The sequence below is a fragment of the Agelaius tricolor genome, unplaced genomic scaffold (assembly GCF_023055355.1).
Source record: "Agelaius tricolor isolate 1412-34295 unplaced genomic scaffold, bAgeTri1.0.p SCAF_16, whole genome shotgun sequence".
Taxonomy (NCBI): Eukaryota; Metazoa; Chordata; class Aves; order Passeriformes; family Icteridae; genus Agelaius; species Agelaius tricolor.
This window is the reverse complement of record NW_027269276.1, coordinates 13,267,030-13,322,592: the sequence shown is the minus strand read 5'-3', so window position 1 is coordinate 13,322,592 and position 55,563 is coordinate 13,267,030. Positions and strand designations below refer to the sequence as shown.

General features: G+C 39.8%; 2 protein-coding genes and 1 long non-coding RNA gene across 8 annotated transcripts; 1 reads left to right on the top strand and 2 right to left on the bottom strand.

Annotated features, from left to right (window-relative positions):
• Positions 1-16,860: 16,860 nt before the first annotated feature.
• Positions 16,861-18,315, bottom strand: LOC139596899 (uncharacterized). The gene is made up of 2 exons (XR_011681481.1): positions 18,161-18,315; positions 16,861-17,441 (listed from the first exon to the last, which is right to left on the bottom strand). It is a non-coding gene; the product is annotated as an uncharacterized lncRNA (long non-coding RNA).
• Positions 17,330-38,909, top strand: MNS1 (meiosis specific nuclear structural 1). Of its 2 annotated transcripts, XM_071441595.1 has the most exons (12): positions 17,330-17,451; positions 18,004-18,093; positions 18,310-18,437; positions 18,911-19,013; positions 19,820-20,049; positions 20,776-20,992; positions 21,083-21,190; positions 21,934-22,191; positions 23,102-23,227; positions 24,787-24,859; positions 36,136-36,202; positions 38,793-38,909. In XM_071441595.1, exons 1-11 carry the CDS (start codon positions 17,449-17,451, stop codon positions 36,147-36,149), a joined length of 1,350 nt encoding a protein of 449 aa, XP_071297696.1. In that variant the 5' UTR covers positions 17,330-17,448; the 3' UTR covers positions 36,150-36,202; positions 38,793-38,909. The 2 variants fall into 2 exon arrangements, with proteins under 2 accessions (XP_071297696.1, XP_071297695.1); XM_071441594.1 differs by lacking the exons at positions 36,136-36,202; positions 38,793-38,909 and having other exon boundaries at positions 24,787-30,059.
• Positions 25,965-47,921, bottom strand: TEX9 (testis expressed 9). Of its 5 annotated transcripts, XM_071441592.1 has the most exons (12): positions 47,713-47,921; positions 47,529-47,614; positions 46,648-46,711; positions 45,424-45,494; positions 41,531-41,579; positions 40,473-40,558; positions 38,856-39,034; positions 35,052-35,134; positions 32,569-32,742; positions 28,692-28,826; positions 28,088-28,222; positions 25,965-26,461 (listed from the first exon to the last, which is right to left on the bottom strand). In XM_071441592.1, exons 1-12 carry the CDS (start codon positions 47,755-47,757, stop codon positions 26,384-26,386), a joined length of 1,185 nt encoding a protein of 394 aa, XP_071297693.1. In that variant the 5' UTR covers positions 47,758-47,921; the 3' UTR covers positions 25,965-26,383. The 5 variants fall into 5 exon arrangements, with proteins under 5 accessions (XP_071297693.1, XP_071297692.1, XP_071297690.1 ...); XM_071441591.1 differs by lacking the exon at positions 47,529-47,614 and having other exon boundaries at positions 47,713-47,805; XM_071441589.1 differs by lacking the exons at positions 40,473-40,558; positions 41,531-41,579.
• Between the last annotated feature and the right edge of the window lie 7,642 nt (positions 47,922-55,563).

Here is a 55,563-nt window from a genome sequence, read left to right as displayed (position 1 = left end):
TTCTAAAAATAGCCTCAGAAATCAGGATGAGCAAGGGTTGTAATTATCTTGATTTTTCGGAGTTTTGCCACTTGTAGGAGGTTTTGTGGTTTATGCTCAGACTATAATTAGACTTTATAACAAGCAAACTACAAACCCTTTAGGATAGGGATTGGTTCATGTATTTGTAGGGCAAGTACAGCAAGACCTCATTGGGTGGTATTTTCAGGGTGGTAGTACAATACAGCCACTGAGTAATAGCTGCTGTTCTAAGTTTTAAAAAAGCTTATTTTAGGTCATAAGATTTTTGTTGTTTAAGGAAAGAGAAATAAGATGTAATTTGGTATCCAAATTAAATTTTAAAAGCCTTTAATGCCTTTAATTACAGTCAGGTCCTTTCTCTTTCAAATATGCTTGTAACTGCTTCATTTCTCTAGCAACATTCTGAAGAGTACACGCTGCAAACCATCCCCAGCACTCTGTACTTAAGCAGATTTCTCCATGGCAGTTGATGAGTTAGTGCTGCAAGATGTAGTCTGTTTTCACTTCACCTTCAGACAGCTCTGGGATGAGTAGTACATGCTCCCTGTGCTCCAGCCACTGGATAGGTTTAGCTCATTTAAGAAATTAGACCAGTGCTCTATTCACCTTTGATGTTTTCTTTTCTGCTTTTCTCAGTCTGCAAAAAATTAATTTAATGGTTAGATTTACTAGCAAAGGGTTAATAATTCCTGGGGATCTGCAGGTGTAGCCAAATACTGTTGTGTTGTGTTGTATTGTAGTTAGCTAAAAAACTGGGTTTAACCATGGTTTAGATTTCGTTGCAGAAGGTGGACTCTAGGAAGAAAGTCTCTCTTGGACCCAATTTTCCTTGCTCATTTAGGTGGTTGACAATTGGGAAAGCATGTTACTTTACAAAGTTTTGTTATGTTTTAAATATGCTGAATTTTCTATACCAGTTTACAACACTGATCTTTCTGGACTCAAACGTGAGATTTTATATGTGTGTGCAAATTACCTTTCAGTTGTATGATGGTTCTTAACCTGTTTCTGGATACGTGTTGTAGACATCCCTTTTATTACAAGTGATTGAAAATGGCCCTTCATTTGTAATAGTTGTGGTTATTACCTCCAAAATAACAATTAACAGGCTTGACTTCACCAGTGGAGCAGTTTGTCACCTTTTGCACAGAAAGCTAAAGCTACTCTTTCCTTCTCTCACAAAGACATTACCATCAACTGTTTTAAATATTTTTTATTATTCTTTTTATTTCCATAATTTTTCTTTTAAGGACAAATGAGCATAGGAGGGGCTCATTTTGTTCTACAGTGAGTACTCTAAGGGGTTGCAAAACTGTTAATAAGGATTGTCTTCTTGGAACCTGTAATTATTTATTTTACTAAATGAAAATTACCTGGATAGATAGTACTTTTAGTTCTCTGGTTGCCTATATTGCTCTGAGCATTCAGAAGGTTGAAAATGCTACATTTACTAGATTTCTTTTTGTAAAGGACAGGCATTCATTCTGGATGATGAAGATGAGTTTTACCAGAATACAAAATGATCTTAAACCACTGAGTTTAAACCTTGCTCCATTAATTTCAGCCCTCTGTGGATGCACAGGCCAAACATCAGTAACCTGCAAGATTTGTTAAAGGCTTTACTCTTCTAATTCCCACTGGGGTATTTTAATGTTGACAGCTGTTAAAATTCTCAAACTGGAGCTTCACATCAGTATTCTCTTCCTCACAGACACCTGTAATGGGATTTATCTGTTTTCTTTGTTATTCCCTTTGCTCATTTAAATGTAATGTGCATTTCTCATCAGACCACTGGATTAGTTCTATATATATTACTAAAATACACAGATACATGAACACACACATGTTTGTCCCAGAAGAACAGAGCATGATATTTTCGATGTGATTAAGAAGATGGACAAAGATAAATACAGCACTATAATCCTTGTACATTTCTTTAAAACTAAAGACATTTTTTTCTTATGTGGCCAGGAAGGTGCAGCTTCTTGAAGCTCCTCCTGAGATTTTCATCTTCCCTATCCCCTCATCACTGAGCTGTGTTCTAGGAGTGGAGAAATTAATTCTATTTATGCTTCTGGTGCTTTTCTACCAGTTACAGGCTCCTCCCCTGACCCTCCAGTTCCTCTCTTTTGATTTATATTAGTTGGAATTTCGGCTTTGGTAATTGTATTTTCCTGGAGGGTTTAGGCAGATGTTGGGCTAGTATTGGATTGCTTTGAGGATCACTGATTCCAGGGCCTCGGTCCTGGACCTCCAGTCCCAGGCTCGACGCTGTTTCTTTAGCTGTAGTAGTTTTGAAGGCCGTATTTTAATCACAGAAAAAGATGAACAAATCTTTTCACATTTTTTATATTTTAACTTTCAATTAATCATTTATAACAATGTTGATAAAGACAGGGATGGACTTCTGTAGTTTAGTAACTGATCTATGGTCTTGTGAGGAAAAAAAACAAACAGTAGTGCAAGGAAAAGATGTAAAATACTTTATCTGAACAAAATCACTTCTAGTCTGCTCTGGCTTTTTGTTTTAGCTACTTAGGGAGCTGGTAATTAACACTGCTATTTTAACTGTCCGACTTTGGCCTTTCAATCCTAACCCCCTTATTGTCATTTTGCACTTCACAGCTGCATGCAGAAGCCCAACCCAGTATACACGGTATACTTTTTGTTAACTAGGTAAGAAAAAAGTACACCATATAATTATTTTTTTAACAAAAAATCCTGTAAGAAGTTGACAATGGGAGATTGGAGAAAGGAAGGATTTTAATGGATCCAAGTCTGAAATATGGACAATAAGCAACTTTCTAAAATTAGCCCACAATAAACATCAGATTAAACAGAGAATATATAGTATCTCTTGTAGAAACAAAGGATTTCCTAATTTCCATTCCAGTGTTTTCATTTACAAGGCTGCTCCTGAGTAAGTGACCAAGGTGTAATACTCAAAATATAGGGAGAAGCATCAGTTGTATATAACAGATGATTTACTTTAACACAGTACAGACAACATCGGAGTTACCCCCCCCAAAAAAATCCCTGCAATATACTTTGCCTGAGTAACAAAGGTAGGTTTTGAATCTTGTTAATATTTTTGATGGTGTAAAAGTCATATTTGCATATTTGAATAACCAGATTTTGACATCTCATCTAAAGCCTTTTCCTGACATAACTTAAAAGCAGAGAGTGCACAGTTTCTAATAATAAAAATATTTTCTCCTTTTTAACATAGGCACATACTAGTAAAAAGATGCTACCTGTGCATCAAGCATAAAGAATAATGTTGTCTTGTTCTAATGTGTCAAAATATTCTTTAATGAGGAAAGGTATATAAAATGTACAAAGCAGGATAAACCAGCTACTAATACCTTCATTACTGTCTGTCAACAAATGACAGTCCTATCAGCAAATGAATGAGCTAGCAGGGATAAATGGACAGGTTATAGAAATAGCTTTCACAGTGATCTCTAAACACAGAAAATGCAGTTGAAAGCTTTCAAATTTTAATGCAGTCATTTTGGCAATAGGAACATATGAATGTGTCAGGTGTCAAATGTTTTACTCTTTATATTCCATAATTAAGCTTTGTGGTATTTTTTAAATTTTAAATACCCCTTGTGAAATATCAGTGAGTTTTACCCTTTAAAACTTTGTGGCCACTAGCATTATTATGGACTGTAGAATTCAACCTACTAATTATACTTCTAACAAGTTGATGGGGTTTTGGCCTTCCAGAATTAATGGACCTCTTTGTCTTGCTTGAGGTATATTAGGGCTTAAAACCATGAACAAAATCCTGATCTGACCTTTGTTTCCAGGAGGTAATGCTGGGACACAATATTTTTGAGGCTCATTCCAATAATAAAATTACAGTATAATGATGGCTCTGCAAACATATGGCAAATAGAAAACACTTCTAAAACAACATTAAACCTCTGGAATGACTAAATCCAGTAAATTGTTAAACACCAAAGTGTTTGTTTGTTGTACTTTGTTTAGTTATTTAACACCTGCCTCCTTCCTGCTTTAAGGTATAATCAGCATTAGAAATACTATTGCTAATCAGGTTGTCAAATCTTAAAGCACATCTACAGTTCTTGCTTCTTTAAAACTCTACTGCTGCTGCTTCTTTAAAGCTGCACCTGATGTTTACCTGAGAAGCAGTGAAAGGAGATTGTATTTCTCATAAATTAATTTATGAATATTTATGCACCAGATGTTTTTTCAAATGCTGGCCAAAACTGACGGTGTTTAAACCAGAGCGATTGAGAAAGATTGAATAAACTCATGGAAATATCCATGATGGGCATATTTGTGTAGTACATTTGTGACTTCTAACAGCCAAATTATTTATGCATTTGGAAGTACATTCTTGAGCTTCATATTCTTGCTTGTGCATTTGATGGTGTAGTTAGCCTGTGCTTTTAAGAGCATTCTTACTGCTGTGTACAACACAAGATGAGCAAAGGCTGAAGGTATAATGATGCCATTAATATGAATATCTGCCCATAGCGTCCCTCAGAAGTCAGACCATGACTATGCATATTTGAAAGACAAAATCTTTGAGATGTGGGCAAAGAGGGAGTAGGAAAAGTGATGATGTACTGTAAAAGGTGCATTCCCCTTAGTTGTGTCTATTTGATGCAGTTTAAATTAGCTGCAGTACATTTATTTTCCAAGCACTTTGTCAGTTCCCAAATAGCATTTGCTAACAGACTGAATTTTGGTGCCATCATCTGTTGGCCATGTACAATTGCAGCATGGGCAGATGGGGATCCTGAAATGCTTCTTGTACTGCTTGTTTCACATCCAGCTTCATTTCTTGTGCTCACACCTTATGTATTGTGCTTTAAAAAAACAAGCACATACAGAAGTCTATACAGTGGAGCAGCCATTGTCTGTTGGGCTGGATGTCATAGATGAATATTGGCACTGACAAAACAGGCTTTTTACAGGGAAATAAACTAGACAGTGTGAACTCTAGAACTACATCTATAAAGCTGATTTTACATAGCCACTTTTTGTCCAAAACTATAGGTGGTCCTGATATTTGGCAGCAACAGTATGTATTGAAGTTATTTTTGTGTTTGGAAACTTCTGCTTTGTTTCAGTAAAGAGTTTGACTTGCATGAGCAAAACTGTTTGAAAGTAGTTAATAGTGACTTAATTCTGCTCTAGAAAGCAAAGCTCAAATTCCAGGTTTTTGGGGGTAAAGTATCTTGGCAGTAATGTGTGTTCTTTTCAAGACTAGCTTGTGCAGAAAGATGATTGGTTTCTTTGCTTTACCCAAGTGGTGTCTTTCCATCCAGCAGATCATCCAGAGACAAGATTTAGCATGATTCTTACTTGCTGGTAGTAGATATATACACTCTAATGGGGCTTTTCTAGATAATTTGAGGCTTATCACTAGGTGAAAAGCTTCTCTCCATTTGTAGCTTCAGCCTTCATTTATGAATTTCTATCCAAGTCCAACAAAAGAAATAAGTTTTAAGATGCTGGAGAGATGTCTGGCATAACAGTTACAGTTGTCACAATGAAAAATGAGCCTTGGCTACACCTCAGGGCTACGTGCCTGATGTTTGTGGATGCACGTCATTGTCCAAAGATGTCTGTGTCTGAGTTGATCTTTTTCCATTAGGAGGCAGTGCAGAGAGCTGCTGGCATGATCTCACCCTGAGGTAGATGTTTCTAACTGGCAGGCACACCTGCCTTCTATCCATTGTCAGTAACAAGACTTTGGGAGATGCTATAGTCTGAGTTTTGCTAAGATGGATCCCATACAATACAGCCATACTGTCACTGCATTTCTGTCACAGAGAAACAAACTCCATCATGAATATTTACAAAAGATTGTCAACTGAAAATGAATTACTTGGAAAATCCCTGAGCAACTTACTGGAAACTGGCCCAGCTCTGAGCAGAGGGTCAGACCAGACAACTGCCAGAGTCCAGCCCTTTAAATTTCTGGATTTAAAGCAGGTACCCTTTCTCAAGGGTGAGAACCAAGGGGAAAGCTTCCTCTTGTAATGTGTGTGGGATTGCTGTGTTTGATCCTTAGCAACCAAACAGATACATAACATTTATAACTCAGTGACAGATCTGTGCTGCACGGTAAGCTGCCCAGGTGGACTCAAAACTTGTCACTGATTTTTGCACTCTCTTAATCTTCCTGTTTATTCTGTGCTTCATTAAAGTCAATCTCTGCTGGACAGACTGTCACTCAGGCTAGGCTGGTCCTGCTGTCTGCACTCTCTGGGGATCACCCTTCATCCTGATAAATGGTCTATTAGGAGAGCACATGTCAGAGAGAAACCCTTCATGAAGCTAAATAGATTAGAGGCTCTTCCTCTGCAGGGTCTCAGTGGAACGGGGTAGGCGTGATCATTAAAGCGGATTTCAAATGGGAAGATGCTCTTCCTTGGGAGAGAAATTACTCTGAGTTTACAAAGGTATGGATTAGTTCTAGGAAATATATAAGGTGAAAACCCCCAATGTTAGCATTTGCCACCAGAACCAATGCAGTGTGATGGTCTGGAAGTTGCTGAACTTTCTCATGGTGCCCCCTTGGGAATTGAATAGATCCTGCTTTTCTTTGTGCTTTTCTAATACCTTTCTATAGCTACTGCAACTGCCAGCGTGAAGGAGCTGTACAAATTCAATATTCTTGCAGTGCAACAGGTACATTAGGACTGGTAAAATGACCAGTAAAGGGGCAGGATTTCTGATTCTTACAGACATCCTGTCCCCCAGCTGTGGCATTGGGAGTCATTGCTGCTCTGTCCTTGACCCTCTAAACACATCATGTTAACAGCAAGGCCAAAAAATCCCTTGCAAAAGCAAAACCTGCCTTTGAAATCATATTTACAAGCATGACTTAGTGACATGGCATCACACACCCAAATGCCTCTGGTACATCTTCTGCTGCTGCCTTTACCTGGTGCAGGTTTCTTTAGGTGGGACATGGGCAGGGGAGAAAGAGGTTGCTTCTGTTTGTTTCTCTGTGGAGTTTGGGTGGTGGTAGGGATGGGAAGATGAGCTCAGTTGTTGCTCTGAGGCTTGCAGATATTTAGCAGAGGTTGCCTCTGTTTTGATGACCCTCAGAGGCAGCTTTACGCTCTCAAAACTGGTTTTATGCAGTTAGTTTTTAAATAATTTTTTTCTCCTTGACTTTCATCTTCCCTTTCTCTGCATTACTGGGTGAGGGTGAAGGGAAAATGGATTCCAAGCTTTTCCACATGGCTCTGTGTCCCAAGCAGCCTTTTCCAAGTCTCCATGCCTCTGGTCTTGAGCTTGTTCACTGCTCTGTGGGTGTTTGGTGTTGCAGGGATGCCTGTGGGAAAGGAAAATCCTGTGTAAAGAGTAGGCAGGCGAGATCAGGGTGCTTCTTTTTTGTTGCTTGAAGGAACATGCAGAAGCTTTGATTTTTCACTCTTGTTGGAGCCAGTCCAACAGAAACATCTCTGTTCTCTTGGCACCAAAGAGAGTGGCAGGTCCTCATTGGTGGCATTTGCACCAAAAACGGGGAGGGAATGCTGCCAGAAAACTCTCTTGTGAGAAGAGTGGCTATCACCTAGGGAGAGGACAGAAAAAGATTATGCTGAGGAAGTTAATTTTAAATGAATTAAAGAAAGATAAGTTCAGATTTTCCTGCAGAGCATCTTCCAGAAAAAGAAATCAAATAAAATAACAAAGAAGTTATAAATGGCAAATTCACCATTAGTTTCAATGAAGGATTAAGCAAATATATAGACTTTTTAATAATAGCAATAAAAACCTACAAGTATCATAACAATATGCATGTTGTAAACTCATGTAATCACTTGCAGTTATTGTTCCTAAACTGCATCTTGCTTTTTGCAACAGTAATATATTCTCTGTCTGCCTGGGAAGATTTGGTAGACAATGACTGCAATGATGGCACAAAAGTTGAAAGAGGTAATGTGGGGGAGTTCTGGAAGAGTCTTTTCAGCTCTCTCTTTTGTTGTAGTTTATTTAAATGCAAATCTTTCAGGGGAAAAAAAAAGTCCAAAATCTGATAAATATTCAATAGCCTTGGTGCATTCATGAATGTGAGGCTGAGGTTATGGAAATGGTGAGTCATACAGAAACTTGTCCAGGGAAACAAGGCACTTCTGTGAAAGGAAGAGCAGGGTACAGCAAACTCTTCAATTTAGCCAAGGCCTAGAGTGTGTACTTTAGTGTCTTCTATTTGTGAATATTAAAGATATACTATGTAGGAGAACAGTCACTTTGGTCATGTTCAGGCAGAGCTGGGCAGCACTGCATTCAGCCAGCTGTAACCCAGGAGGGACTGTGGTGTTACTGTGAGAAAAGCAGGTGACTGTGGAGCCTGAGACCAGGTCATAGCACACAGCTGGAGTCAGAATTGAGGGTGTAGAGGGTGGTGTCCGGGAATGTGGTTCTGCTGTGCTGTTTCAGGTTCTGGTTTGTGCCAGAAGAAAAGCTCTCCCCAGGGCAGGATCCTCTCCCAGGGCTGGACACAGTCTGATGCAAGCAGGTGCCAAAGCTCATTTTCCTTTCTGTTCCTTGGTGAATCACTGTTTGTACACTGTGACTTTGGCTCCCTGGGCAACATGCCCCAAAATGTGGCCTGGGGAGACCCTGCTTTTCCTCTGTCAGTCCTGATAAGGGCTATGAGAGACAGCTCCTCCACCTGAACAACCTTATGGAATGCTATAAATATGTTAATTCTCTAATTTATTAAGGTTAAAACTTACTTGACCTATTTAAAAAATGTTGCTGTTTCCAGGGTATCAACAATTAAAAAGGTACCTGAAAGAGACCTTCAGAATAGCTTGGGTGTATGTCATGAATGTCATGTTATTTCATGGCTTTACATTTAAGCATCTTAATTACCACATCTCCTTACACTTAGAAGATTACCAACTAGAACAGGTTCAAAACTTTGTGTAAATGAAATCTGCAGAGCATAAAAAGAATTAACAGTAAACATTTTTGTTTGTAGGTAGAGATGACACAAAAATGTGTGGTTTGGTATTTGCTGTGTACTGGTATTGTTATTTTGTCTATTTGTTATGTTTCTGCCATAGTTCATTTTGAGTTCATTACAGAGCCTTGCCTTACAGTGTGACATGACTAAGCTTATGTTTGGCATTATTATTATTATATAATTTGCTTGTAAGCTCTGCCTATTTTATTGCTGAAATATACATTTTTAGCAATATTATTTAGAAAATGAATGTCAGTAAATGTCTAGTTTCTTCAGGTTTTACTCAGATCAATTTAAACTGTTCAAATCTTAGATAAAATAAAATACAGCTTAGTAGAGCCTATAAAATGTAATCTTAATATTCATTTATCACTGACAAGGATTGGCCAGAAAATTACTGTTTAGGGAGGGTTTCCATACGTTTTGGGATGAAAATAATCTCTTTTTTCATGGTTTCTGGAGGAACAAGGGACAAATTCTCAATCTGATGCATGGAAGGTGGATCTTCTATATCCAAAACCACTGGCTGTTTAGTATTATCTATTAGTTAAGATATATCTCACTTTATAGTCTACACTTTCACATCCCACTTTGAAGGCACATTCTCATTATTATTGGTTGGTTGTTTTCTTGCTTTCAGTTGAGGACAAACTGCTCCAGGGACTCAGGCTTCTGTCCTCAAGCTCCAGGTGTCCAGAGAAGGATTTGCACAGGGGGACTCCCTTCTGCACCTTAGGTCTGGCCTGGCTGGACACCTTTCCCATCCTAGGCTGTGTGCAGAGCATCAGGATGCTCTGCCATGACTTGCTGAGCCAGGCAAGGTGGGTATTTGCTGCCTGGAAGGCAAAGACAGTAAGTTTTTCAAATACTGAATAGCAAAATATTGAAATTCAGGAGAAGACCCCCCTCAAGAAATTAAATAAAAATGTAAAGTCCTTCAGGAAACTATCATGCATTGCATAAGAAGCAGATAAGAATGAGTTGTTCCTTTCAAGTTAGTTTTAAAAAGAGGGAAATATTTACAAAGTGAATCTTGCAGTCTAGATAAAAGCAATTTTGTTTTATGCAGCTGCCAGTGAAGAGTCATGCTGCAGTGGTAACTTAAAAGTCAATAAACATTAATTATTTACATGAATTATTTAGAAGGAAAAAAAATTAGAAGATAGGATAAAAATGAATGAGTATTAAACCAGAATTAATCCGCTGTAAAAGCACTAAGGAATGTGTATATGTTCCTGGCAAATTGATAGTGACATCCATTTGGAATCTCAGTTTACATACATGAGGAAGGTGTAAGTGAATGTTTCATCATCTAATTGTAAATACATTTTAACTAAAAGGCATGAGCTAAGTGTTAAGGATCAAGTAACTTAAATTAGAATATCTACAGTATATAAAAACAGACATGTCTGGCCAGATGGTGTGAGAATAAAAAAGACTGGATTTCAAATAAATAACAAGCAACAAGAAATCATGTGCCATGGGATTCACCTGACTACCACACATTAAAACAACCTGTAAAGAAGAAATGAGGCAGTTTAATAGAAAAGTTTCTATGTTGGAGGGGCAATGAAAATCTCATTTAACAGAGATATTGTGTTAGTCATACTTTTTGCTTCTTCTGTCTGCAGAATTCAGGTCTGAACAGAGCTCCTGGATCCTGGAGAAACCTGATGAGAGATGTCATTCCAAACCCATTGACAGAGAAGGAAGAGGAGTAATAGTACTCACATGTAAATCAAGTGAGGCAAATGGAAAATGCTTCACAACAAGAGGAAAAATTGAGGAATTAGGAGTGCTCAAAAGAGTGCTTTGTAGTACAGACACCTGTGGGATGGGAAGAAAATACCAAACAGGTAATGGAGATCAGAGAGGCTAGAAATACCTCCTCTGAAAATACTACAGTGAGGTTCTTGAACTACAGTTGTATCTCTCTAGTAAACATCGGAATAAATATTGAGTCAGGAAATGGTTATTTATAAGCTAAAGCAAAAAGTCCATGGGTATTGCTTTTAAATATACGTACTATCTAAAGGACAAGCCTGTGTAAAATGTTTTCCAAATGAACTTGGTTAAAATTTCAAAAGTATGGGTGGTTGGGAATGAGAATTTCCAGCATATCTGACAGTAGAGGAAAAGTAGAAACTGCTCATCTTAACACATCTTTTAAAATTCTGTAGGTCACCCAGTTTTAGGTTGTGTGCCCTTATTAAAGCACCAAGCATGTTCCTGGACTAATTACAGTAAAAGCACAGTTGTTCAACAGTGCTGTTTATCTGTTAGTTCAGCATAGTGATCACTGATTCTTGCATGAGTGACAGAAAGGTGAAGTTAGAGATCTTCTGAAGGAGGACTTTGTTAGCCATAGGGGACAAAAGGAGGGGAAAAAAGGACTGACAAAGGTTGTATACAAAGAAATCTTTAATGAAGATTTGCCATAAGGCAAGATAATAGTTCTTGAGTGTTATGAACTGCACAAACTGCATGAACACATTATATTTTAAACACTTAATCTGTTTTACAAACTATGTACATTCTTCTGCTAAATAAGATGAATTGGGATTCAAGAAGCAGCACATCCTGACAAATCTTCTCCTGAAGGCATCCATTAATATAAATCAACAGTAGCAATTTTGTTTGATCATTTATTTGCAAGAATCATTAAGGTTTATTAGCATAATTATTCCCTGTGGGACTTCATGTCACATAAATGAAAAATGGCATTATCAATATTTAAAAGATAAGTATGTAATGTTCAGAGTACTTAAACAGTACTCTGCAGGTGGTGTCCAGCTGTAGCAAATTAGATTAGGTTTGATTTCTAAATTCTAGAGATATAACTAGAGACAAAACTAGGCTCCTTATTGTGCAAGGCATTAGCAGGCAGCCACAGTGTAGTTATTCATTACTGTACGTGTGTGCAACACTGTTTCTGATCTCAAGAAAGCAACCTGTCTTAAGATACCAAGGGGGAAGCAAATGTTGTTGCTCACTGGTGGAAATCCTATAATCTTGTCTTTCTTATTTTTAACAGTTCTATATGATGACTTTCAATTTTCTCAATGAAACAAGACAACTTTCTCCCTCATCTCAGTGGAGACAGGAGAAAGGCCCTGCTTTCCTGCAGGAGCTCTGAAACCAAACTCAGCTGGTGCCTCTGTACCAACTGTGATCACCTCAGTACTACCAATGAGCTTGGCTTACAGGAGCACTTTTTGAATGAGACATGAGGATTGATGCACAGCAAAGCCTGTGGGTAATGCTGTGGTGGGAACATTTCACAGACACAAATCTGTGGGCTTTGTGTGGCCCACAGCAATGCAGAGCCAATTCACCGCTTCACTGAGGGATTTTTGTTGGAGCACAAAATTGCTGTTTTAGCAGCAGCAAAATCAGTAACCACTGTGTTCTCTTCTCCTCTCTAAAAGCTCTTGAATAAAACATCAGTGATTTTACTCAACATGCCCCAGGACTCCTCCAGACACATCCCTGTGTGGGGCAGGGAAGCAGAGCCTGCACCAGCCTGGGGCTCATCACGACGCTCTGCCAAGGCTGCTGGGCAGGAGGAAATGCCAGCATAAGAGATGGATGCAGGCAGCAGAATGACTTTCACCTTGCTCTCAGCCTTTCTGGGACTGATGTTTGTTTTCTGTTATTGCCCTTCAGTTGCCCTTTCTGTTGGTTGGCTTGAGGTTATGGCTGCAGATTAATTTGTTTAATACTCTGTTGTTGGCAGCAGACATCTTTTTTCTTAGTATTCTGCTCTTTGATAAGCTCCCCTTTGGAGCTCCTCAGCTTTTTAATTATTCACAAAAGCTGAACTGAACTCTTTGGAATTAATTGTGTTTGGTAGCATGGTGCAGGAATGAAGGGGGTTCTGCTTACTTCTAAGTACATTTCCTGATGCTTTCAAGTCTGCACTCAAGTTAGAACACCTGGACTTGGTGCCAACACCTGGCCTTGGTGCTGCCCAGGAGTGGGCAGTCCCTAGGAAGCATAGGCCATCTCACCCTTTTCTCAGTGTATACTTTTTTAGGGGTGCTGCTATGGGAAGAGTAGTAAAGCTTAGCACTTAACAGCTTATTTTCAATATGTCATTCAGCCTTGGAAATGACAAATCTTCCTTCCAGAGGTACATCTTCTGGTGGCATTGCATGCAAAATACTGAAAAGGAAGCCATGGTCACTGGTTAATTCCAGCCAAAACCAGCTGGGGGGATGACACTGGGTGGAGGCCATGACTGGTTTTAGTTTTCCCCCTGCCCATTCAGTTGGGCACTTTGGCAGACGAGCTTGCAGGCTGGTTACTCAAATGCCTCCTCTACACCCTCACAGAAAAGACAAGGATGGGCTAGAATAGAAAAAAAATCTAATCTTTCCTTTCAAATGAAAAGCTACAAATGAAGCTGGTTATCTTGAAGGGCACTTTTTGACAAATACTTGTATAAGAGGTCCCATGTCAAAATCTCAGTAAATAGATACTTTTAAAAAACCCTTTTTTAAACAGGACTTTCATACTCATAAACCTTTAGATTCTCTTGGATCATTTCCATTCAGTTTCCTAAATAAGGACTCAGTCCTTTTGCTTGAACTTAGGATACCTGGTCTCTTTCATTGGTTATGATAGGTAAGTGGATAAAGGTCTTGCTGCAAAAAACACAAGTGTCATTATAGCAGTGTTTTACAACATTCTTTGCAGAAGAACTGTATTTTCTGTCCCCAGACCAGGTATTTAAAAAAAAAAAATTCTTAGAGGTGAAGCAGAAAGCCTGGTATTCTCAGCAGAAAGCACTTGTGTGCTCCCCTCAGAGTCCTACAAGTAAATATTTATTAAACCCACATTTGTCTCATCAAAAACAGATGTATTTTTGTTGAACACATTTTAAGCACTGAGTATTTTTGTTCCTTGTAATATTTTAGTTTAGAGTCCATAATGTCATGAGTAAAAGATTGCTTCTGCCTACTGCTGCTATGGGGCATGTTTTCCCTACTACTGCAGGATAATTAAAGAAAAAAAAGTGCTAAGGCTTTGTTGACAGTGATAGCCCCTTAGCTGCTAAATCTGCTGTCCCATCCATCACTAATCTCAAGCAAAGCAAGCATTAGTTTCTCTGTGACTTATCTAGGTCCTTAGTAGATCAATAACACAGCTCAGATGTTTCAGTCTCTTCCCTGTTAATTCACATTTATCTTTTCATCCAAAGAAGGTAAATTACCTCACAGAGAAGCTGTGTTATCCCCAATAGTGGTTTATAATGTTGCAAAGTCAGCATGACCCACATATCTTATCTCAGCTGGAATGCATTTGTCACTGTCTCATGTTATGATCATCTGGTAAAATGCCCTAGAAAAGAGGTAAACCTGCAAAATGGCTTCACCATTTTCATTTAATGACCTTTCCTGCTATGTGTTCCTGTATCACCTTCAACTGAAACTGCTACATAAAGGGAACTTACCTTTTCCCTTTAATGCTCCAGTTCATAGTTTTTACCATTAGCATTTCTCAGCAGTCTTCACTTTGCTGTCAGGAGTTCATCAGTGGGTGCTGGTACTGAATTTAAGAACTGACTCATTTATTAAGATGCTGTGTTAACCCTGAGAAAGGACTGCTGAGTTTAACTCTACATTTGTACAGTTGGCTGCTGATTACCTAAAAGCTTTTCAGGCTCTAGGATGGTTTAATGCTCTTAGGAAAAAGAAATGAGAATCAGGTCACTGACCTGTAGCTGTAACCAGGCTGCTGCAAGAAGAAATGCTCTATGAGTTTGATAGCAGTTATGCAGCTGGGACCCATTCCTTTCCATACTACAGGAAGGTAGATATTTCATTATCTGTTACTCTAAAAACTCCATAATGGAACGAAAACTTAAATATAAACACACTGGATTTCTAAGAACATAGCTGCTTGCTAAAACAGTGCATTTTTATTCTCCTTCTTTAGAAGAGCAGAGCAACTCTGCTCTGCAAGTGTGAAATTCTTAGGTCTTTAACTGAGAAATTAATCAGTGCCATCAAGGAGCTCTGCTTTTTGACAGGAGGAGAAGGTAGGTGTTTTCAGCACAGTGCTCAAATCCTTCCCAAATAAGAAGGTGAGAGGGAGGCCCCTCCAGAGAGCAGCGACCTGCCTGAGTGCACAGCTGGGAGGAGCAGCAGCAAAACCAGGTGCTTCCCTCCCAGGTGGAGGAGACCTTGAGAGGACCAAGAGGAGACCAATGAGATGACCTTGAGGAGGAGGACAGGATGTGCCAAGGGGGCCTGGCACAGAAATGCTTGGCCAGGTGCAGGGAGGTGCAGTCAGAGCCCGGGGCCAGAGAGCAGCCGTGGTTACAAACTGAAAAGGGGAGCTCCTGGCTGGATGTAAAGAGAGAGGGAACAAAACAATTAGGATGCCCAAGCTTTAGGACAGCAGCCTGCAGTGCTGGGGGTGCTCTCAAGAGATGAAACCAGCAGTTGTGTCTAAGTTGAGGGAAACAATTGTTCTCCATCTCTTACATATTCCATTTAATGGAAGAACAAGGCAAGGGTATATTGGGTGTTTCTGTGGAGTTTCTGGGTTATTTTCCCCTCCTTGATCTCTATGTGGAGTGACTATGTGCTGGAAGGTTACTTACCTTCCTTTGGAAATCTGCAGACACAGTTTACTGAGCTGTCCCTGTGCTTAATTTTTGTTGGGGAAAAAAATCAGGACATTAAAGGTAAAAGATTCTGAGCACAAACTGCTACAAGGTAATGAGGACAAAAAAATTCTCTGGTTGCATTTTTTTTCCTCTTTGTATTTTAAGTGCACTTCAGCAAATGTGAAATGTATGGGAAATAAAAGAACAGTAAAGGCTCCAAGGACTGGAAACCTCAAAATATTTTCCCATTGGGAATCTTTCAGGGTATTAGTCCTGTGTTCTGTCTCTTCTGTGAAAGATACACTGTTACCAAATACTTTACATGCAAATACAAGCCACTTCTTAATTTTAAAAATAATTTGGTGAACTGACCCATTGGTTGCTGGTATATATTTTGCTCAAGCATTTTTACTCCCACTTTTCTGTCTGGGTGCCTTGCTGTCCTGGAGACTGACTCAAGGGATGTTTGTGCTCTCCTTTTATAGGGTTGCTGTTCCAAAAGGAGGATGTCATGTGAACAAAGATGACATTTTACATCTCAAGGTTATTTGCTCCTATTTCCTGAAGTGATGGGTAGGGACTTTGTTCTTTCCTTTGGTAAGAAAGAAAATTCTGTTTATTTCCAGTGAGGCACATTGCTGTTCACTGAGGAGAAGGGACAGCAAAAATATCTTTTGCATCTTTATTCCCCCAGTCCTGCCACCTCCAAACTTGAGCATTTAAAGTCACTGCTGTGCCAGAGTAGTTAAAAGATTCCTTCTTTCTAAGTCAATGCCTTGGAATCACTGGGGGACTGGGAGGGATTGACATTTACTTGTTTCCTTGCCTAATCTTGAAAAGAGAAGTGCAGTGGTGACACCACTTGCAAAGACGAATTAGGGAATGTTTATGATCTTTTTTGTCTCATTTCTCTCTGCTTGTATCTTTTAAAGACATAGTCTCCTGTAGTTTATTCCTTCCTTCCCCAGGTGTTGTGGGAAAATACTTTTCTCCTTAAAAAGAAGAGAATAACCAAAGCTTCAGAAAGAATTCCACCAATTTGTGAAAGTTTGGAAAAGATTTAAAATAATAAGTGTTCTCATCCCAGGAAGATATAGACACATCTATAGACAGATGTTTCTACTAATGCATCAGTAGAAACAATTGCACTTGTTACCTAATTCTCAGACATGTTCTTCTCTTAAGCTTTATTAATTTTAATTAATTTTACAAAGTAGGTGACACTAATTAATTTGAAATAATGCTTTAAATAAGCTTAAATGTCTTTAGTTTTATTCAACTGTGTGGAAAAGAACATTAAGGTGAGGAGAGTTTGGGGAATTTGGTGCCACAAGATTGATTTCTTTCCTCGAGCAGAGTAAATCTGGGAAAACTGTAGGGAGCAGTTGTGCTCTGTGTAAGGTCTCTCTGGAATATGGAGGGCTGCGTTTTCCTAAATAAAGGAGACTCTGTACCAAGTAACCTTATCAGAATCATCTGTTTTGGTGATCATGTTCTGGCTGTTGTGTTCTGCCCTGTACCTCTATCTCCCATACCTGCTGGAGAACCCTCGTCATAGCTGTGAAGGAGATAAATTCCTTATTAAACGCTGCCACCTGGGGTTTGTGTTTAGAGGTGAGCCGGGTGTATTAATTTAAAGTCACGATTCAAGAAATGCCTTTCAAGACCATCTTTCAAAGTCCCCCTCGCAGTGACGTCACGCTCCCGTGGCCCCGCCTACTAAGCGACGACGCGTCAGGGTCCGGTCGCCATCTTGGCCAATCAGCGAGGGCGATTTCCCGGAAGTGAAACCGCGTCCTGGAGCCCGGCGGCGCCGCGCGTTGCCACGGCAACGGCCTGCAGGATGGTAAAGGGGGGGCAGTGAGGGGAGCGAGCTTGGGGGGACATGGGGAGTGGGACCGTGAGGGGAGTGACACTGGGTGGGGGGGCATGGGGAGTGGGACCGTGAGGGGAGTGGCACTGGGGGGGCATGAGGAGTGGGACCGTGAGGGGAGTGATATTGGGGGGGCATGAGGAGTGGGACCGTGAGGGAGGCGAGCTTGGGGCGGCAGGGGGAGTGGGACCGTGAGGGGGGCGAGCTTGGGGCGGCAGGGGGAGTGGGACCGTGAGGGGAGCGAGACTGGGGGGGCGTCTGGGACCGTGAGGGGAGCGAGCTTGGGGGGCATGGCGAGTGGGACCGTGACGGGAGCGAGCTGGGGAGGGGGGGAGACTGGGACTGTGAGGGGAGCGATATTGGGGCGGGGGGACTGGGACTGTGAGGGGAGAGATATTGGGCGCGGCGTGGAGAGCAAGACCGTGACGGGAGGGACCGAGGAGGAGCGGGACCGTGAGGGGGGCGGCATGGGGACCGGGTCCCCGCGGCTGTCCTGCGCCACCGCCTCTCCCTTGTCGCCCGCAGGCGTCCGAGGAGCGGGAGTGGGGCAGGCGGGCGGCCCGGCTGCGGGCCGAGCTGGAGCGGGAGCAGCGGCTGGATGAGGCGCTGCGGGCGGTAAGAGCTGCGGGGGCGGCCGCCCTCAGGGAGGGGGAAGGCCGAGGAGAAGTACGCCTGGCTTTACCTTCGCCTGTCAAAAGCTTTCCCCAGTAACTTGAGCTTTCCCCAAGTCATTTACTGACTTGGAAAGTCTTGCTTGACTGCACAGTCTCCTTGCCTTTTCCCAAATGTGCGTGTGCGAGAGTTGGTACTGAAATTGTTTGTTGCCATCAGGCAGAAGAGAACAGAAAGCAGAGAGCGCTGCAGCTGGAGCGAGAGCAAAAACTGGCGGCTGAGCTGGCGAGGCGGGACCTCGAGAAAATGAGAGATGAGAAGATCAGGCAACAAGTCAGAGCAAACAGGTAATTCAGAAATTTCCCAAACTGGCTGCTCCTGTTATCAGATTTGGGAAAGCTGTAGCAGGAGTGGAGATGACTCAGACCTTGAAGGAAAAGTTACTTTGAGATCAAAGTATAATAATAAGTTAATTAAAAAAAAAATTGTAAATAAAAAACATCGATCCACAAAATTTTCATTTTGAATATGTGTATATGTACACTTGGGCATATCTGTGACCATACATGTGTATGTGCATGTACCTGTGCTTATATAGTTAGAAGTGAAGTATGCAGAACTGTTGATAGCACATGTAGAAATATAGGTAACTCTTGTTTTTAAATGGATTTTTTTCCTTTTTCTGCCCTTTAACTAGAGCAATATTTTTCATCAGGGTTGCCCCAATGAAAAGTACTGTGTTTAAATAGTGATGGAAACGTAATTTCTTCCCCTAGATACCTACCCCCTTGTAATAGGATAATTTTTTTTTCCCCTCCAGTCTTGAACTTCGAGAGTTAGAAAGAAAGCTGAAATCTGCTTATATGAATAAAGAACGAGCTGCACAGATTGCTGAAAAAAAAGCTATATACAATGAGAACATGGTAATTAGCATATCCCAGCACCTGAGTCACGTAACTCTTTGTATGGATTGTGTAGAAGATTTTTCCTTTGACCTTTTTTATCTAAAATATTGTTCAAGCATTCAGTGTTATTGAAAATATATTTTGTGTTATGAAGGATTAAAGCAATTACTAGCTATAAGAAAAAGGTTTACTTTGTCATTGCAATTGAAGGAGTAGTGATTGAATTAGGTGTATGACTGGTTATATTTGTTATTTTACTGGTTTTGTAGTATTTACCCAAGTCAAAACTATGATACCCTTTGCACAGTAAGTGTTTACAGTGGTGAATCCTTACCTCAGAGTCTGGTTGTTGAAAACAATGTTACTCTTTCCAAACAGTGATCTGGGTAACTTCAGAAGACTTGCAAACTTGTATTTATCTATACAAAGATATGGGTGATCAGGCAGTGATCCTGATGTGTTACTGCTTTATACAGGGCTCAGTGCAGGCAGTTGCTGTATAGCCATGTGCTCATTGTAGCCCAGCCTCATTCCAGTCATTGTGCTGATGTGAGTGAGTCCCACCTGTGCTCCAATGCTCAATACTTTGTTCTTTAAGTATTTTTGGTGCTCCTCCAGTTGGTCAGATCTTGAGGGTGCCCTTCAAGGGTTCTACTGACTGGATTCAGCTATTAAGCATGTTAAGGCTCTATATTTATAGGTTGAGGTGGAAGACTTTCATTTCTGGTAATGGTGCATAATTCCTTTCCATACTGTGTATTTTTTCATTACAAGCTGTAGTAGTGGGAGTGAAAAGGAATCTTGCATTGCCTTTTTCCCCACAGAAATGGGAGGATGAAGTAGCCCAAGAGATGAAGGAAGAGTATGACAAGTATCTGAAAGAAGAAATGTCTGCAGAACTGAAGCGAAACCAGGAGAAGAAAACCTACCATCAAGAACTGGACAAACAGGTTGAGGAACAGGAGAAAAAGAAGCAAGAGGCTTATGAAGAGTTTCTAAGAGAGAAACACATGATTGATGAAATTGTAAAAAAGATCTATGAAGAAGACCAAATGTTAGTTACTTTGAATTTTTATTATTTATTAATTTAAAACAAAGCAACTCATATAATTCTGCACAGAAAGCTAATTTGTATGCACCTATTCCATATATATACTAAGGCCCATTTTAGTTTCCCTTGGTCACACTTTAGTAACAAGAGACTGACTTGCATGGATTTTTCTGTTGAAACCTCAGAATGTCCCCATCACTCTCATGTCCTTGTTCCCCAAATATGAAATCCAGCTTATTTGCAGGAGGACTTCCATTGGGCCCATCATGTTGGACACAACAGCAAATTACTTATTTCTGCCTCTGCTTGTGTCCCTGCCTTGCCACCAGATGCTTTGTTTGCATGTCTTAGGAACAGGGAAGGAGGTTTCTGAGGGCAGAGTATTGTGTGTGGGGTGGGGAGAGTTCAGTGTAAATAAAAAGTTTAGGGGTTGTGGTGCTATTGGGCTTTTTTTTCTTTCTCTTTGATGGGGCATACATAAAATGCAGCAGCAGTGTGTACTTCTCTGTACAGTCTGCCTTCCAAAAAGGTGTTAGACATGAGATTCCCTTCTTGGGGCAGTTTATTACTAAGTATTTTCAATTTAGCTATCTAGTTTCTAGCTGAATGGTTAAGGAGAGTCACTTAAATCTTAGTCTCAGGAATATCTTGTTAATGGTGAGTGTCTGGTTAAATACTTACTTATTATGTTAAATAATTATTTGAACAGTTTTTTTCCATCTTCTACAGGGAAAAACAACGGAAGTTAGATAAAATAAGAGAAACTCAGACATATATTGAAGAGTTTATAAAAGAACAAGCTATCTGGAGGAAAAGGAAACAGGAAGAGATGGAAGAAGAAAATAGGAAAATTATGGAGTTTGCCAACATGCAACGACAAAGAGAAGATGGTTGGATGGCTAAAATTCGAGACAGTGAAGAGAAAAAACAGAGAGTTCAAAACATGGTATCAAAAATTGAAATTGTAGAAAAAATTGTAGAAAAAATTGTTGTATGTTTTTGTCTTTCATTTAGAAACCTTTCCTTCTTGTAATAGCTTGCCAAGACCATGGAAAGAGAAGAACAGAGGCGTAAAGAACAGGAACAAATCCTCCAAGATCTGTATCTGGAAGAACAAGAAGCAATGGAAAGGAAGAAGGAGATGGTAAGTGCTGCCAGGTACATGAAGGATTTTTTTTTCTACACGTTGGATTTCTAAGTCTGCAGTGTTGTTTGTGACTTTGGGGTTTCCAGTTATGTTCTAGCACAAAGTATTTATTTTCAATTCTATTTTCTAAATGTTCTGTCAGACAGGCAGCTTATAGATTAGCTTAGGTTTTGGAGAGAAAATTTTGTACTTTGAGTTTCCTTTTCTGTTCCTAATGTATTTAAACCAGGAAGGCAAGGGAAGGTTTTGAATACCCTTGTGGCCCCATTTATACATTTATTTATCTTGTGAAGGAGAACACCAGTAACTTTCAAGTTTAGGTTTAAGATAAGCAGTTTAATTTACTGAGGTTTTTTCTACATGTCTGTTTCCTATGGGCCTGGACATACTCTGTCTTACCTTGCTGTGGGTGACAGACAAAATGTGACAGTGTTGAGATACCAAACACTGCTATTTTTAGAGTGTTGTTCAGAATGACTGTCTTGTTGATTCCCTTCATCATAGTGGGAAAAAAATCCCTTTTGGTTTTGGACTTAATTTTGAGAATCTTGTGACATTTGCCAAGCTGATTAATACTGGAGAGCACTGTCAGATATGGAATGTTTGGTCCAGTTAGTTATGCTAGGAGTTAAGAGCTACAGTAAATTTATTCCAAGATAAATGGAGTAGATTGGCTGCTGCTGCTGAGAATTTTCAAAGTATTTTCAGTAATACTGCATTTTACTAAATTTCCTTTCTAGGCAGAAATTGAAAAGAGAATAAGACAGCGCCTAGACTTAAGGCAAGCATATGAAAAGCAATTTGCTCTAAAGGCAGCAGAACGAGAAGCTATGAGAGAAGAGGACAAAGCTCTGCGGCAGCGGATGTTGGCCAAGCTGGCCGAGGACGATCGCATAGAGCAGCTGAACGCGCAGAAACGGAGAATGAAACAGCTCGAACACAAAATGGCCGTGGAAAAAATCCTTGAGGACCGGCGCAAACAGTGGATTGCAGAAAAAGTAAGAGTTTCACATGCACCTTTGGTTGGAGCAGTGTTTAAGATGGGAGTACTTACACTGTCCCAAGGGACAATGCTGGTGTTGGTAGGGAAAGGTGATGGGAATTGCAGAGAAGAGCAGGGAGAACAAGGACTTTGTTTTGGTTTCTAACAAGAAAAGAATATTTTTAGAGCTAACTTTTTTGGTAGCTCAAGAGGTTGGGGTCAGCAACATTCCTGCCCTCCTGTGTAGCTGTGTACTGCAAACACCTCTTTGGGAGCCATGAGATCAGACACACAACTGCTGTCCAGTTTCACATCCCTGGTCAGCTGCACTGCTAATGATGCATGAGGAGGAACAGGCCTAGTCTTGCTTTGAGGTTAAGTCTCTTTTATTGAGATCTGAGGAAGAAAAGGTGTAAACTGAAAGCAAGGCATGGAATCCCATACTGCTGTTTTCAGACCTGTCTATAGGGTATAAATCACCTGTGTAATGTGAATTGCAATTTCCAGTCATCAGTGTGAGAATTCATACCTATTGCTCCTTTCCCTGGATTAGAGCAGTAGGGCTGGAACAAACTAACTCATCTGAGAGCCAAAAAGCCACCAGAACTGAACGTTGCCTGCCTTCAAAAGGGCTTCTGACACCAAACACTTGGATAGCAGACTCACCCCATGACTTGCCATTCAGTTTGTCTTTCGTCTGAGATTGTTTTCCAGTTGCCAGACAGATATTATTTAAACAATGCTTTGTAGGGTTTTCCATACACTTTTCCTTCCTTTTCGAGAGCATTTCCTGTGACCAGGAATTAGGAAGTGGAAGTTCAAAATTTACTCCACTAAATTTTTTTTCTCTTTATGCTGTTGTGGAGAGTGGTGGAAACGAATTTTCACAGAGCTGAAACAGAACTTAGGAAAATTGTTTATTGTAGGAGCGTGAACTTGAAGAAAGAGAGTTAGAGAAGAGAAGGCAAGAAAGGATCCGTGCAATTATTGAAGAGGAGAGACAGAAACTCTTGAAGGAGCATGCATGGAAATTGCTGGGTTATCTTCCTCGAGTAAGTAAATTGTATTTTAAATATTTTTAATGTCTGTCCTGTAAATTGGTTTTCTCCTGGATAGTTCAAGGGGAAGTTGCAAAACTGTGGCAGTTCCTGGAGTCAGTGGATCTCCTTGCTGTGTCAGCTCACCTGCTCTCACCTCTTCCTTTTGTGTTTGAGCTGGGGCCTGTTTACAGCACTGCTCTTTGTGCTGAGGGGCTGTGGGCTCTCTGGCACAATTGATGCCTTGTACAGAACTCTCTGAAAGCTTCCACAGCGCTTTGCCTGTCCAGTGTTTGAAATATGGAACATGAGTTCTACAGCAGGGCTTCTCTAGCTAGAAAGGAGTCCACCACATCTTAAAACCTGTTTCCACCAAATTTCTCAGTTGGGGTTTTGGCAGCAATTTCTTGCAGCTCTCTGGCTTCTCTGCCAAATACTCCATAACTCCAGACTCTGCAGCAGTGCAATGAACTGCAGCATTTACAGAAGCATTACAGAGCTTACTCTGTTCATCCTGGTGTTTTTAAAAGTTAAAAAGATGGAAGCAGTTATTGCAATAGGAATAAACTACAATTTATTTTGTATTGTGCTTCATAATTGGAAAGATCTCCTAATAGTACACAAATGAACTGAGAACTGCCTTAGGGATGTAAAATTGCATTTACAGAAGAGAGGGAACTATCCAGCTGGTTAAAAAAATTCTGCAATACTGGAAAACCTTAAGTAGAGCAGAGTTTAACTTTTCAAATATGAATACGATAATTGGTGCAGGAATTTGTAACACTTGAAGTGAGTTGTTCTCTAATGTAGATTTAATTAAAGGATAACTCATATTTACAAAATTTTGATAAACTTTTCTGGTTTGAATTTTATGTTGTAGGAAGCCTTGGCAATTTCAGTGTCCAGGGCTCCCATGTGTGCTATGTATGATGTTCTACTTTTCTGTTCTCTGCTTCAACACTTCTCTTGAGTTGGGTGTTCCTGTAACGTACAGGATGGTTAAACAGCAAAGTGCTACCAAATAGGAAACTTTTCAATATAAATGCAGTTTGTAACTTTGTTCCTCTTTTTTAAATGCTGCAAGGTATGTTCTGTGGGTCATACATATTTTTAGCAGTAAAATTAATTTAGAATTAGAAATTTAGATTTCTTTGTGAAGCTTCTCTTCTCAAAAACATAGTTTTTTATTAAGTTTTCCAGCATTACTTGGCTTCCCAAGTTATTTCTTTGTATGAGTTAATTCCAACACAGGTAAAAGGGGGAGACAGAGCCCCAGCCCAGCCAGGGCCTCTTTTACTGCAGTTGTTTGATTTTACTAAGCCTGCCCCTGTGCTGTACTGATTCTAATCACTCCTCTGAGCAAGAGAATGCAGCTAAATGTTGTCTTTTGGCAGGAAAAAAAAGGGGGGCACAGATTGTAACTCACCTGTTTGGATTTTGTGACCGTTTTCAGGCTTGCCTTAAAGGTGCCATAGTATTATGGATACCATACTTTCTCCATAGAAAATTTCAGAGAGCCATAGTAATGTCTCTGCTTGGTTTTACCTTCTGATGTTTCTTTCCTGTTAATGCAGGGAATACTCAAAGATGAAAACGATATTAACATGCTTGGAGAAGATTTCAGGTTGGCTTACCAGCAGAGAAGAGGTAATGAACTTTCAGAAGAGAGCTGAACCTTCTCTCAGCTCAGCTCCTGCTTTGCCACTAGGTGTCATCGGATTCCCAGTGAAAACTTCCATTTGCTTTTAACAGTGAGGAATTCCTTTTTAATAGCATTGACAGCCTTCATTTTAAAACCAAAGTTCTAAACAGATGAACAGTTAGTTTTTTAGAAGTGCATTTGCATTTTTTGGAAGTCCATTTTATAGAAGTCCACTTGATTTTTTCATCAATAAACTGTTCTGGAGTTCTCAATTATTTTTAGTTAGTCATGTAGTAATGTTAGAAATGTTTTCTGCAGCAAGCAGCAGAAACCTAACCTAGCATGTGTATTCCAGTCTGGACTGAAGGATTCTCCTAATGCACTGGTTCTGGGAAGATGTGGCTGCACTGGCACTACACTACAACAGCCCTCATTCAAATGCAGTGTGTCTGATCTCCACGAGGTAGAGCTGAGGTACTACTTCACTGGTAGGCTCTAAGCAGATATGTTGTGTCATTCTGAGGTCAGAACTACTGTTTATACCTTTCTTTCACTGCATAAACTGACTGGTTTTGTCCCATGTTCTTACTCACTTACTCTGAGGGATGAATCCATTGAAATAGCTGAGGTGGGGCAGAGGTTCATGCAAGCAGCACAGGCTTGTATTGGTCCTGTTCATTAATATACACACAATAGGCTCAGCTCTTCTACCCTTTGTAGTTATTGATTACAATGATGAATAATGAAATTTTGATGGGTGTGATGCTTGTAGAGCACCTGGGAATACGGAGTCATTGCTCCTGCCTGTATCCCAAAGCAGCAGCTGAGGGCCAGGGAAAGGTTGAACACTTCCACCTGGATTGGAGGAACAGTTTTCCATACAGCTCCATGGGACTGTGGAGTCTGTCTGGGTGATGAGGGGCAAGTCTCATGTATGGTTATGCCAGCCAGGGGCGCTCAGATGTAATTGCTAAAACAAGTTTGGGCATTTCTATAAAAGAGCTGTTGGTGCTTAAATTAGATGCCAGACCAGCTAGCTTTGAGGGAGATCTGTTACAGAGAACAGACAAGGCCAATTTTCCAACCACGTGTTTTAAAAAGGACATGACATTTTCTTCTCAAGTGGATCACTGGTTAGTTTATTTCTGTTGCAACAAGGAATTTTCTGAGACTAAATCCTGACTTCCTTGGACTGAATGTGACCATAGGTAAGGTACAGTTTTAAATGCTAGAACAGAGCAAACTAATAACAAAGTTCACTTGTTGGAATATTCCTTGCATGGTCTGTGCTTCTCTGCTCCTTACAGAATGGGCACTTTGGCCTGACAATGAAGTAGAAATTTGTGTTTCATATGACATTACAACACAAGCTATCAGGCTGACAAAAGTTTAACTATTTAAACATAAGAAAAATCAACAAAATCAATTTAGTGGGATGTACAGTTGTTAACTATTAACAAGGACTCATATACAGTCTCAAAATAATGTACCATCTGACTCATCTTTCAAACAGAAGTTATTTAATGGGATCAATAATTTCCCCACTCAAGAGCTTTCATGAATTCCTCTTCGGTAAAAGAAAGCATCTTGGCAGCTTCAATGTGCATCTAAAAAAAGAAAAAGTGAGAAGGTAAAATAGTGTGAATGAGCAATACAAAATCCTGGCTAACTGGGATATTTTATGGTTTTTAATAAAGCAATTAATAATTAATAATTAATTCATTAATAAAGAAATTCCTGAAAATCTGACAACTCTTGTGACTTCTGAAGAACACATATAAGAAAACTTGGTCCATGTTCTTTTAAGCTAATCAATATACAATTTAACATTAAAGCTAGTACAAAGCAACTCTCATCCTACTTCTGATATTTAATGTCTTTGGGGAATATTTTCCCTCTATCATTCTTCAGGCTCTGTCTGCTCTGTGCATCTGAAGCTGCCACACAAATAGACTAAATCAGGTTTTTCTAATTCATTCAACAAAAGGCCTGTTTGAATCAGACTTGAATCCTTCCACTGATTGTGAGTACTGAGCACATGTGAGCTTCAGCTGCCCTTCCCCAGTGCCTTCTGCCAGAAGCTGCAAGGGGCAGGGTTAGCCCCAGTCTCTTCAGAAAGGACAACTCACAGCATCCTTCTTCTGTGAGTAACACTTTTTGTAAGAAAAGATAAGTGGCTTTCTCTCCTATCTGCAGTTCTGGTACAGCATTAGTAATGGCTTAAAAATGTATTTAATGCAGTTTGTGACATCTGTCTGAGACCATGGGTTTGGTTGCCAGTCAAACAGAAATGCTGCTCTGTGACACCCATTTCAGTGAATTCATGTCCCAGAGGACAACAAGCTACCTCATCTGAAAGAACAGATTTTGAGTGAATGCTGTGTAGTTTTCATTCTCAAAATAAAACTTCAGAGCTAGAAGGGCCAGCCAAAGGCTAAGTTAGCACTATTGCTGTTAGGTAAATCCCCAGGATCTCCTCTGCATCTTGTTACTGCCAGAAAAATTCTCTTGCACTGGAAATACATAAGCAGCCCCACTTCCTTTTATTCCACTTACCTGTCCTCCTTTGCCCTGTGTTGGGGAGCTATTCCACATTCAAGAGTGCAGTTTCATATTGCAATTCTCAGTTCTTAGCATCAGGGTGCAAAATACACACACTTAAGTTGCCACTTCATCCAGAACTATTCTTCCTCTTGGGGCTCAACAGCTTCAAAAGTGTTTACTAAATGTCTGGTGATCACTGAGTACTCCAAGGGTAAATAAAATGTTCTACTTTCTTATCTCTAAGGCTGGCCCTTCTTAAAGGAGGTTCTGCTCAACAAGCCACCATACATTGCTTGCTTTAGCTGTCTTACAGCTTTGGTTTGAGGGTGCAAGAAGTGCACTGACTCCATCCCCAAATGAATCCAGGAGATTCTGCAGAGTAAGCAATTGGAGCTGACCCACTCTGTGCTGTTAACGTCCTGTCCAGCCCATAGCTCTACACGTCTCATGCAGCCCCAGAATGAGAGCTGATGGGAATGACTGCACACATTCCAAGTATTTTAAATGAAAAGTGTGATTGAACTAGTAAGTGGAAAATAATTTGATTTGGGAAATATCTCTTAGTATACTTTCTTCTCATTTTAATTTCCTTCCATGTAAACTTACAGTTTTCAGGATTACTTTACTGGACAGTAGATGCCTTTAGCTAGAGGTTGTTAATTGAAATACACCCATAGTCTGCTCCTTACCTTTTGTCTCTTCAAAATATCAATTAATTTTAACTGCTTTTTAAAACCTGTAATTAGCTCTCCTTTTTGTTTCTGCAGTTTCTTGTTTTCTGCTTTTAACTCTTCGATCATTTTGAGTTCTTGATTAGCTACATCCTACCAAGGGAAGAAAAGGAGAAATTATGGAAATGGTGCTTTAACTAATGAAACCTGAATTACATAAGAAAATGACAAACAGTAGCCACACATGACACTTCTGAAAAGAAATGGAATTAATCAAAATACTCCCACATTAAAGCTTAAAAAAGAAAAGAAAATCTTGGCAATAAGAGCCATGGTTTGCCTTTGTATGTGAACTGCTCCCTCTTTCTAAACATGTCTCATTTTCACAGAAATGAGGAAAATCAGAAAGGCTTTAACTTCATTCTGTACATTTCTTCCTCCTGCAGAGGTTGCAGTAGTATCCTCTAAGATAACTTATTGAGGCCTTTTGTGACTTGCTCCAAGTTAATTTTGGGGCTGCCTGTAAGAGATACAAAGCTTCCAAAGCCCATCAAGCTTTTTGTCTCATTCTAGCAATACTGAGTGATTACAGACTGGAAATTGCTTTCCTAAGCCATAGTACCTTGTTGCTTTGCTTCAGTTTATTCAGCTCCACTTTGTACTTCTCCACTTCTTCCAAGGCCCTGTTTAAGCGAACCTCTGTTGCACTCTGAGTGGCTGCAGCCTGCTTTTGGGCACGCTTTAGACCCTCCAATTCCTATTGAACAAGCAAAGGACAAACCAAGAAAAACATCATGAATAATGGTGTTCTAGTGAATCCTGTATCAACAACACACAAAAAGCTGAAGAGTCAGTGAACTTCTTTGGCCTGTAACAGAATCTGTCTCAAAGACAATTCTACCATTAAAACAATCCATTTTCTTTTGAAATCTTGAAAAAGGATCTTTCTCATCTTTATTTTTTTTAAGCTTCTCTTGGGGTAAATTGTGAAGCTGATCATATAAGATTGAAAGACCTGGTATGACCAGTCAGAAAAAGAGAAAAAATATCACTGTGTCCACTCCGTGACAGATTTTGGAATGGTGGCTGGTGTTCCCACGTGCTCCTTTGACCTCTTTGCCCCAGAGATTACCACATGCAATTACCACCAAGAAGTGAAAGCAGCCTGCTGCAGATGGCTGAGGGTAGTAACTATTTCATCTGGCAGAAAAGAGTTCATCAAGTGTTATGGCACCAATCAAAGCAGTTGTCTCTTGACTCTGCTGACAGTATTTCATAGTGCTGTAAGTGGGGAAATGAGAGAAAGAAACCAACCTGAGGAGCAGAATAATGAGACTAAAGATCAGGCAATATAGATAACATACAGAGTAAAAGAAATAAACAACTCTAGCAGAAAGAGCACATCTTGTGTTTTATGAAAAAGAAATAAAGTCTTTCTTTAAAATATCAAATTTTTAGTAATGGGCACAGGAAGTTTCTTTTTACCAAATCAAGGTAGAGAGGGGACTTATGGATAATGAGGGGGCCCTCAGAGTGCCTCATTTCTCAGCAACTGTTCTATTTTCTCAATTCTACACCTGTTCTGTGGTGGTTACTCAAGACTTCCACATCAATTATCCAAGAAATACATACTAACTGACCTCTTTGTCTTGTATCAAGATGATGAAGTTGTGAATGAAGTCTGTTACATCTTTTGTGCTATATATTTTATTCTGCATTAATATGAAAAGCTTTGGAATAGTCTTTCAAGCATTTAATGACCAAAAAAAAATCGTCCACATGCAATGCAAATGACTTATCAGCTAATCAGATCATTTAATGAAAGAATTCTTAGAATTCTTTTAGGGATTTTTGATATTTGCTGTCACACATAATACCTTATCAAGGACTTTTTTGCAAGTCATCTAGTGAGGGTATATTGTTAAATATATTAGACTCCAAGTTTTTAATCTTAAAAATGCCTGAAATAAATGTTTTATTTTGTAACTAGGCAAGGTTTCTGCCATTTCTTCAATACTTTAAGTCAAAGCTGGATTAGTTTTCTCATGTAATATTTCTCTAAGAGTGGGGAGGATAAACTACTGTATTTTAAAATTGCATCCCATTTCAGTTTCTGGATTTTCCCCACTGTTCTGCCATGGCTGAGGCACTTGAGGATCAGCAGGGGCTGTGATGGCCCACGAGTAACCCTCAGCAAGCCTTCTGTCCTCCCAGCAGGCAGCACTGCTATCTTTAGGAAGTTCTGAAACACCTCCCCAAAAAACAGTTTTGAGGGAAGGTGTATTTAACATCAAGCCTTTCTTCAAGGCAAGTGATAACCTCCTGCACAAAAGCTTAAAAAAAGAGTACGACTTTGGTGTTTCCCAGACCACTATGTAACATTAGAGCTTGGCTGAATAAGTGAGAGAGAACACAAAGAAAGGAATGTTCTTGTAGACCAGGGGTGAAAAAGAGATGAGAGAGGTGATAGCATTTATGTGATCAACTAGATAGAAAAAAATTGGAATGCTGGAAAAAGATGGAAATTTCTGGGAGTATCAGAATTCAGTTACTGCCTTAGGTGGGTGCTGCAGCAGTAATGTTTACAGAAACTGAACTCCAAAAGAAGAAAATGTAAAAATAATGAAACAGTTACCATGTTTCAGGTAAATTGTGAAAAGCGGGTGAGAATCTTTGCATAGGCACATACAAAAAGTACCTGGGGGATTAATGAATTTAAAAAACTTGATAATCTAAGGAGTTTGGGGAAGCATGTATCACCCCTTAGGTCTACCATCATCTACATTGCAACAACAGAAAAAGCAAAAAAAGCCCCAAAATCAGAGGTTACATTTGTGCTCTCAGCTATACAGAAAACTTTCTCCAGACTGAAAGAGTCATGAGAGTTCAGCAGCACAGTAGCACCATTTCAAGCCTGTGTTCACAGGAAATTGTTTTTAAACATGTCTGGAATTGATCTACACTACATTAATTAAATAGGGCTGAATAATACTTCATATCTAAAAAATAGAGCAGTTTTTAGTCTTCTAAATCCACTGGAGATTTAAGCAGTTACTGCAAAATGATTTTTACATGCATGGTTTTTGCAGTTAGATAATTTATTATAGCAGAGGAACTATGTAAAGTAACTTCCGAATTTGCAGAGAATCTTTCATTACACATACTTGCTTTTCTTGCTGTCTTAGTATTTTAAAGGATTAACACTATTTTTCATGACCAGGGCTAACTGGCAACCTTGATGAATTTTAGAAAACACCATCTATGAGGAACATTTCTAGCAACTGAGGATGGTAAATCCAAAGCAAAGACCAGTGAGGGAAGTGATCATATTCTGGCTACAGTACCTGTGCAGGGGAAGTGAATAAACCTTTCATCCCATTTCCTAAATACTCTCTAACTGTGACTGTGTGCAAGGAAGTGATGGAAATTCCCACTCCAGAAAGCTGTAAGTACAGGTTAAACAAACTTATGTCCCAGATGGTTTGAATATAATTTATCCTGTCTTGCTTTAAGAGAAGGAACTAAATTACTATAAATCTCTAGGCCCTATTGACTGTGAGCTGATGAGCAGCATAAACACTAGTACTGAATATTTTTCTTCACAATCAGTTTAAGGGAATTTAAAACCTCCAAGTATCTGCACAAAAAGCCACAAAGACCATGTTAGTTTTAAAATGCCAGAACTATGAAACATTAAGACACAAGCATGCCCACATGAATCCATACTATGATTAATGAAAGTATGAGCCTTTGATGGGCTGAGCTGTGTTCTGTTTTCCCTAATTTTTTAAGTGCAACATTCTCCTGGTTGTATTACAAGTACTACCCAACACTTTATGTATTCCATGGTTTTGAAGTCAACCTCTCTAGCTCTGAGTAATTAAAGAAAAACACATGCTGCCCTAAGATGAAGCTGCAAACAAAGCAAGCTGTGTCTGCAGCCATCTCCTGTGCTGGGCACGGCACTGCTGGGGGACAGCAGCCACGCTCACCTGGGCTCAGCCACACTGCAGGGCCTGCTTATCCATTTCCAACAACAAGCACATCCCTGCCCTCACCTGCACAAGATACTATTATAAGCTGCAGGTGCTTTAAAAAAAAAAAAAAGTTCACTAGGTTCTACAGCTTGCAATAGAATTTACAGAAGCAATTAAAAAAATTATAATTAAAACCCAAAAAATAGAATTTTCAGGATTTGTTTTTAAATTTGACAGCAGTTTCTGAAAAGGTAGTTTTGTTTCTTGTGTGTCTTTTACATAGGAATTTAATTCCAAAACACAGAAATATATGACTGTAAAAGCAGAAGAAAAAGTTAGCAAAATATATTATTTCTTCCTTAAAAAAATTAGGCCATTTAAAAATACAACTTATAAATTAACAGACATTGAAACATTAATGAGATCTTTGGACATGGCTCCATCACTCCATCAGGGAACAGAGGGTAATTTGATGTGGGTTTTTCCCTTTTTTGAGATAAATAAGACTAATATCTGCAATACCTTTTCTAGTGCAGTGACCTCTTGTTGTAACCTTTCGGTTTTTTTGTTTGCTTCTTGTGACAACATTTTGTACTTCTCAATCTGAGACTGCTGAAGGCTGGTTGTTCGTTGCAGTCTTGAGTTTTCTTCTTCAGTATCTTTAAGCCGAGTTCCTAAATTCTGATTTTCATCATCCTGTATGGCAGTAATTAGCAAAAAAACCCAAATAATGATTGCAAGGAAGCAGGAGGGTAATGCAGTAATAATGTCTTGTAAATAAAAGGTGGTAAGAATATATGTGCTGTAGATTTAGAAATAGCAACAAGTAAGACAAGGAAAACAAAACACCATTTTACCAAGATAATTCTTTAAAAACCAGTAACACTTTTCTCATTTAATATTCTGCAGTCTTTTACTTGAAACTGTCTTGTAGCAGTATGTAAAACATTTCTCATAGCTCAAAGGGTTTGAAAATAATCAAAATGTTATAGAATTATATGAATAACAGTGGTATATAGATATCTTGTGACATTTTTTGTGAGAATAGCTAAATGCACATGTTAGGAAAAATTATGGGGAAAAGAAGAGAATATAATTACTGATAAACCACCCCATTATATTTCAGGAGATTATCTGGTTTTGGCTTAAAAGCAAGCTAATGATCCAGGATACATCAAGAATTCAAATTTAAGATTCTCTTAACATGAAGTGAGTCCCGTCTTAGATTCATGACCTACTGGCAATTACATCCCACATTAAGCATTATAATTCAAGGCATTTTTCTTTTATAACCTTTCAAACATTGTAAGTGAATACTAATCTAGATTGTTTCAGAGACACATTATGCCCTGCTTTTCTTTAAGCAAAAGAAACCAAGGCACGTACAGAAAGGGAATTTCTGTGAAAAAAGTCTCTCTCTGCTGTTCTCTCAGTCCCTTGGAATACCAGCTTCCCACCTGAGAAATCTGAATGTTTTATCCTAAGCTTCTCATGACTTCATGCACCTCAGAGACTCCCACCTCTTGAAATTGAAACAGATTTATGGCTTCCTTATAACAAGTGGACTGTGAATTGGAACCAAACCCAGAATCTATCTCAAGGCTTTGCCAAAATGAAATTTTTGCGACCTTCTGAATGTAATAGTTATTTTCACACCAGAGAAACTAGAACCCAAAATGATAAATTTACATACAAAGTGCTAAGGGAGCAGGACTAGAAAAAGTACAAGGTTGTCTTCTGTCATCTGCTACAGTAACTGAATTCTGTCATGATTTTGGCGTGGAATGATGAAGTTCAATAGCTACTGACAAAATTAAATTTGATTTGAAAATTACTTTAAAATTTAATGTACTAACTTTCTTCTGATCACAGCATAGAAGTATTGAAATGCAGAAGCACCTGTGTTGATAAAAATAAAGTACAGATATAAAATATCAAAATCTAATTACTTCTAAAGATTTTGTTCATGTACTTATCTCAAAAAACCAATTTACTGTCATCCTGCTCCTTAAGGCTAAATTAAAAGCTTGGAAGAAAACACATAGGTGTTTTGCCATATGTTCTTAATATCATCATCACTTTTGGGCCTGGGGAATAGGTGGAAAAAAGCATTCTGAAGTTAAGAGATCACAAATAAAAATAGTGCAGTTATGTAAAATAGAAAGTTAGTTCAAAAACCTTGCTTGATTACAAATACATGAATAAGAAGTGATCTCTCTGGCAGACAGATATGAACTACTTAAGTTTTTACTGTTCAAGAGCTGTTTGAGCATCACTTTAAAATATCCTGCCAGACAGTGCAGATTATAAAACTCACTTGTACATTCTAACAGTGAAGTATCAGTGTAGCCTCACAATGCCGTAAGTTCAGGCTGACCTGGCCAGGCACGTAATTCCAAATACTGTCCTCTGCATCAATTGTACTCTTGAGAACAGAGAAAGCCTAATTTCTATTTTGATTACAATATTCCACTTAAAATGGAAGCTCTTTCCACACTTTGATCCACTGATGACACTGAAAGCACCTGACTGTATTTCTCAAGATTTTCTGTATCTCAAGCCGCTCTATTTCTCATTTTACCCTAAACATCCATCTCACCCCAGCAGCCAGCTCTGGGCACACTCCCCTTCTCTCTGTACTCCACCATCTGCATTTCACCACCAGCTTCTCCTCCTTTTTCTTAGGCTCTGCTCTCCTTCCCAGCAGGAAGGAGATGGTTTGAGACTTTGCAGAACCACAGTGGCCCTACAGCTGGGGCATGTCTTCATTCCCAGTGGCTCTCTCCTGCCCCAAATTATTTTCCATTAAGTGCATTTTGAAAGCTTTTAGTCCAAGATCACACTTATTACCACCCCTGATTCTAAATTTATACAGTATTTAAAAAAAATAGAAGGTTCACTCTTAATTCTGTTTCACACTTGAAACAGAAAAGTTGGGAGAATTCTGTTTTGTGATTGTTTGTTAAAGAGGAACCTATTTCTAGATTAAAAAATTAATCCCTTACCTTTTTCCTGCATTCAAACACTATATTTGCCAGGTCTTCCTGCATCACACGTAACTTTGCCTTAAGAAATCTGATTTGAGCTTCTGTGAACATAAAAAGTTACATTTAATATACACAAGTCCTCACTTTTCAATGCAGACAAGAACCAAAACTCATGAAAGAACTCGCTTTCATCTTATTGCATTTAAAACCACAACATTGTTTATAATTATTGAAGAGAAATAGGCAAATAAAAACTCAGATTTCTAAAAAAGTGTTTGCAGGTTTCTCATTCTTAAGCAAAGCTTTGTATAGATTTTTTCCTTTTAATGACTGAACTTGATATCTTGAAATTGTAAAAAACTCATAATGCTCAACATTGAAACTTATTGAAAACTTGCATCATACCATGCTGTACATGGCAGCTCTTCTTGAGTTTGAAGTCAACAAAACTATATTGTAGGGCATTGCAATCCAGCTGGAGCTACAACTTCTCTAGTTACAGCCAATGTAATTTTAAGCTGTGCACGACAAGGAATTTGATGTAGGCTGCAAACCCCTCCCAATAGGTAAATATCCCTCCCACACAGTACTCTATGCTTTTTAAAAGTACACTGCTAACATTCTTCAACTGATAGTTTAAATTAAATCCATGCAATTATATTTTTTTTCCAAATGAAATTCTGTCTTGCTCTTGGACAGCTAAGGAATGGACTGGCATGACAAAACAAGCTGTGTGGGAACAGTCTGTTCTCATCCCTCCTATTCCCCAGATCATTCACAAGAACTTCCTCTGGACTTCCACAAGCATCAAGCATGGAAACAGTCTGAGGATCAAGCTGACTAACACAGGAATAACCATTATTCCCAGTAGTTACAAGAGGAAAAGAATAAAGTGAAGGAGAAGGACCTAGAGCTAAGAGTGGAGAAATGGATGGGTACACCCATTCATTTGCTGTAACAGGAATTTGTTTAATTTCACCCATCTTCCCTCATCAATTGCAGCTTAAGCTTTAACTCTGAAGAGGTCAATAACAAGTACAGTTTAGGAAAACACCATGAAAAAATAAGATACAGGCTAACTTTTATTTCTCCTTTTTGCTAGCTTCTGGTAACTAGTGGCTGTCAAGATGGAGACCATAATGAAAACTTCATGTTTAATCCCCTTGCAGGTACTTCTATACTACTAAGTTATTTGATTTTCTTCATGAAACATATTGTAGTTTGGCATTTACCACATCCTGTGGCAATGAGCTGGCTAATTTAATTATGCTTTATGTGAAAGAGAAACACTTTGTGTAGCTTACTTTAAATCCAATTTAACGTGGCATCTACTAGTGTTTGCATTAGAGAAAGACAGCTTTCCCTTTACCATTACTGTTTCCATTACAGAACTTTCATATTGCCTTTAATCGTTTTGTTTTCAAACTGAAGATTCAAACTCAAGCTCTTCTACACTTCTCATTGCACTGTACACTCTGAACATGTGTTTTTGCTAGTTCTGTGTCCTAGATTTGAGATGGGGTGGACAGAACTGTGCCATTCTCAAGATGGGGTAGCATTAATTATATAATAGTGTGATGGTAACAGTACAATATTCTGTTTTCTGCTATCTTCTGAAGGACTTCTAAAAACTCATTGCCTTTTCCACTGTGAAGAGGCAGTAAGTTTATGCTTTTGGAGATTATTTAGTTATCACTAATTAAGGTAAGTCCAGCTCAGTAGTAGGTGTGACTGGAGTTGTGTAGTAGGTGGGATTGGAAAGCTGTGCTTTCTGTCAGTGTTACTCTGCACTCTTTAATACAGAATATAAACTCGTGCTCCACCACCTCACTCAGTTCTGTGAGATTCTTTTGCAATACTTCATCAGTCTTAACTACCCTAAAATAATTGTTATATAGACAATTTTCTTTACCAACTATCAATGCAAGATCCATGGCAGATTCCTCTAGGGCTATACCACTGCCTGTAAAAACTGGTTCTTTTTACCATTTTGTTTCCTCTTTTACTCAGCTATTAGTCTGCAGACAGCTTTTGTCTTATTCAGCTGTGTGTCATTAAGAGCACTTAGCAGTAAAACCTGTGAAAATTCAAGTGCACAACTAGAACGGGATCATGGGGAGGTGTCCATGATCCAAATAATCTGAATTCTGACAAGGGGTAAAGATAATTAAACAATTAGCTTCCTAACTGGTCAAGTTTAATCACCTGATAAGGCTGATAAGGGGGAATATCACTTCATAGGATGGTCTTAGGTTATCAAGTAACCAATTATTTAGGGACTGGTAAACAAGAAAAGGACATTGGAGAGACTCTGATACCCTACAAGAAAGAACAGATTTCTTGAACTCTTGAGATAAGATGAAGTGCAACAATATATTCAAATATTTTATTCCTATGTGTAAGGGTATATTAGATAAAAATAGAGCTTCATGTTCAGCCTCCTCTATATCTGTGTGCTTCTATCATTGCTGGTTACTGCAGAGTTGAATTATAACCCCCCCAAAACAGTCCCAGACTAAAATAATATCTAAAGCTACTGTGTTGGCAGCACTGTGGTAACCTGTGATCCTGAAATAAAGACAGGGAACCCAATTCCAGGAAAAGTGCTGCAAGAGGCTCAAGGAAAGGACAAATCCATTATGGAGATTCCCACTGAGCCCTCTCTGTAACAGGGCCTGCTTAATACCTGTGCTGCTTCCTTGTGAACACACTCACTGCCCTGAGAGTCTGACACTGCTGGGATGCCCTGCAATAGCTTATTTACCACATTAAGGAGGCATTCAGAGTGTTCAAACAGTCAATATCAAATTCAAAATGCAAAAATCAATCCTGAGGATTTTTATTTCATCATTAAAGTTACAGAAACAATCCTCAATACTCCAATACATGCCCTTGGTCTCTGATTACAAGGTACCAGTAATAACTCTTCTTGAGTTGCCTTGAATTGATTTGGTAGAAGTTTCCAATGCAAGCTAAAGCAATTTCTTTTTGGTTCAGGAAGAAAACTATAAAAAAGTTATCTGAGGATCTGTTATGGGAGACTTGGTAACAGAAGATGTGCATAGAATTACATGAGGTTAGAAACCAAGCTATTTCTGTGTTGGCATGCTTGTTGACATCAAGCTGTTAGATTAAAAGGAGAGGCCTCAGGCACTTCCAGCTACTGGGGTGAATCTCTGACTTCATGCTCACTTCAGCATTGTAAGGAACTACACAAACTCACTTTTATCACACCAGAGCCAAAAAGACAGATGTGTGTCATGCCTTTAGCCTTGCTGGCAAATGCTGCAATCCCTTGCCTGTTCTGTTTCTAGGACAGATATAAACACACCATTTACAGTGGGAAAATATCTGGAGGATTCTAATTCAAGCACTGTAGCTGAAACATTACCTTGTTTCAGCCACTTGCTGAGATCCACAGCACTGCTCTGAGGAAAGGCTTTTGCCTCCCAATGCAGAGTCTGTGCAAAGACTGAAGCTCACCATTTTGAAAATACAAGCTTAGCATCCTGTACTTCTGTTTTCCCAGTGAAAGGAATCAATTGTTATGCACTTATTCAATATATGTAACCATCCAAATACTTTATCCTACAGAGGTGGAAAGGAAGATAAAAATTCACTTTTCCACATAATCAGTCATGTGTGAACTGATCTTCCTCTAGGCCTGTGTAGAGAGGAAAAACATTCTTTTCCTTTAGGTAAATGATTATAGAATTTTCCCCTGTAATTTTTACAGAAACTCCTTTTTTCATTCCCCAGGAAAACCCATTTCTAACAGTCATGAAGCAAAAATAAATGTACAAACCGTGGAAGGAAACTTACCTGCTCCCATTTCATTTCCAACCCTTGGAAAAATATCATCATCTTGACAGTCTGGTAAGACTCCTTTCTTTAGTCTTTCTTCAACTTTGCTAATTGTTTTTGTTAAAGAAAAACCTATGCAATCTTCCAGTATTGCAACACCATCAGCACTTTGTACTTCCACATTTCTTATTTTTGAACTAAAAAAAATGAAAACCCTAGATTTTAAATTTATAATACATCATATTTTTGTAAAATATTTTTAGTATTTGCTATTTTTAAGAGTGTACAGTTATTTACCTGCATTTAACGCAATTTCATTACCTGCATTTATATGAAAGATGCATTGATGGCAATTTCTCATTTGTTTTCTGTAAGATACCTTTACCATATTCCACATAAATAATTACAAGATTTTACATACTACAATGTAGAAGGCAGAGAAACCACCACCATTTTCAACTGAGAAGATTCTGGCACTGTCTTCTCATCCAACAAATCCATAACTAAATCAGAGCAAAGCAAAGAGGGAACGTTCTATTGGCTGTGGCCACTGTCCTGGGGTGATCCTCTATCCTCTGTTGTCATTTCTGCTCTTTCCACTCCCTGCCACACTATCTTGTAGAACTCTGTTGCCCGTGGCTGTTCTCCTACCTTATGACAATTTCTGCATCATTATGCCCAGCCTAGGAAACTTCACTGATCCTAGAAGCTGCATATCAACATTTTCATGAAACCAAAATGCAGGGTAACACATCACCTACACAGCTTTCTCCTATAGAAAGGTGATCTCAGTTCTCACAGGATCTGTAGCTCCTAAGTTCTTATTCCAACATGTCCTCATTCCAGCCTTCGAGCTCCTCGAGCTCCTTTCTCCCACAACTTTTGGGTTGCTCCACAGGCTCTGTATCAGCACAATTCCACTTCCAAATCTCATGAGGAGGTGCCAGCATAACAACCTCCCCTGAAATGCCAAAGAGAGGTCTGAAGGGTCTCCCCAGGGATTTCCAACTCCTGCAGGACAGCCTCAGCCTGTCAGTTCCACGTCCTGCCACCTTGCAGACAATTTTCATCTATTTTGGTATTATGCCATAATTCATGGCTGTCTTAATTTGCTCCCAGGCTCTTCTGGATTTTTTGACTCTTCTCCCTTTGTTCAGATCTCCATTTCTTGGTTTTACAACCTTGAATTTGCTACCTCCAGAGCTGAAGCTTCTCAGCTGGGAGCCCCTGGAGGCTGTGTTGTATTACTGAGCCTCTTGTACTGTGAGCCCAACATTCACTACAAGGCCTCACATTCCCCAGCATCATCTGATCACAAATCAGGCTGCAGCACCCAAATGTGCTGGCCCAGGTTGCCTCAGGTGCTCCATTCTTGCTCATTGGGCCTCCTTTCACTGAAGGAGTTTACACAATTCAGCTGTCACCCTTGAGAAGTGCTAAAGCAGAAAGCAACTGTTTCATTGCTGCAACATTAATCACATATGTTCACTCATTTTTAGTGCAAGTAATCAGAGATAGCCACCTGGTGGAGCTGATTGAGGAAGTTTGATACATTTATTTGTACAAATATAAAAGCATACATCCATAAAATAACTTGATAGAGAAAAATAGCAACGAAAAGATTTCATGATATACCTTGAAGTTGTTCTTTTTCCCTTATTTGCAGAGTATGGTCTGTTCTGAGCTGTGGGCACAGAAGGAAATTTCTTCTTGTTTTCTACCTAAAAGTTTTTTCAAAAATTAGTGGGGTATTATTATTATTGAACTACTTTTTTCTAGTTTTTTATGTTTGGTTTTTTTTTTTTCTTCTTCATATATCTATACTAAAGGAAGTTTTCAAAGAATGCTTTTCAAACTTTCCAAATGACTTCTCAATTTTATTTGCACTCATCCTTAGCTTGCAACTTTTCTGTCTCTACACCCTAACTGTAATACACCCAATAGACATTGGCTTGTAGGAGCTTTTCCACACATACTTATAATAAATCTATGCACCATCAAGGCTCTGAGCTTTTATCAAGGTATCCATTACTGGACTGTCATCCTACTTTCAAAAATATGGTATTTTATGCATTATTTTAATCTTATAAATCCCTATAGAAGCAAGATTTAACAATATTTCTGTTACTTTCACACAAGTATTCTAAAAAAATTAGAGGGTTTTCTACTGTATTCTGATAAATAACTGCAGATGGTATTTTGGAAGCTTCAGCTCACCTCATAAAAGTTTCAATATAGTTGTAGTTAGAGACTATTGAGATTGTTCCTAATCTCATTTTTCTATTATAGTTTCTAAATTCAGTTACTCTGACTACTTGTTTATTATCTAGACAGTTATTATTAGAAGACACTAATACTGCCTGTAGTATTGTACAGGTGAGGGAGGGAAGAGAGCAAGAAACTAATTATTTTCTAATGTTTTTCACTTGGAATTCTTAATGTGATGTTCAAAACACTGAACATTCCTCTCAATGCTGAAGAGAAAACAGAATACAAAAATTAAACATTGGGTAAGTCCACCTGACCACCAGTGGCACTGAGGAGCTCGGGTAACACTGTCCCTGTAGCAACTGCTCTGGGCATCACTTCCCTTTGGCTTGGCACCCATGTAATCCCCAGTGTAGCTCAAACCATGAGCCATTATATTTTTGAAATTATGCTAGAAAAGAATTTAACCAGGATAGTTTTGGTACCTTTGCAAGTGAGTGTGTAAGAGATGAAACTTCGGGACAGAGAGGATCTCTGCAATTAAAAAAAGGTAAAAATTCACTGATCTACAATAATGTAAACACTTTGCAGTTAAAATACAGCCCCCCTGTCAGAATCAGGAGAATAACATTTTATAGGTCTAGAATAAACAATACAGCTAAGGTGGGAACATATACTGAGTTCAAGCATAAATTCAGTCTCATCCATGGTCTGTCCAGTCCACCTCATTTGCAACCCAAATCACCTGGTGAGTCTATGGTATCTCATACAACAGTACTCATGTACCAGAATCCTGATCTTGTCTCTTGGAATACAGGCTGCTGGCTTGTTAGATAATGATTCCCTGTAGCAGGGAGTACTCAGCCAAGAAGCAGAGTTACAGCTTCCCCAGGACAATCCAGAACCAAGACTGCCAGCAGCTCACTGGGTAACACCTGTGTGAAATAAAATCCCTGAACTCATACAAACAAAGTGAGATATAACCAGTGTCCTCTACATCCTCCACCTGTCCTAGCAGCATCAGACTGACTGTTCTCAGGTCAATTGACAGGGACTGGCAGAGAATATGAAGTGGAGCAATTTATAAATTAAGCCTCATAGAATTTTCTCTGAAATAAGTATTATAAATATGGTATCTCTTTTACAGACAGGGAATAAAACCAAGAATAAAAAAAAAAAAAGCAGCTTTCTTATCTGCTTATTTGGCTGAAAACTGTGCTTCTTAGTAACTAAATTTCAGGTTAAATTATTATTTTTCATGATTACTGAAATTAAGCAGAAAGTTTTAGCAGGCTCTGTACTATTCAGGTCAAATTCCTTGTCAGACAGATACACAGATATGTAGATACAATTCTGCTTTCAAAATGAGTTATGAGTGAATGTATATTATTGCAACAGAAGGCTATTTTTTAACTACTCTTTATAAATTTTTTACTTCAATTAAAATGCTGGCTTATAAAAGATTTTGAATAAAATTTAAATTTCTGGCTCATCAAGTCACTTAATTTTTTTTGTCAGGCTGATTTGAGCAAATGTTTAGATCTTGCCTTTAAAAATTTCATAGACGTTCATCAACAAGAATTATCTGCACAAAGCTCCGTATTTTATTAATCCAAAAAAACCCCAACAACAACAACAAAAAAAACCAACACAAAAAACAACCTGGAGAAATCATCTGTGTGTGGCTGGCAACAGACTTCAAGAATAGGATGATTAGTTTTTGTCTATTTACCCCAGTTTCCTCAAGCCTTCTCCCTATTGGTTAGCTCTAGGAGCATGCAGAAGGTGAGGATTTGCTGCCACAGAAATAGCAGTTCTATGTTATTCTGAAAAATATGAAAACGCAACACGCTCTATGCTCAAGAAAACAATTCTATTCTTTCCCTCAATAGAATAATTTCTTCCTACTGTATCTGTTCTTAAGGTTGCCTTAAGAAAAACCAAACCAAAACAAAAAACCCAACCTCATTGTATCTTTCAAATTCTCCTGATGGTTCTTCCCTGCTGTCCGCCCCATTTTGCCAGCCCCCTGTGCAGCCGTACGCTCGGTGAGAGGCGGCGTACACGGGCAGCCCCGGGCCGGGCACCGGGCACAGCCCCGGGCCGGGCACCGGACACCGGGCACAGCCCCGGGCCGGACACCGGGCACAGCCCCGGGCCGGGCACAGGCGCAGCCGCTGCAGCCCCGGGCCGGGCACCGGGCACAGGCGCGGGCACTGCAGCCCCGGGCCGGGCACCGGGCACAGGCGCGGCCGCTGCAGCCCCGGGCCGGGCACCGGGCACAGGCACGGGCACTGCAGCCCCGGGCCGGGCACCGGGCACAGGCGCGGCCGCTGCAGCCCCGGGCCGGGCACCGGGCACAGGCGCGGGCACTGCAGCCCCGGGCCGGGCACCGGGCACAGGCGCGGCCGCTGCAGCCCCGCCGGGCACCGGCGCTGCCCATGCGCGGCTCTGCCCAGCGCCGCCAGCCGGGCCCCGGCTGCAGACAGAGCGTGTAAACAACAGCTCATTGCAGCGCGCTCTCACCCGAGCTGCTTTGTTGCTAAGGAATTCACATTTCCCTGCAGACAATATGCTGCAAGTACTCCAGAACAAATTCATTTAAAATATACGTTGACTCGGAGAGTGACTTAAATATTTGTTGTCTTTTTTCTACTTTGCTTACTCATTTGTTTTTTCCTTTCAATTTGTTATTTTTTCCCCTCAATACCGCCTCCTCCTTTGCTTCAGTTCCTCCCTTCTTTCCAGTTGCTTTCATGTTCATTCTCCTTAAAGGAATCAATAGAAATTTCAACGAGATAGTTCAAAAATATCTCAAGCGCTTCCTTGAGATTTAAGGCCTATCTGCTCGCACAATTTCGAAAGAAAAGAATTTTTAATTAAATATTAAATACTTTGAACTAATCTAATTGAATGGCCTCAATGTTCACTCATGGATAATCAGTGTGCCTAATTCCTAGCACACACTTCTAATTTTTTTTCACTACAGCATGGGATTTCCAGTCTTCTCTCATGTAAATGTTTACCAGAACACTATGTTTACCAGACTGTGGTTGTTTTAAGGTATTTTAATTTATGTTGGTAATTGGTAGGTCAGCTGATACTCTGACATGCTAATTGCCCTTTTTGTTTCTTTTTTTAAAAAATTCTTCCAACACTTCAATTTATTCTAATGTGTACCATCAAAGCTAATAATTCTCTTTGTGGGGCAGAATCTTCCAATCACGTTACTTAATAATGCAACCCTAAAACTCAACTCCAGTTTGAAGTTCTTAAAAATTCTCTGTCTAATATTCAAAATCCATCTAACAGAACATAAAACTAAATTGAGATCCAGAATTTGTTTTAAAAGCATGATTATACTGAATGATAACACATTAAGTTTCTTGCCCCTCACTCCCTCAGCTATGGCTTTAAAATAGGTCAGGAATCAGTTTAATTGTAGTAGCAAATTTTTGCTGGTAGTTAAGCTTCTATCATAGAAGCTGCCTTGCTGTCACACCTTTCTGTGTACTGAAAACCCCTTTTACTTTCAGAAAAACTCCAGGTCTTTGCTTCTATTCTACACAAAAGTAACTATTTGATCATCTTTATCAGACCTTCATATACCCTATTTGAAAAGATTTCTAACTGCAGCTTAACATTTGAAGCATTTTGTTGTCTGTTCCTGTATCTTTCTTATCCAGATTAGTGGCATCATAAATTTAAGAACCTACAGATCAGATCCTTGATAAACTGTGTATTAGTCTATTCTAAATTCACCCATTTCCCACACTACAAAAAACCAAATCCTTGAACAACTAAGGCAATAATAATGCCCCTGAATGACTAAGGGAATTCAGCCCTGTCCCCACTTAGGGGCTGTGGGATTTGGACCTCGGGCTGTGATCATCACGGCCAAAGGCACGCAGGCCCCAGCACTGTAATGGTATCCACATTCCAGAGGGTGGCAGCTCAATGTTTGCCTGTCTAGGGCTTCGTGTTTGTTTTCATCAGGCATTTCCTGTCCCAGGAACATTTAGGCCAAGTCAAATGTGAACCAGTGTCTATTCCTTCATTTTGTCGGCTCAACTGTTAAAAACCATCCACTGCCAAGTGCCTATTGCAGAGAAACCTGTGACCTTACTTTGCTCTTTTACAAAGGTCAGCACTTAATATCTTAGATAGAACATTCCAGCAAAATTAAGCCTTCCTTGAAATAACAAGGAATAACACTTGCTTAGGATCATTTTTTTTTAATAATAGGAAAAAAATTTATACTCCACCAATGCAGTATGCAGCAAAGATAGATAAAACAGGAGCATGATTAGGACACAAGGCATGCAAGATCAGTGTGAGGTTCCCCAGCAATTATACATAGCAGTTGTAAAGCACATACCTCTGCCTGTCATCTTCAGGTGACTTACTCTGTGCTGAAACTGGCTGAGATAGTATCTTCTGTTGGCCTTTCTTCATTAAAAAGAAGAAAAAAAAGTAGTCGATTTTGGGAGACTATAATCCATTAAAGATGAATTACCTATTTGTGAATTACAAATCACAGTAACTACAGTGTACTATGGAAAAGAATGGAAACTATAGTCAGTCTACTGTGGAAAAGAACTTTTGAAACACAGGAAAAGATGTCTAAAAATGAAAATGCCATTGCTGTTTTGTTGTTAAATGTATATCTGTGCAATCTGGCAGTGCCATGTGGTATATTAAGTACCCTAAGAATATTTCATCTTCTGCTATATTTAGAGAAGAAAAGAACAGTGGTTTTGTTGTTGCTGTTTTCTAAAGGAAAGAGACTAGATGCTATTTTGGCTGTTTCATCTGCTCCTGTTCAAATGCCAAGCATTTAGCCTCAGCTTGTCACTGCTCAAGAGAAGAATATGTTTTCACAGCCCATAAAATTTAAGTTTCAACAGTAGGAAAAGTGCATACAAGTACAGCTTTCCAGAATACTTAGTAAATTGCTTTTTAAGCCTTGTTTATTTGAATGAGTGTATTTATAATGAATGTTTCTAACATGCAGAACACCTTCTCCAAACTGTTTTGGGTATAAACCATACCTGCCCCGTTCCCTTTTTATTCATTTGTCCAACTTTCATATAAAGTGTTGACTCTATCTGGTTAAACAATAATACTGATAATGAACAGCAACTTTTTCTGTTTTGAGAAAGCTTCCTTCTTACTAAGTTCATGTTTTCTATTTGTGTTGCTTATTCTTTGTATCTCTTTCAGCTTGAACAATGTAGATCATATTTCACTAGGAGGTTACTGTAACATTATCTGGTTTTCAAATACTAATTTTTAGTATTTAAGGCATAAAACCACCTACAGATACTTTTCTTAAACAACTAAACAAGTTTTTAATGTGGTTTTAGGTACGTATCTGCACAAATGCTGTAGGCAGGTGTGTGAATACCTACCTAATGAAATTACACAGAAACTATTTTTTAATGTATTTTTAATAGAAGTTTACAACTTTGAAAAGAAATAAATTAAAGCTTACCTTGCATTTGAAAGCATGCTTTTAGTAGTCAAGGTCTAAATTTCTTTTGAAGCTCAACCCTGTGTGCATGTGAATCCAGACTAAATTACATAACAGTCTGCTACTCACCATTAGTTCTTCAGCCTGACGCACCAGTATTTCTGTTTTGGCTTCTAATTCTGCATTCAGTCGCCTAAAAGAGTAAGAATTTTTTATCACTGAGTTTTTGAAAAATTTAAAAGGAATAAATGTCAGCATGACAGTATTTTTGCCTGAACTAAGTGAAATTTTAATGATTCCTACAAAGGAATGCTGAAATACACTTCAAGGTATTAAAAAAGTTATGTTTCAACAATTTTCTGTGTTTCAGCCAAATGAATGGCATAAAACACATATACCCATTAAACAGCACAGTTTAGACTATAACTGTGAGAGGTGAAGGATTTCTTTGGTTTTGGACATGCCATTTCTTAATACACATTGTCTTTATTTCCTAAAAGTTTTCCATGTTTAACACAGTCCTTCCTTTCAGTACACCCAGCAGCAGGGGTTGGGGAAGGACTCATGTAGGACTGCATTGTTTATCACGTATTTTGAGATATGTTGCTGTACGGATGTGCAGGTTAGGGTACGGAGGTGTTCCTGTGTGCTCTCATGCAGCCTCTGGTGCTGTGACTGCCGGAGTGTGAGATGTGGCTCTCTGTTCACCGGGGCTGAGCACTAACAGGTAACAGGGACAGGCCGTCCATTTAAAACCTTTACAGCTTTTAAGCTGTTTTTAACAGGCTTAAGCTTTTATACAGTCATAATTTAGAACTCAAGTCAATGTTCAAAGTGCAGAAGGACCTCATGTGCGGGCCTAGAGCCTGCCTGAGGCGGCGGTGTCCCGGGGCGTGGGCGCTGTCCCGCGGCCCTGGGCAGTGCCATCCGCCCTCTGCGGGGACGGGGCCGCGGCACCCGGCTACAGGGGACGGGCTGTGCGCTGGTCCCATGGGGCAGGGCCTCCTTACTTGTACTGCTCCTCCTTGGCCAGCCATGCTCCGCTCAGCGCGCCGGGCCCCGCCAGCGCCTGTGGGCTGCCGGCCGCTCTCTGCACCTGCGGGGAGGATGCCATAGTGAGCGGGGCGGGCTCGGCACGGCCCCGCTGCCCCGAGTCCGAGCCCAGTCCGAGCCCAGCCCGAGCCGCCGCCTTACCCCGGGCAGATCCCCGCCCCGCCGGGCCGCGCCGACCGCCGACATTTTGTCCGCGCCGAGGCCGCTGTGGCGTCGCCTTCGCCCGGGCAACGGCGGCCGCCCGCCCTCGCTCCCACCTTCCCTCCTTCCCTCTCTCCTCCCCTCCGTCCGTGTCAGGGCCCCAGCGACAGCCGCGGGGACAGGCCCGTGCGCAGGGACCAGCTGGCACCCGGCATGGCACTGGGCTGCCACGGGTTCAGGTGAGGGGCAGGTGAAAGGGTCTGAGGGGCCATTACCATTGTTAGTGTAATAAATATTTATTACAGCCCTTCTGACCTTGCTCCACGTTGTCCTGCCAGTGTCCCCTCGTTTCAGTGCATTAAGCTCCTGTTTGCGGCATGACGGTAACTGTGCCCCGCTCTGTACAGCTCTTTGGTGCTGCTGTCCCTCTGCGTTTCCTATACACACATTTCTGTGATTGTCGCCTGGTTTAAGCCTTGTCCTCTGCCACTTGTTTGAATCCCTCCATTATTTTTGTCCCTCACCCCCACACAGTTTGATTTTGCTGCATTTCTCCTTCCAGTCACCCATGAGCCTGTTGCCACTCTCATCTGTCACAAAATCTGAGAGACACAGAACGGGTCATGTTGGAAGGAATCACAGCAGGGTCATCTGGTCCACCCGCCCAGCTCAGTCAGGGTCATCCCTGAGCACATGGCACAGGATTGCATCCAGATGGTTCTGGAATATCTCCAGGGAGGGAGACTCCACACCCTCTCTGGGCAGCCTGTACCAGTGCTCACAGCCTTTTCCAGTGCTCACAGCCTGTTCCAGTGCTCTCTCACTGTACAGTAAAGAAGTCCTTCCTCAGTTCAGCAGGAACTTTCTGTGCCTCAGTATCTGCCCGTTGCCTCGAGTCCTGTTGCTCAGCATCACCAAGTAGGTTGCGGATTACTTGCCCACTCCCCTGCTCATTCACTCCCATCTCCTTTCCTGACTTTCTAGCAGACTGTGCCCCTGCATGTGACAACAGCCCTGTCCTGCACCAGGTATCTATAGAGCAAGAATAATGTGGGTCTATACTGAGTTATGTGGGCTGTATATGATTTTATTTAAGAGATTTGCACAAGGGAAATCAGAAGACTTCGCTGGCTGGAAGTAGAAGGTCTGTGCTGAAGGATTTCTGCAGAAGTATTACTTGCAAAGCAGAAGAAATACTTGAGATTTTGAGCCTTGAGACAGGCAATGTGATGGGATAAATGAGGTGAAATGAAAGACAGGACAAATGTGATTAGTGAAAGGCAAAAAATAGAAATATCAATATAGAAAATGAAAGTGTTTAGCGCTAATGTTGATTCAAAAGTATTGGCACACAGAGGGAAAAGAGTGAGCCTATGAAAAATGTTATGGGGACTTTGAAAAAAATCCATCCAGAAGTCAATCCATTTCCATAATTTTTATGTTTTCACTAGTAAGAATAGCAAGGGGTTAATGGTGGCATTAAAACAAACAAACAAAAGCAAAAACACCAAACCAGAATGTAACTCCATCTTTTGTGCTTTTGATTTGGAAAAACTAAAAGGATGAGGTCAATAGTAGAGATCTAACCTCCATGGGAAAAAGACAGATTTTGTTAGGAAATAAATTACAGATTCTATGAGACATTAACACATCATAACTAAGGTCATGTTTTAGAAATATCTCTACTGACATCCTGGGGGATTTGAAGAGAAACAGGGGAACGAGAGAAGGAAACAAAGGTTTGCAGGATGAAAGCTAAGAGGAGAAATATGCTCTTTCCAAACAGCAGCTTTTTTCCCCCAAAAATACTATTTCTTTTTGCAGAATTAAAATATCATCTTATTAATACTTTTACTTGTTTTAAAGTTCTTGTACAAAATAGCTATAAGAGCATAACACCTTAAAATGCCAAAAGTATTAGCTAGAAGATCTCTGCTAGTTAGATACTGAGGCAACAAAATCACTGGTTGAGATTAGAGAGATTAGAGCAACTGGTTTTCTAGCCAGCTTTTAGCTAAGACTTAATAAACAAAAGAGGGGTAATTTATTATATCATAAATTATTAAATATGTTAACAAACACAGCAACACAAGGTTATTTTTGTTTAAAACCCCCTGGGATTAATAACATATATACATACTAGGTTTGCAAATTTGCACAATATTTCTAAGATCCACAGCATGATTTATTTAATATGATTTATTTTTTGAAATATTATATCAATTGGATTTAGACTTCAGTTACCTATATTTGAAGTAATATGAAAAGATCAGTATATTTGGAAAAGTATTTCTTAGTGAACTTTAAAGTATTTCTCCAGAGATGTCAAAAACAGAATTAGAAAAAATAAGAGATTTTCTTACATTCTTGATCCCTTACTCCATTAAGGTTTTATCACTTTAAAGTTGACCTGATGTGACCTTAACAGTTGTGGTTAATTCTCTAATACATAGTTGGTAACTGGGTAGAGAATAGGCTTATATTGGGGACCCCAACCAATAGCGAGATACGTAAGGAGATAGGAAAATTTATCTCAGTATTTATCTGGGGGGAAAAAAAGGCATTTGAAAGCATAACATTGGTATATGGTATAAGATTTAGCCAGCCATATTTGTTAGCAAATTCCCATTTTCCATTTAATCCTTTTTTAAGGGTTGACTCGAACATAGTGTCTGTAAAATAAAAATGTTTTTGTCATTTTGAGGTGGAGGGTAGAGCAGGTTAAGGACAGGTTTTAACCAGAGTGATATTTGTTATCATAATGATCTGTACTTGGCACCTCTTTCTAGGGACCTCTGTATTTAGAACAGTGCATCATCATTCTATTTTTTTCGAGTGTTTCAACTTTTGTTTTCTGAGGATTATAAGATCACAAAATTAAATTACTCCAACAGAAATGTTAAATTCAAATTGAAGTTGTTCACTGTGTTGCCTTTGGTTTTCTTCTAGCAAAGGAGGAGATAGGTGAGAGAACAGAAGAGCTCCATCAGTACAGCTGTTAGGAGTGCTTTGGGACAGAAGGGTGTGTGTAGCTGCTGGGATGTTAGAACACTTTACTGCAGAAGACTGCTGAGGATCAATAGACAGTGTTTACTTTTGATTAAACCAAAGCACATGCATTATTTAGTTGTTACCCATGGCCCTCTTCCTTCTACAGGCACAAATTTTATGATCTCTCTTTCCTCCTTCAATAAAAATATAAAAGCATGAGATTTTTATATGAGCCTAATATCGTCATGCTTTTAGACACAATTTTTGTTCATAATATCTTCTTGTTTGCCTAAAGATTCATTATACAGAATTTTCCTCTCTCTTCATAAAAGCTGTGATGTTTAGTAGAGACCTAGAAAATTATCAACAGGAAAGGACAGGATTTCACTGTATATCACATTACTTGTCAGAAACAGGAACAGTAATGGTTTGGCACAGTGTTTTCTTCCATAAAAATTATTGCAAATGTATCAGGCCAAAGAGATAACAGCTGATATGCCGGCTCAAGCTTTTTGTTTTTGTGGGATTTTTTTATTGTAAGCCCCATTGTAAATAAATAAATAGCACATATAGATGCCACAAGTACTTACAATTTTTAGACCAAGAGTCATGTTAAGGGCTGTATATTGTCTTTGGTATGTGGTAGAGCTAAATTTGATTAACCTGCTGTCACTACAGGCCTCTCTCATTTATACATCCGCTGATTCCACCTCTAGAAGAAAAGGTCTTTCATAGGACTTGCAGCTGTCTGCTGGACCTCCATCCTAGGAAAGAGGGATGCTTCACTAAGGCAGTATGACTCAAAATGTTCATGCTTCCATGTCAGCAACTTTGTTTGCCCAGGACCATTTTTAGCGCTTCCATTGCCCTGCTGCAGGTCCAGCAGCCCCAGAGGGGCTGTTTACCTCAGCACATTTCCTCTCTGAGGCTTGGCCATGGCACTGCCCTCAGAGCAGCCCTGTTACAGGCACAGAGCTCTGCAGCCTTGCAGGGGTGAGTGCTGCCAAGGGGCTGCTCCACTGCATTGCTGCCATGGGGCTGCTCCACTGCATTGCTGCCATGGGGCTGCTCCACTGCATTGCTGCCAAGGGGCTGCTCCACTGCATTGCTGCCATGGGGCTGCTCCACTGCATCGCTGCCATGGGGCTGCTCCAGTGCATTGCTGCCATGGGGCTGCTCCACTGCATTGCTGCCAAGGGGCTGCTCCATTGCATGGCTGCCAAGGGGCTGCTCCAGTGCATCTCTGCCAGGTCTCTGCTCAGTGTGAGCTGCTCTTACAGCATCCTCCTCCATCCTCCTCCTCCCAGCAGGGCATGCATGGGGAGCCTCCCGCTGCACAAACCCCAAGCAGGCTCAGCCAGCCACAAGGAAAAGAACCAGAGACAGGCTGAGTGCAGCACTCACTCATGAAGGCAAATAATGTCAAGCTAGCAGGCAGTTGTTTGTTTACTTATTTATTCTGAATGTGCCAGAGAGGATGTCAAACTTAAATCCAAGGCATATCACTGTAACCCAAGCAACTGTAACCATTACAGCCATTTCACACTTGAATAGTTTCCCTACCTTAAATTTCTCCTTCATTTTTCTAGTTCCAATTTCCTGGAGGGGAGAGAGGGAAGAGCAAAATTTTGGAATGAATTTTAAGTGGAATTTAATACTTAGCAGATTTCAGGAAACCAGTATGGGTTGGTATTTTTGGTTTTGTTTTGGTTGGGTTTTTGACGGGGGGTTGTTTGTTTGTTTGTTTTTTGTTAGCTTTTCATCTTGTTTTTTACTTTAAAAGATAAAAATTGCTATTTCATATTTCTGTTGTGCGGAGTGTATTATAGCTACTCTTTAATTCACCTAAAAATCAGACTAAAATATATTATTATTGTGCAATCATAGGAAAAAAAGCAAAACCAAACTTGTTTACATCATTTTCAGACATTAGTGGAATGGTAGGATCTAGACAATATGTAGCTATTAAATCAATAATCCTGACATTGAGGGAATTCCCCAGACAGCTGTTGGATATTTCCCCCTAATCAGTAACAATAATCCAATGGTGTTTGAAATGGCATGAATGTATATTGGAATGTATTTTTGTGCTGATATTTTCTCATGCATATCTAAGGGCTCCCTAAAACATGAAGAGAACCAAGCGTTATCCATAGCCATGGATGTCCTGTGAAAAAGCTGCTGTTTGAATCTATGAAGTGTGTGCAAGTCCTTTAGCCCTTTCTGAGAGACATCCCAAGCTGGTTTAGCACCACTATACCCTGGTATCTTTTGTTTCCTGGCAGGATAACCCTCATGGATGTCAGTGTGCCGAGCTTTGTGTGGCAGAAGTCAGGGAGGTGTGTGAGAACCTGGTGCACAGATTTTGAGGGACAACAGAGCTGGGGCATGGGCAGGCTGACCTATTGAGTCTCTTCCATCTCCAGTGTCTCCAGTTTTGTTTTCATATAGATTTCAGTGCCATGGAGATTTTTTTTCCTGTTTCTAGTAGTTGTGTAGACATTTACAGTACCTAGTTTCTAGGCTGGTCTATGTTATTTTTTTATATAGCTATAACCAGCATACTTGTGCTATCCAGATTCCTGTTTACAAATAGAAACATTTCTCTTTGTTCTTCTCTGCTTCACTGCACTATTGGGGCTTACTTATTTCAGTGTCATCCTTCCTAACCTAATCCAAACAATAACCTTGCCTCAACAATTTAAACATATTGAATCCCCAACCAGAGTAGTTTTCCCTAGTAATACTCTGATTACAGCAGCTTTTATGTCTGAACAGGAAAGGACCTTAAACACTAAATCTCATCAGCACTGTAAAAAATAAGTGGTGAGCATCAGTCACATTTTCTTGAAATACCACAAGTCTTTCTTGAGGCCTAATCCTTTAATCTCTGGATTTTGGGCACTTCTGTTCTGATTACTAGGGATCAAAAGGTTTGGCAAATACTCTTTAGACCACTCTTCAAAGTGGCCACTGTAATATTACCAGGTTGTTATGACAATTGTATGATTTTTTTGTTGTAGTAGTAGCTGGTATTTTTGGAAAAAACAAAGAAGTTAGTTTATCAATACAATGGTCTGCCACACTGAATTTTTTTTAAAAGCATGTGGTCCTCCAGTATAGAGATTCAGAGGATTTGAGAACATGGCAATGTCAAAGTAAAGGAGAAATATCTTTCACTGATGATGGAAGTTCCTCCTACTGTGTAAGAGGCAACCTTTCTAATGGAGGGTACACTCAGAGGGCTGCTGCAGTGCACAAAGGCTTTTCCAGCCTGTTACCAAAGCTACAGAGTGACCTTTCATTTCACTGCAATGGAAATCTTATGCCATTTCCTGCCTGAAGTACTGTCATGTGGGAAGTTTCTTAGAAAAAAGGAATGGACCAAAATCTACTTCTTAGACTCTCCCACCAGATAGTTTTGTTAGATGTTCATTGGTCTGCTCTGGAAGTATAGAGTTTTTCCCTAAATGAGATAATTTCCTTGGCCTGTTTTAAACAAAGGCTACATAAATTGAAACAAATCAGTGACTCCTCCTCCACAAATTTCATTTTACCTCTTCCAAACTAGCAATAAAATTAAACTGAATATTTCCAACTATATTTGATCACTGGGATTCCAAAAGGCTGTTACTTTATGTGTTAGGTCTCTGTCCAAGGAAAACAACCCCACCTGACTTAAAGACAGCTACCAAGGTGCTTTTGAGAAATCCCTCATTTTCAACAGAGAGGCTTTCAATTAATGGGGCAGATTTGGAAAAAGAAACTACCTTGCCCCTAGATGGAGGGCCCTGCATTTATAACAGGAGCAAGTTCAAATCTCTCCATGCTATTCCTGTTCATTCCAGCCTTCATTGCCGGGCTGCCTTTATTGTTCCTGTCCCTGCCATTGTCTGTAAGAAATCCAACTGGGTATTTGGAGCCAAAACCCCAGAGCCTGAAAGAGCCAAATACTCTTGTGCTCATCATGAATATTTTATCTGCATAGGTGTGTCATCACTTGTATCCAGTTCCTCTTTACTTGGAAGATTATGTTCTGCTACACAGCATAAAATTCATTTGGAAAAAACATTTTATACTGTTGCTTTCATGGGATTTGCCACTTTGTATATTGGAGTGCATATATCAAAGGTGAATGCAGGTGAAGGCTTTCAAAGTTACTTTGCTGTGTTGTCAACACTACAACAGATCTGGCCTTTACTATCAAATTGCATATTTTTATTAATTTTTCATTCAGTGAAATATTCTGAAATATTCAGTGACTATAGTGGGCTATGGCCAAACAAATTAATATTGCGTATCAAGTATAAACAAGTTCTAACATTTTCAATGTGCTAAAGTTAGCATTCAATGTTGGCCTTAAACTAGAATAACACATGTTTCTGTATATAATGTGTTGCTTGATAAAAGAAATGCTCATTGAGTCTGTAGTGCCAGTTCAGCCCTTGGCTTCCCTGATAATGCCTGCTCTCTGTGAAGAACTTGTGCCAGTGTAAGAAAAGGAATTAAAAGTCAAGCTCTGTGGCCCTGTGCTCTGTGCCCCAATATGAGGCACACATAGCTTGTTTGTGTATTAAACTGCACTGAAAAGTTCTTTTGGCTTAGGGAGGTAGGAGCTTTTTCATGAGCTGGAGGAAAAGATGTGTGGCTCCCTGTCAGGGGGAGAATGCTGGTTTGTTATCTTTTGCCTGTTTTCATAAACAAATGCCGACAGCAATTGTTGTTTTTGCAGAGCCAGCAGAAATTCATAGGGGGTTTCTTTTTGTTGTACTGCCACACTAAAAAGAGATGTTATTTTAACAACAGAATGTTTGATAGCTTTTAAAAATACAAGGCCTCATTTTTAGGCATGCTGTGCCC

Excerpts from the sequence above, each read along its gene's own strand:
- MNS1 (XM_071441594.1), top strand. Across the intron at positions 20,993-21,082 it reads AACAGAGAGTTCAAAACATG|CTTGCCAAGACCATGGAAAG; the intron begins GTATCAAAAATT and ends TTCTTGTAATAG. Across the intron at positions 23,228-24,786 it reads TGCTGGGTTATCTTCCTCGA|GGAATACTCAAAGATGAAAA; the intron begins GTAAGTAAATTG and ends CTGTTAATGCAG.
- TEX9 (XM_071441592.1), bottom strand. The coding sequence starts at position 47,757 with ATGTCGGCGGTCGGCGCGGCCCGGCGGGGCGGGGATCTGCCCGGG. Across the intron at positions 46,712-47,528 it reads GCCAAGGAGGAGCAGTACAA|GCGACTGAATGCAGAATTAG; the intron begins GTAAGGAGGCCC and ends TTACTCTTTTAG. Across the intron at positions 35,135-38,855 it reads TGGAAATGAAATGGGAGCAG|AAGCTCAAATCAGATTTCTT; the intron begins GTAAGTTTCCTT and ends TTATGTTCACAG.